The sequence below is a fragment of the Lathyrus oleraceus genome, chromosome 6 (assembly GCF_024323335.1).
Source record: "Lathyrus oleraceus cultivar Zhongwan6 chromosome 6, CAAS_Psat_ZW6_1.0, whole genome shotgun sequence".
In the NCBI taxonomy this organism is placed as follows: Eukaryota; Viridiplantae; Streptophyta; class Magnoliopsida; order Fabales; family Fabaceae; genus Lathyrus; species Lathyrus oleraceus.
In genome coordinates, this window is record NC_066584.1 from 50,642,033 (window position 1) to 50,714,121 (window position 72,089).

At 34.0% G+C, this 72,089-nt stretch overlaps 2 protein-coding genes across 4 annotated transcripts; one reads left to right on the plus strand and one right to left on the minus strand.

Moving 5' to 3' along the window:
* Window positions 1-10,168: 10,168 nt before the first annotated feature.
* LOC127091823 (uncharacterized) lies at window positions 10,169-13,997 on the minus strand. Its single transcript, XM_051030530.1, has 10 exons — window positions 13,767-13,997; window positions 12,809-13,050; window positions 12,657-12,722; window positions 12,194-12,538; window positions 11,869-12,121; window positions 11,667-11,724; window positions 11,473-11,559; window positions 11,225-11,356; window positions 10,871-11,009; window positions 10,169-10,570 (listed from the first exon to the last, which is right to left on the minus strand). The coding sequence occupies exons 2-10, from the start codon at window positions 12,883-12,885 to the stop codon at window positions 10,351-10,353; spliced, it is 1,377 nt and encodes a 458-aa protein (XP_050886487.1). The 5' UTR covers window positions 12,886-13,050; window positions 13,767-13,997; the 3' UTR covers window positions 10,169-10,350.
* Window positions 13,998-22,190: 8,193 nt separating this feature from the next.
* LOC127091824 (probable UDP-3-O-acyl-N-acetylglucosamine deacetylase 1, mitochondrial) lies at window positions 22,191-27,262 on the plus strand. 3 transcript variants are annotated; one of them, XM_051030534.1, is made up of 8 exons: window positions 22,191-22,312; window positions 22,439-22,551; window positions 22,635-22,747; window positions 23,486-23,692; window positions 24,578-24,679; window positions 25,291-25,355; window positions 26,514-26,658; window positions 26,930-27,262. In XM_051030534.1, exons 2-8 carry the CDS (start codon window positions 22,470-22,472, stop codon window positions 26,981-26,983), a joined length of 768 nt encoding a protein of 255 aa, XP_050886491.1. In that variant the 5' UTR covers window positions 22,191-22,312; window positions 22,439-22,469; the 3' UTR covers window positions 26,984-27,262. The 3 variants fall into 3 exon arrangements, with proteins under 3 accessions (XP_050886491.1, XP_050886489.1, XP_050886490.1); XM_051030532.1 differs by having other exon boundaries at window positions 22,439-22,747; XM_051030533.1 differs by having other exon boundaries at window positions 22,202-22,551.
* Window positions 27,263-72,089: the final 44,827 nt, after the last annotated feature.

Sequence of the window (72,089 nt, forward strand, 5' to 3'; positions counted from 1 at the left end):
CATAATTTACCATCCATAGAGAAACCACATGAATTGGAATTGAAACAACTACCTTCCCACTTACTACATGCTTGCTTAGACGGAGGACAGAAGTTGCATGTGATTATTCCATTGATTTGTCTCAAGAACAGAGATGTCAACTTATGGAACTTCTGAATAACCACAAGAAGGCCATTGCTTAGCAAATATCTAACATCAAGGGAATCATCCTGGTTGTTTACGTGCTTAGGATATTTATAGAGGAAGAAACCAAGAATAGTATAAAGAGCTAGAGAAGGCTGAATCATATCATAAAGGATGTGGCGAAGAAGGAGATTATCAAGTGGTTGGATGCAGGGTTTTTTCTACCCTTTATATGATAGTATGTGGGTGAGTTTTATCTAATATATCCCAAAGAAAGGTGACGTTATTGTGATTGAAAATGAGAAGAATGAATTGTTCCTTCAAGAGTTGTCACTGGTTGTAGGATATGTATGTATATAGGAAGTTAAATAAGGACAAAATAAAGGATCACTTCTCTCTTCCATTCATTGATCAAATGTTGGATATGTTGGTTGTAAAAGAATTCTATTGTTTCCTTTATGGATATTCAGGTTATAATCAAGATTGCAATAGCCCCTGAAGACCAAGAGAAGACAACATTTACATGTCCCTATGGAATCTTTGCCTTTAAAAGGATGTCATTTGGACTATGTAATTCTCCAATAACTTTCTAAATATGCATGATGACTATATTCGTCGATATTGGTGAATGTTCCATGGGAGTATTTATGGATAATTTTTTAGTATTTGGAGAATTGTTTAAAATATGCTTGGATAATATGTAGTTGTTTTTAACAAGATGTGAGGATAATAACTTAGTGATGAATTGGGAGAAGTGTCATTCAATGGTTAAAGAAGGAATATGCCTAGGAAATAGAATTTCAAAGTAAGGATTGGAAGTAGATCAAGCTAAGATCGAAGTAATTGAAAATCTACCTCCACCATCTAACATCAAAGGTAAAAGAAGCTTTCTTAGCCATGCTAGTTTCTATAGAAGGTTCATAAAATATTTTTCAAATATCACAAAGCCTTTATTCCAACCACTACAGTCACCATATGTCTTCAGTGCTGAATATGATCAAGATTTCAAAACTTTGAAGAAGGCTTTGATCTCTGCACCAATTATGAAGGCACCTTATTGGACAAAACTCTTCAAGCTCGTGTGTGATGCAATTGATTTTTCTATTGGATTTTTTCTTGGACAAATGCATGATAAAGTGTTAACCATTAATTATGCTAATAAGATACTGATAGAGGCTTAGATCAACTAGACAACCACTGAGAAGGAGTTGTTGGCTATTGTATTCACTTTTGATAAGTTCAAACCCTACTTGATATGCACGAAGGAGTTAGTATACATGAACCATGAAATAATCAAGTACATCACTACTAAGAAGGATGTCAAGGCAAGATTGATAAGATGGGTACTATTATTGCAAGAGTTTGACTTGGAAATCAGAGATAAGAAGGGAGTGGAGAACCTGGTGGCTGACCATTTGTCAATACTCCTTGATTTAGTCTAGAGGTGCGACAAAGAATAAATCAAGGAAGAATTTTCTGATGAACAGTTATTTCTGATGAATTTTAAGTGACACTATGGTATGCATGTATGTGAACTATCTAGTGAGTGGATATGTCCCACGTAAACTCAACTCTCAACAAAGGAAAAAGATTATTTCATGACTCAAAGAATTACTAGTGCGGTGAGCCAGTCTTGTTTAAGAAATGTGTTGATCAACTTCTAAGAAGATATGTGGATTATCCAAATGTACGCCAAATCTTATCAATGTGCCATAATGCACAATATGGAAAACATTTTGTAGGAACCAAAATTGCTGCCAGGGTTTTTCAATCATGTTATTTTTTGCCTTCCATATTCAAAGATGCGAATGAAGGCTAAAACATGTGATAGATGACAAAGGATAAGAAATATTTCCATGAGGCAAGAAATGTCACTCACTAATATTTTGGAAATTGAATTATTTGATTTGTGGGACATTGACTTAATAGGACCATTTCCCAAATGCTTTGCAAATATTTACATAGTTGTAGTTGTAGATTATGTTTCTAAGTAGATAGAGGCAATAACAACTTTCACTAATGATATTAAGGTTGTGACCAAATTCTTAATCAAGAATATTTTTTCTAGACATGGCACACATAGAGTTATTATTAGTGATAAAGGAACCCGTTTTTACAATAAATTTTTTGAGAATTTAATGACTAAATATGAGGCTAAACATAAGGTTACTACAACTTACCATCCTCAAAGTGGTGGTCAAGTCGAGTTGTCTAATAGGGAAGTAAAGAGAATTTTTGAAAAGTAATTAATCCTTCTAGAAAGGATTGGTCAATGCATATTGATGATGCTCAGTGGGCCTATAAAACTGCTTTCAAAACACCTTTGGGAATGTCTTATTATAGAGTAGTCTATTGCAAGGTTTGTCGTCTACCAATTGAATTGCAACACATGCTTTTTGGGCTGTTAAAAAACTAAATTTCAACTTGCATGTTGATGGGCAAGCAAGAATGTCGCAACTCATTGAACTATATGAGCATAAAATGTTTTCTTATGAGAATGTTAAGCTTTACAAGAAAAAAAATGGCATGATAGAATATGCCAAAAAATAGAGTTGGTGGAAGAAAAAAAGTCATTTTGTTCGACTCAAGATTGAAACTATTTCTTGGAAAATTGAAACTAAGATGGCCAGACCCATTTGAGCCATTAAAAATTTATCGTCATGGGACTGTGGATCTCCTTAATAAAAAAATAGGGGATGTGTTCAAAGTTAATGCGAAAAAGTGAAAACCTACAGGGTATCATGCACACAATAGTCACTTTTCTGGGCCTTTTTCTAACGCGTTTTGATCCATTCCGACATATTTAAAAGGAGAAATTATGCACTTTCACAAGGGTTATAAAACTTGGCACTAGGAGCATGATTTTACAGCGTCAAATGGTGTTTTTGAGGTCATTGGAAGTCCTAGAGTACCACTATAAATAACCATTCATACATTGTCCAAGAAAAAGACCTTTATTGCATACATATGGATTATTCTGGGAATTCCCTAAACATAGTCAAACTGGCGCAAACACCCCTCAGGTAAATATGAAGCAACAACATTATCACATTGCAAATAACCTAAAAAAATGGTAGTCTCATCGAACTCTCGTTGCCCTTCATGTTTTGCCTAGTGTGTCTATATGACATTATCTAGAGTAAGATCATTGATCATCCACCTATACCTTAGAAAGACTGTCTAGATGAGAATTACTCAAGCTATATCTAATGGCTTGTGGGGAGCCATATATGATAGACCACGACCGCGCATGTAACAAATGGACGGGAAATGCTCGTATATCCAACATTGTAGTAAAATAAATAAGTATAAAACAAGTTATATATACTAAATGTATTTAATAAATACTCACGAAATAAATAAAATAATATTTATATTCATACCTAAAATAGACTCGTGTAACAAGAAACAATGTCGTCTCTAAGGCAATTGCCTCTTTAAAGGCATTATACAATATCCTCACAGCAACACAACCACATGCCCAATGGAGAGACTCAAAGTCATCAAACAACGATATGTACTCAACATCGGTGTATACATGAGACTTATCTTCCAAGCAAAAGAGTTGAAGTTGCATTATAGTCGACATCATTTTATTTTGATGTTCTGTCTAAATTTGATTTGTGTGTGTAATTTGATTTATAAAGTATTTATAATTCGCTGATAATTTGTTTGTAAGTTGACCATTTCATTTATTTGTTTAGACATGTATCTTTGGATACCCATACACTTAATGTATTATATTTGGACCCATGATAATTTGTTTCTTAGCCTTTGAAATTTTATATAAGTCAAAATATTGAGTGTAGATTGAACCACTAGTTAGAATACTTAAATCAATGTTTTTGTAAAGTTTGGGTTGAATTAAACATGTTATTATCCAAATCAAACACTTGCTTGGAAGTTTAGAATTTACCTCTGCCAACCTTATTCGAATCAGGAAAGTGTGTGATTTGAACCACAATAATTTTTTACTCGAATCACAAGGCATTTGATTTGAATTATGGGAATCAAAATGTTCTTCGAAAATAATTTGTGACTTAAATCATTCTTTAAATGGCTCGAATCTTATACATAAACACATGATTCAAATCAAAATAACAAATTCATCACTTTACTACCTTTGATTCAAATAATTTTTTCTTTGATTCAAATCATAACCACATAATTTGACTCGGATCATCTTGTGTTTTTCATCACCTTTTTATGTCTAATCTCTAGCACCTATTTAAACCCTTATTTGTATCTTTGACAAAAGTTGTTGAAAAACGAGTTAGCTAGTTAGTAAATAATTTTGATCATGAGAGTTGGTCAATCTAGTTAGATTGATGAACCCATTATATTCACTATAAACTAAGTACTCTTTTTCCAGAATCTTGAGAGAATCCAGGAGAGTTTTGTTCATTCACAAACACATTATCTCCTTAATTCAACATTGTGAAAACTTTATAGAGTGTTAATATTATGAGAGCTTGTAGTTGTGTTATCTGAGACCTTTTAGATATTACTCATCATCTTCAATGTTATACTAAAATATCATTGTTGTAGTGCCAAACTCTAAATATTGAGCGTGAGAGGTAGATTCAAGGTACATTATGGAAGCTAATGTTTTTTTGTGAAGTTTGTTGTGTGTATCAGAAGAAAATGATTGCTTCCTGTTCAGAGTATTAATTGGTTTTTAACAAGAAAGACAAGAATTTATCTATACTCTAAGGAAGACTTTGGTGGATCTAAGTAAGGGTTTCCACAAAACAAATTTGGGAGTTATCCAATTATTCTTAGTTAGAATAATTGCTCAGATAAATCTTCGTCAAATCCGAGTAAAGGTTGTTGCAAAATTGAAGCTTGAAGCAGGATTATTGTGTCTAAAAAGTTTGTTGGATTAAGATCATTGAAGATCTTGAGTATTAGTAGTCGAGTAATTTGCATCAGCATAATGGAATATCATTTTAGATATGTGTTGGCTAAAGCGTTGAGATGTTAGTGTCCAGGTTAATGATAATTCATTGTATGAAAATAATTGTATCTTTAACTTTAGAATAATGGAAAAGTTTATCATTTCCAATGGTTAAAAATATTGAATAGTGGAATAGGTATAATGAGGACAAATTGTCCAACCAATATATATCATGTGTACATTTTTCTTTCTCCGTCTCTTTTAATTTTTTTCATAATATCATGTGTATTATATTTCGTTCGTCTTTAGAATGTCATCTATATTTATCTCTTTCTTATAATGTTTTATCATATAAGTTTAGATTTGTGATGCATCTAATTCATTGAACATTCTACTTTGATTATGATTATGTTAACTCTATGTTTTGGATTTGAGTTTTTTATCAAAGCAAATTTGTTTACCTTCGTTGTTTCTAATATTGAATGAATAATCCTCATTAGGAATGCTGCAAAACATATACTTATTGAATCCATCCGCTACATTTTGCTTCCTCTTATTTGTTTTGCTTCCGCGTTTTAAACTTTGATTATGTAAAGTAAATTGTTTTTGAAAATGACAAAAGGGGATTGGTCTATTCTACCCCCCTTTTAGATTCTTTCTCCCTCACATTCTTGCCCAACAATTCGAGTTAAATGTGATCTTTTTATTAAGTTTACGCGACTCCCAAAGTTGAGTTTATGGGTAAAATGATTTCAAGGGTATTTTATTTCAAAGAGTTTTCTTATCTAGCATATTCAATATGTTTCATAGTAACCTAATGTATGATTAACATCATTATCTGAATAACTTAGAGTTATTTGAAGTAATCCATTTATAGTATGTTAATAAGTCTTTAATTGTGAATTAGAATTTTAATATAACTAGATTCGTTCAGGATCGAACTAACAAAGTTTTGAGTTGTGTGTAGGTAACCAGAAGCCTAGCAATATAGCTTAAAGTTTTGTGTCTACAATATGATTATTCATAAAGCTAACAAATTTAGTCACATAGTATATGTATCTTTTAATTTTGTGAAGGATTATGGAAATGAATAAGAAATATCTCCTTGTTGACCTACTCTTCTAGTGCATCCTAAAAGAATATGAAGATAGTTTCGTGAAAGTTGGTGTGTTCACTGATTGTTCAAAAAGTATCTAAGAAGTTCAAAGCATCAAGTTTTGAATACGTTGTATCACTATCAAAGTGTTGAATTATTTATCTAACATTGTCAAGATATAAGTTCAAAGCAATGAAGTAGCTAATCATCATCTTAATAAAACAATTATTCAAGATAATTAGAACACCAGTCGTTTCTATTCATATGACATTTTGTAAAGGACTGTTTGATAATGCATTCCAAACATACAAAAGGAATCATATCAATTTTTTTTTATGTTTGATCGTATTTTTGTTTTTTGTTATTTATGTTGTTGTAGTATACTAACTATGGTTACGAGGAAGATCAATTTCACGTCCCTACAAGAAACTAAGTGGACATGTGAAAAGTATAGGGAATTAGACAATTCGAGATTTAAGTTTTGGTACACCAAAAGAGTTAGATCGAGAAATCAAGGGGGAATTGTTGTGGATAAGGAGTGGAAAAAGGATATTATGGATGTGAAAAGAGTAGGAGATATAATTATAGCCTTCAAATTGGTAGTGGAACAAGACACCTTTAATGTTATTAGTGCTTAAGCACCTCAGGTTGGGTCAGCATAACACCTTAAGGTAAATTTTTGGGAGGATTTATAAGGAGTACTTCAGGATATACCCCAATGAGAGAAGCTCTTTCTAGGAGGGGATCTAAACGGATATGTAGGGAGCGTAGAAAGAGGTTTTGAAGGCGTACGTATGGGGTCTGGCCTCAGGGAGGTAAATGCGGAGGATAAATCCATCTTAGAGTTTTCTTCGGCCTTTGATCTTACTATAGATAATGCCTAGTTTAGAAAAAGATAGGATCATGTTATCATGTATAAGAGTGGGATGACATGTTCTCAGATAGATTTCTTCCTTATTCGAAAGGCAAAAAGGAAGATTTGTTTGGACAGTAAAGTTATTTTGGGAGAGAGCATGACTACCAAACATATAGTATTTGTCACAGATGTAAGAATCCAGAGAGTTAAGAGAAGAAGTCGCATGGGAGTGCCACGAGTTAAGTGGTGGCATTTGAATGGTGAAAAGCGATGAAGATTCCAACATAAGATGTTGGAGAGAGAGTTTGAGCAACCACAAGGAAGTGTAAATGATATGTGGAACAAAATGGCCCAAGAGATTAGAAAATTAGCTAAAGAGACATTAGTAGAATCAAGAGGCTCTGGACCTAGGGATAAAGAATCGTGGTGGTGGAACGAAAGTGTTTAGAGAAAAGTTAGAGTTAAAAGGGTTTATTTTAAAGAATTGTCTAAGTGTAAAAATGTCGAAACTAGGAATAAGTATAAGAAAGCTAAGAATGAGACAAAGAAGGTGGTAAGTGAAGCAAAAACCCAAGCTTTTGACGGATTATACCAATCGTTAGAAACCAAGAGAGAGAGAGAGAAAAATCGATATATAGACTTGTTAAGGGAAGAGAAAGAAAGACAAGAGTTTTGGATCAAGTGGAGTGTGTTAAAAATGAAGAAGGTAAAGCCTTGGTTCAAGAAAATGATATAAATGATAAGTGGAAGACGCATTTCTAGAATTTATTTAATGAAGGATACGACATCTCTCCAGAATCTAGAAAACTCAACATTAGAGAAGAGGATCAAAACTATAATTATTACCATCAGATTCATAAACAATAGGTAAAAGAAGCGTTGAAACGAATGAGTAGCAGTAAGGCGGTTGAGCCAGACAACATACTGATTGAAGTGTGGAAAGTTCCGAGAGATAGAGGTATTGAGTGACTTACCATACTCTTTAACAACATTATGAGGTCAAAGCAAATGTCGAATGAATGGAGAAGAAACACTTAAGTTCTAATCTTTAAGAATAAGGGGGATATACAAAATTGTGAAAGTTATAGGGGGGCTAAGCTTATGAGTCATACCATGAAGTTATGGGTAAAAGTGATTGAACGAAGATTAAGAAAAGAGACTCAAGTCACTGAGAATCAATTTGGTTATATATTTAGGAGGTCGATCATGAAAGCGATATATCTACTATGACAGGTGATGGAGCGGTATCGGATGGACCAGTAAAACTTGCACTTATTTTTTATTGACTTAGAGAAGGCGTATGATAAGTGCCTAGAGAGATTCTATGGAAAGCCTTAGAGTAGAAAGAGGTTAGGATTGCATATATTCGAGCTATCCAAGATACGTATGCATGGGTATCGATTAGTATGCGGACGAAAGGTGGAGAGACAAGCGATTTCCCCATTACAATAGGTTTGCACCAAGGTTCAACCCTGAGCCCTTACCTTTTTACTTTAATTTTGGATGTACTCACAGAGCATATTCAAGAGCTAGCACTAAGATGCATGGTTTTTGTAGATGATATAGTCCTATTGGGAGATTCGAAAGAGGATTTAAACGAGAGGTTGGAGACTTGGATGTGAGCTTTAGAAACGCATGACTTTCGTCTAAGTAGAAGTAAGACGAAATATATGGAATGTAAGGCTAGCAAAAGAAGAAGCATTTTTAACCTAGAGGTGAAATTTGAAGACCATATCATCCCACAAGTCATGTGGTTTAAATATCTTGGATCTGTAATACAAAATGATGGAGAAATAGACGAGGATGTAAACCATTGAATTGAAGCTGGGTGGTTGAAATGGATTCGAGCTTCAGGAATTTTATTTGATAGAGAGGTATCGCTAAAGTTGAAAGAAATTTTTTATCGGACTGCAGTAAGACATGTGATGTTGTATGAGACAAAATATTGGACGCTTATGAATCTACACGATAATAAAGTAAGTGTAGCAGAGATGAGGATGTTGCGTTGGATGTGTGGTAAGGTTATACATGATAAGAATATAAATGACAATATTATATAGAGTGTTCGGTAGTACCTATAGTAGAAAAAATGGTGGAGAATAAACTTCGGTGGTTTGGACATGCAGAAAGAATATCTTTAGATTTTGTGGTAAGGAGAGTAGATCAGATGGAAAGGGGTCAAATAATTAGAGATAGAGGAAGACCTAAGAAAACTATAAGAGAAGTTATTAAGAAAGATCTTAAGCATAACAATTTAGATAAAGTATGGTTCCATATAGAACATTATGGCAGAACTTGATTCATGTAGTCGACCCCACTTAGTGGGATAAGGTTTAGTTGTTCTTGTTTATAGAATTTTGCTTTTGAATTGGCTTGAACTTCCTAAAGTAATTTAATCTGCAATTATGATATACTCGATAAAATGTTCATATGTGTTTCTTCAAATGAAGTTTTCATGTTAAGCAGAGGATACTGGGTTGCAACAACCAATGATATCTTAACTTTAATTTTTAAATTGACATATTACTTGGAAGTCTTCTAAGGAGACATCAAAAACCATTAGAATTGTCTGTTGACCAAAAATTATTGTCGGGGCTTCTTGAGGATTGCGATATCTTCATGAAGAGTGCAAAGTGGGATGCATTGTCCACCATGACATGAAAAGGCTGATGTTTATTCCTTTAGAGTGGTATTTAGTGGAGCTTGTGGTCGAGCGTAAAACTGTCGATATCAATCGATCCAAAGAACATTAGTGTCTTTTTAATAAATAAAAAAAATCCACATGAATTTTATAAAATAAATAAATATTAAAAAAAACACTTAGACAGCCACATAAGCAAAAATGAAGATTTTTTACCGAGTTAAATTATAAGAAAAAATCTCAACAACGAAATTCTTTAAATTATAAGAAAAAATCTCAACAAAAAAAAAATTATTGTAGATAAACCAAAACTCCCTCGTTGAAGAGAATACCACATATTTAACTTTAATTTATAACATAAAATAACACAATATCCTTTTCTTTGAAGAATACATTCTTTGTTTGAACCAAGACTATTGACACGCATCTCAATTTGCTTAAGGGTGTTGAGTTTTAATTCCAATCATTTGTTATACTATCCATATATCACAACCACTCGCGTGTGTGTAATTTGTTGCATTGTCATCCATAGTGATCCTTGAGAAAAAGAGAGGGTAAAAAATCAAACACTTCCATTTCAATCCATGAAACAATGCATTCCCAATCCCCAAGGTAACAATTTAATGTGATCCTCGTTTTAGTTCAGCACATTAGGAAACTACATTATCAACCTGACAAAAAAATTTAGCTCAAGGTCTACAAAGGCTACAAGATAAAGAAGAGAAGGGTATAGATAATCAATTCAAAGGTTTAGCTAATAATAAATGATTTTCAGGAGAAATGCTTGGCTGAACATATCTGACAAGCATCGCTTCTAATCCAAGTTTTCTTAACCACATCAACCTCCCTATGTCAATGATCCACTTGCACTTAAATCCCAGTGCTGCTCTTTTTGCTGCTTCCATTTCTGAAATAATTTTTTCAACTCCATCTGTATATCCATTACCTTGCTCCTTTCTGCAACAAAAACACAGCTTTTAATATATCGGTTTCAATAACTTATTCAACTCTTCTAAAGTAAGTAGTTCTAATAGTTGATGAGAAAATCAATTATTGATATTTTACTACACTAATGATTTACATGTAACATCAACCATTGATTTATTCATCAATAGTTGAAATTACTTACTTTACACTCTAAAGTAAATTGTACATTATAGACGAGTCAGATCCTTTAATAACAAGGCTTGAAATACTAATGGACCGTTAGGATGGATTTTGATGACAAAATTAATGATTAGAGAACAGAAGGATTACATTGATTGTAAATGCGTTATACAATTAGTAGTATCAGGAAGATCTGAATCATGAGTAGCATCTACAGCCCAGCTGGTAAACCATGTAATGGCATGAAATTCTTCCTTTGTCATTCCCAAATCTAAGAAAAACTCTTTATCTGCAAGGTCGCAATAACAGTTAGCTAGTAACCAGAAGTTATCGAAGAGAGGTTATATATATATATATATATATATAATATATATATATATATATTATATATATATATATATATATATATATAATATATTATATATATATATATATATATAATATATATATATATATATATATATACAAACTATAGTATTCACAAGCAAAGAAGAAGGAGATTACTTGTGTAGTGTTTCCACTGGCAAAGATGGTGACAACATGTTGCTATAGCTAAACCTCCAAAACTAATATTAGTAGTGTGTTGTTCACTACTATCTTTTCTATATTCAGGAAAGCAGCATCTCAAAGTCAAATCTGAGGGAAAATTTTGATAACCGGTTTTTAGTTTAAAAAAATTGTACAGTCAGTTATGTATTCATCAGTAAAACAATCACTGAATTTCATCAGAATGCATAAGCGGCCAAAATTACCTGTTGCAGATCCGCATAGATGTTTACCGGTCGCCAGAAATGGAACTCCTTGCAAAGACTCAACAGCATTCAGATTTAAATCTTCAACTGCAAAGTTGGATTTTTGAATTTTATCGGACTCAGAAAATATCTTATAAAATTTATAAAAAAAAGAAGAAAATATCTTATAAAACAAAAATACTGAAGACCCTTACTGTCAATTCTCAAACGCTCTAACGTCAAGCTCTCATTCTGTCGCAAGGATCGATCAGCCTAGAAATAGCATTGGCATGGCGTAAATAAATAACAGATGAAAAATTAAAGATCATTGCAAGTTCAAATATTCAGGAACATTTCCAAATATGAAAATCATGATTTAGAACTTGGTAAAAACAGTTCTAGGTCTAAGTCCCCCACCTTCAACTTGTACGCCTTACGCTCAACGAGGAAAACTCTAGTGATTCCATAGCAATCTGCAAGCATCTGTGTCAAATACCCTCTACCAGCTCCAAACTCAATGACTGTAGAAACACCAGCATCCTTCCCCTTAACTGGTTCCTCACATGTTGACTGTTTCCTACTAAGAGAATTCTTCAATACACCAAAATTTTCCAAATTTCCCACAATAGATGCCTGCTGCATTATATGTTTCTCCTGAAATGGCAATTTCCTGCAAAATACTCAAGTTGGAAATAGAAACCAAACCCGTCAAACAAAGGGTTAAATTCAAGGCAAAAGCTACCTTTCTTCTTCTTTGCTTTTAATCCAATGACTGCAAACATCTGGCATCTGAAACGAGTCCTGAATATCTTTACACAGTGATTCATGAATAGATTCAACCTTCTCAATCAAATTGCAGAATTCGAGCACACTCATCCTACGAAGTGCATTCCTCTTCATTTCAGAAGAAACGGTCATAGTGGGCAATCTTGAATCATTAATCCCTGAAGTTTCCTCCTCTTGTTGTTCTCCATCTGAACCAGCATTGATACCTTTTTGATAAAAAGGTTGGTCAGATAGGGATCGAACCTGTTTTAGCAATGGACACCGCTTAACATGCCATTTGAGGTTTTGCTCAAGCACTGAACTGTCAAATGATGAAAGGACATTAACCAAATAAAAACGATCTAAAAGATTACAATAATGGATATGGGTTGATAATGACAGTTACAGGTGACAGAGGGAGAGAAGGAGAGAATAATTACTGTGAAGGGTCTACAGGGCATTGAATCCACTGGCCTTCAGGCCTTGAATTATGATTACCACAGAATCTGGGTGCATAGAAATGAGAGAATGTTAGTGAAATGAATGGATCAAATAATAGATAGAAAGAAAGAAAGGAAAAACTAAATCTTACAAGGAACCATTGAGAAGGGTGTTTGCACAAAATCTGTTTTTGTTGGGAAGCCAGAAATTGCAGTGCTTAGTCTCCATATTGCTTTCTAGGTAGCTTCTTCACCAGGAAAAATGCTTACAGCCTCAAATTATGGTTTTCAGTAGACTTTCTCATAGTCGTATAAACCAAAGGTCAGCCAAGTCAACAGAGAAAGTCAACGTATTAGCGGTGTAACTGCAAGAGACGTAGTCGAATAAGGAAACCTGCATACAGAAACAAACAGAAAGAAAATTGTATTCAGTTCATACATCCAGTGTCCCCCTTCATTTGTGTAGAAGATATTGAGATTTTAAAACTGCAAGGAATACAAATCTGGTTCAAACTATATCTCCAGCCTGGATTGGAAATCCAACTATTACATACATCCTTAATTATGCTTGATTATATAAGCATGACATGAAATCAATCTTTACTAATCAGATTTGTTCAGAGTTATGTTAGTGATAGACTACTCAAAATGTTCTCGAAGTATAGACTGTAATATATAATTCTCAAATAAATAAAGTACAAACTTGATTAAGGGTCTTGTTAAGGACGCCCTAGAGGAACTCAATAAGTTACAATTACATTGCAATAAGCTGCACACACTTAACCATTTGATGTATTCACAAGAGAAAAACACACCAAACAGTAAACACACTTATTAACCAAATAAACCAAGATAATCTTCACAATGGGGAAAGTCTAGTTCAGCTTCATTTGGTTCAGTCAATTAATCAAACACAACAAAGGCATCACTCATTAATCACTAATTTATTAAAACCACAAAACCATATATTACTACCAACAAATTAAGAACTGATTCAAATTTGCATATCTAATATAACAAAAAAAAAGTAGCATAGAAGATAAACATTTGACGAAAGCTATATCTCTAAGAAAGCGCGAGTAAGAAGTAGAAGGATCGTGAGAGAAGTACCTGAGGCAACGAAGACTTCGACAAAAACGACGCCGGCGATAGAACTTTTCCACAGAGACGTTGATTTGGAGTGTGCAGAAAACGGGGGAAACAAAACACCACGCAAAACCCAACCTAGTACATCGCTTAGGGCGCGTTTGGCTGCATGTCATTTTTTAATTTTGGCTTACATGTATTTTTTTCTTATTTAAGCTCCTCAATTTTTAAGTTAGACAATATATTCACTACAATGTAATGTAGACTAGTCATATCTCTAACTAATTCAATTTTTTTCTATAATTTTAATCTCAATTAATTTAATACATTGTTTTATAGTTCATAAAGGTTTACGAACAATAATTATTTGGTAACCATGCCTACAAATTTATAAAGCATGTTCTTCTTGTTTAAATTTGTTCTGTAAAAATTTATAAAATACAAATATATTTATGGGTGTGGGCTAAAAACTTTGTCTAATCTCACATAAAAATAGGATGGGACGGAGTAAACACATTAAAGGGTGTGAGTCTAATACATTGATTCGTCTCGTGAAAAAATACAAACAAAACGGACAGGTCGATGAACTGAGTCTGTTTTTCCACCCTTAATTGTTGCTCTTTTTAAAGTAAAAATCGATATTAATTCAGTATAAATATATCTAATTATATGAAACATATAATTTTTATGTAATTCATTTGTTAGAAATAAATATGTCTGTGCATACGCACGGGGAGTAGGCTTGCCGCTCTTTTTTAGTAAGACGTCGATATTAATTTAATATGGAATTATTCTGTTACATAAATGCGTCGATATAGAGTGACTTGCCACTCTTTTTTTTAGTAATATATGTTGGGGAAACTTTATGAAATTGCTCTTTATCAGCATATCGATTATGTTGTTATTTTGATGTTTTGTTTTACATTTATTATTTATTTTGAGTTTTCTTGCTTATTAATCATCAAACACATGTTAAAGAATGTTGTTCATGCATTATGTTAAGTTCACTAAAAGTCATAGCTGTTTGAATCGATTCAGAAGTTTTTCTTGTTTGATTCAAAGGTTTTTGTAACTTTTGACTCGAGTCAAGGATTTTATAAATTGATTCACGAATGTGCCTTTAAAGTTGATTTTGGTTCTGTTTGCACGAATCGAGTCATAAGCAAATTTGAAATGAGTAAGGAGTCTAAAATTTCAAATTGAATTGATTCAGTAAGGGTTGTGACTTGATTCGGGATGCTAATTTGAATTGATTCATTTCAGACTCGACTCAAGTCAATTGCCCTAATTGAATTTAGTCATGGAAATACTGAATTGATTCATTTAGTTCTTTTTTACTTATTTCTTGTGCATCATCTCTTGCATTTATAAATATGGGTTTCATTTCTTAATTTCACACGAGGTCAAATTTTTGTCCAGTTAGAAAAAGCTTTGTAAACACAACTTCTTTCACTCTCAAATATTCATCTTAATCGTGCTCATGGAAAACATTCTCTTATGTGTGTGATGATTAATTATGGGGAACCATTAGAGATCTAATTGTTCATAGAAGTGTGTAGATTTTTGCAAAGAGGTATTTTGATCTTGGAAATTTCATAAGATTGAAATTTCTAGAAGGAAAAAGAAGAATGAATTTTTTTCCATAGTAGTGGAGTTTTTTTGTGGATCTGTCAACTTGTTGAAGAGAATGATTTAAGACTTTTAATTTCAAGATTGAGTGAAGATTGAAAAATTTATCAAGATTGGAATCTATCAAAATTTGAAGATCAAGATCTTAGGTAAAAATCAAAGTTTAGTAGTGGTAGCTAGTTACAAACAATTTCTATTAAGAAACAAGGAAGAAGATAAATTAAATTGTTATAGTTTATCTTTTGCTTATCTGAACTGTTGTAACACGAATCAAACTCAAATATCATATTAATGGAAGAAATAAATTTTTGGTGGTTCACCATCGAAGACTAGATGTAGGTGTTTGCGAGGCCGATAGCAGTGAACTAGTATATATCCTGGTGCAATCTCTCTCTCTCTCTCTCTCTCTCTCTCTCTCTCTCTCTCTCTCTCTCCTCTGTGTGTCTATCTCTCAATCTCTCAATCTCTCTCTCATTTAAAATTGCATGTTTGGGTTAGCTGTTTATATTCATTGCATTCGTAGTCTTTATTTTCAAAATTTTAGGTTTAATTAGAATTGTTCTTCGAAAGAATCTTGTTAATTGATTATTGTATGAGAATTGAAATTAGAGTTGCTTTCAAATTGAAGAATAGTTAACGTGTTTAAACATCTCATTGAAACTTTAACCAGTAGTCATTACATTGTATTTTACCTCATTACGAACCTTTGGTGTATGTATAACATAAATTTTCTTCCAATATCTTAAAACCTTTTCAAACACAAGTTTTCCCATATTCGTTTTCGCTTGCGTAATCTGATTTTAAATCCAATCGAAGGGATTTTAATTGTCTATTCAACCCCTCTTCTAGACAAATTACTCCATATTCAAACCAACACTCCAATATTAAAGTTAAATGAATCAATCTTGATAAACAAGAAGCAAGTTCACCGATTGATCACGTCTCTTGTTCTTCATCCTTTACTTAGGTGAAATAACCATTCCTTGGGTATAATATGATTCTACGCTACACATAGAATTTGAAAGAAGAAAACAATGCAATTTGGAAGTGATAGAAAAAATAAATTCATGAGGAAGAAGATGAATGTATATTGTTGTGCAAAATGCACTCAAAGTGTTTGTTATAATTTGTGTTACTCACAATTGTGATTTCAAAAACTACACAGTGTAAAACCCTTGTTACATTACAAATGAAATAAAGTTCATTTATATTTATAGATGAGATTACTTGAACTTCAAGTAATCACAAAATAACTAACTCAACTAAAACTAAGCTAAGTTAACTATTTCGACTATGCTGACTCATTCGACAACTACATGCTTTGAACGCATGTTTCGACAAGCTACATTTGAATTTATGTCAAATATAGAAAATACTTATTATGTTAGGCACAAACTAATTTTGATACCCATCGAATATAAACATACTATTTTGAATTCGACACAAAGAATTATAATATTTAACACACCACTTAATTCATTGTGTCTAAGCTATCTACATTCATCATGGTTCTTAATCTCTAGAACAATTTGACCTGCACAACCTTCATCATTATATTTGCAATCTGATTCTCTGATTTGCAATACTCCAGGCTGAATCTTCCATTTGCTACCTGATATCTTAGGTAATGGAACCTCATTTTGATGTTTTTTCTTCTTCCGTGTGGTATCAGATTTTTTTTCATGTTGATAGCAGACATGTTGTTGATCTTCATGGTCATTGCTCCATGGTTCTTCCCTATAACTTCTTCGACTATATTCATCATCCATGTTGCTTGGCATGCACATAGTGAAGTTTTTATGTATTCGGCCTCACACGATGATAAAGCTACCACTAGTTCTGTTCTCGAACTTCATGCGACCGACGCACCACCTAACATGAACACATTTCATGTTGTCGAATTTTTATCTTCAACATCACCACACCAACTAGAGTTAATGTAGCCCGCAAGCAAGCATTCTTTTCCTTCATTGACTGAAAGAAATAAAATACCATAGTCGAGTGTTCCTTTAAGATACCTTAGTATCCTCTTGGTGGCTCCAAGATGGAATACCTTTGCCTTCTGCATGAATCTAATGACCATGACTACACAATAAGTTAAATTTGGCCTTGTATGAAAGAGGTATAAAAGTTATCAGATAAGTTTTATGTATTGCGATGGATCGACATTATCTTCAGTCGAATCTTTTGTTAGTTGTAATTTGGGTTCAGCTGGAGTCGAAGTTGGGTTAAAATCTTGCATCTTAGATCTCTTGAGTATTTCGTCTGTATATCTTCTTTGATGCATCACTAAACCTCTACTACTCTTGTAGAATTCTATACCAAGGAAGTATGAGAGATTTCCCAAGTCTAACATTTCAAACACCTTACTTAAGTCATGTTTTAAGTCTTCGATCTCCTTCTTGCAACTGCCTGTTATCAACATGTCGTCGACATAAAGACATATTACAAGTAACTCGCTCCTTCTTCTCCTAATATACATACCATGTTATGTCGAACATTTTTCAAACTCGTTCTCTCTTCAAAATCTGTCTATCTTCTTGTTCCAAGCTCCTAGAGTTTCTCTCAATCCCTATATGGCTTTATGCATCTGTATACTTTCCTTTCTTGGTCATGTTTCACAAACCCAACTAGTTGTGTTACATACACCTCTTCGTCTAGAGGGTCATTTAGGAATTCATGTTTCCCATCCATCTGACCTATCGACCAGTTATGCATATTGGCTAGACCAATAACCAACCCAATTATTTTGATTCTAACTATTGGTGCAAAGACTTCAACATAATTGATTCCTTATTTCTGAAGAAACCTTTTGACTTCAAGTCTTGCCTTGTGTCGAGTACTCCAACTTTTGGATTCAGCTTGACTTTGTATACCCACTTCACATCAATTACCTTCTTCCCTTTTGGAAACTCGACTAGTTACTAGGTATCATTATCTTATATAGATTTTATCTCATCCATCATAACTTTCATCCACCTTGAGTCTTTCAATTCTTCAGCTGCATTAATTGGCTTAATATCCGCATAGAAGGCATAATGTGAAAACTCACTTTTATCATCAACCACATAATATGATGTGATTACAGATTCTTGCAGAGGGGGTGCCCACAAGAGCGAAATCTTCCCTTTTCGTATTAGTGCGGTCGACAATATAATAAGCTAAGATTTCCATGTGAAACTTTTTTATAGCTCTCACACAATTTTCTTTTGTGTGAAACATGTCTCTCACTTTTAACGCTTCCTTTGTTTGCATATACAGATAGTAAAATATATTTGATGATGGTTCATCTTCATCAAAGTTCAAGTTTGTCATGTGCTCATGCATATAATACACATGGATTGAAGGTTATGGATCTTGCTCGTGGTCTACGGACTCATCGTTCACCATATAATAAACCAATATCTCATATTTTTATTCTTCCATGTCAACAACATCGACTTCGACTTGTTCGTCGTTGTTAGTTTCGCAAAAAACTTCTGACAAATTAATGATTTGAGACAACTAATGTTATTGTAGTAAAATGTACAACTCAATATCATTGAACCCAAAATGTTCATGAGTTCAAAAAATAATTTGAACATCTTCATCACCTCGAACCTTTAGCTGAAATTTTTTGACTTGGTTGTTGGCAAAAGTATTTGGCTTTTTGTAAATGATTTGTGACACTGGACCAAATTGCAACTTCGCATCTATTCTCTCCTTCAAATGCGAGAAATTTGATATTCTATTTATTATAAATTGGGTAATGTCGGTGTCATAAAAATTAAAACCATATATTTCACAGTCAAATGTCTCACTGTTGATGTGAGCATTGATAATGTATTAAGGTACATGAGCCATTTTGTGAAAATTTTGATTTGCTAGTAGTATATTTTGGTTTGCTAGCAGTTTATTTTGGTTTGATAGTAGTGTAACTTGGTTCAGATAAGTAGACAAATGCGCTTAATAGCTGGAAAAAAAGCATGGGCCAAATGAACTCATGCACCACTATGTCTGGTGCATACCTTATAGCCTATACATAGGCGTCATTACTTATGGCATGTCACGTAAAGTTCTGCCCCCTACATGGTGCATGCATGACATGCTGCCAACCTATCCACCCTAGCTTGTAAAGCTGCCACGTTGACGAATCTAGTCTGACCCTGCATGCATGACCCTGGATTCGCCACCTTGACTGACACATATGAAGAAAAATAGGATCGTACACCCAAGACACTGCACATGAATGTTGCCTTGCATGCAAAACCAGTAACACATGAACCTTGATTGACGCATATGAAAATTGGAGCGTGCACCCAAAATATTGGCGCATGAGTGTTGCCTTGCATGCAAAACCATTAACACGTGAAACTCTCAACTATCCATAAATACCACACTAACTCAATCCATTTTCATCATCAACAAACAAACTATCTGTAATCCTTTTTATCAATAACAAACACACATAAACATTCTAAAATATGACTTTATTGACCATGGATGATACACATAGAGGAACCATCAACAACATTATGGAGTTTGTACATTCTTATTTCACAATAATATATGTTTTTCGTTACATTACTAAAATTTTGTAAAACAATATTCTTTATATGTGTTACTTTTCCTTAATTTTTTTTTATGATCCAAAGATATTTTGTTGTCGTGTACATGAATATGTCTCATACGACGAGTTGGTAGAACCGTATTTACGACTTGCCAGTTTTGGTAATCTACTCAACATAGTCTCATACTCTATTGATTACAAATTTATCCTCGCATTGGTAGAAAGATGGAGACCCGAGACACACACTTTTCATCTTCATATCGGTAAATATACCGTCACACTAGAGGACGTGTACATGTTATTGGGTTTGCTTATTGAAGGTAAGGTTGTTAATGGTCGAGTTAACCAAGACAACGCAATATGTGAGCAACTTTTGGGTGATCTGTTTGAAGAAACGACAAGAGATCAATGTATTAATCTAAAGTACCTTAAAAACATTATATATATATATATATATATATATATATATATATATATATATATATATATATATTAACCGAAGATTCGATCGAGAATGAAACAATAATTAAAACTCAGTGTTATATTATGATATTATTTGATAACTTTTTATTTTCTGGAACTACTGTAAATATTATGTATTTATGTTTGTTAAGAGACATAAATAAAATATGAACATATAATTGTGGTTCATTAGTTTTGTCACATCTATATAGTTCTTTGTGTAAAAATACAAATAAAGGTACTTGTTCATTTTATTCTTGTGTTTTTTTTCTTCTCAAAGAATGAAGTTGGTCGAGAATGTCGTCACTACTCTCTGTCAACGAGAACAGATTCATATTCCCCTACGCGACAAATTAAGTTTATCTCATTATTTTTACTTATTTACTTTATACTACAAATAACTGTAAATAATTTATTCTCACTATTTTCGGTTTATGTGATCCTTTAGAAGGATGAACTACAACAAATATCTTAAACACGTTATAACGGTCTGTCGAAATCTTCGAAATCACCTTGGACCAGGAAATGTATTACAACTAAACAATTCATCATCTCGTTAATTAAGTTTTAATATACCAATTTACTAATCTAATAATGTATTTTTCCTCTACAGTTTATCTCGAGGCCGTATCTGAGTATCGATTATGAGATTAATCCCGAGGATGCTGCAATTTGGACTGCAAAAACAAAAATCACCAGATTCACTAATGTAGAGAAGTACCATAGTGACCGTGTCAAGCTGTAATTCAATATGCATTAACAAATCTCACATCCTCCGACATGTTTGGGACAATGACATCAACTTAGAGTCGATGCTCAGTGAATTTTTTCCGATTGGAGATACTTCACTAAGGAGGCGTGTCGTCAATGGAATCACCGACATCAGCAAACCATAAACGAACCTATCATGCTAGACAATGCTAGATCAACTCAAAATCATATGAATTAATATAAATCAGTCACAACAACACAATTTATGTTTGACTCGAGGTATTTGATCAACCCACGCCTATGAACTTCGTCATGATACACCCAACAACCAACCCCACAACATTACGAAATCCAATAACATTGTCAATCCACCTAATTAAAGAATAAATAAATCAAATACACATAGCGTCAGAGGTTCTGTCGTCTCCTCTTAAGTCCCCAAAACACATATCCATAACATTGGCACGACACTAGTGCATGCACCAGATGCTATGGCGCATGAGTTAAAAATAGAGTGCACGCGCCAATAGCATTGACGCATCCTCTTTGTGACGATTTTTTATTTATTTGAAACATGATTACTTTGTTAAATAATTTAAAATATTAATTATTAGGGTATTTTATTTGAATGACTTGATTATTTTTAGGCATAACTAGTTATCAAGTCATTTGACTTAATTTAATGTTTTGCTTTAGTTTCTTAACTAAAAAGACACTACAAGTTAGTCTTTTAACTTTATTTTTGTTACCTTATTAGGTCCCTTCCATTAATTTCTGACAAAAAAAAGTTAAGTTCTGGTGTCACACCACATCAACAGAATTTAAGATTTCTTTTTTCTAAAAATTGACGGAAGATATTAAATAAGATAATAAAAGTGAAATTAAGAAACTAACTTATAACACTTTTTAATTAAAAAATTAAAACAGAAAATTAAATTAAGTTAAGGGATTAAAACATATATTAAATCTTAATTTTTTTTAAAATTCTTAAAAATTATTTAAGCCCTTAAAAATAAATTGAAATAATTTAATCTTTACTTTATACATTTAAAAAAGTTATTATTTAATAGTTTAATACAGAAGAAAATAAATATATCCGTGAACTTAAACCATCAAAAATTTAAATTCTTGGCACAGTGACTGACTTCCCTGTCTGGCTGCAAATGCAATGACTGTTCTCAGCGCTCTCCGATCATCAAAACTCGTCACCTGGAAGCCCGTTCGAACTCACTATCTCTTATCCTCTGTTTGCTTCATTTCAAATTTCAACTATTCACTAAACAAACCTACTTCAATCATTTCGTCGAAGCCAAACAGAACCCTATCATCGTGATTTTTTGTGCAGACCGGGAAGCTTCAGCAAACCCTAGCAGGATATGTGGAGCGGAAGGGAATCTCTTTGCATTCCGGAAAGGTTTCGACGGTCAGATTGTGTCCTGGATTCGCAGGTCAAGGAAGGTACTTCCATTTTCGTTCCAATTTGGTTCCTGCTTCTGCTGAATTTGCTCAGGTTTCGCCTCTTTGTACTACTTTGTGTAAAGATGGTTTGAGAATTCGGACTGTGGAGCATTTGCTTTCTGCGTTGGAAGCTGCTGGTGTTGATAATTGTAGGATCGAGATTGAGAATTTGGATGATCAAGATAATGAGGCCGAGGTAAAAAGATAATCCAATGTGACTTTATTGATTGATTCTGTTGGTTAGTTCTGACTCTATTCAATCTTATACTGAATTTGAACCTTGGTGAGTTTATTGAGAGATACTTTTCAGTAAACTCTTTTTAAGCCTTTGTTTATTCAATAAGTTAGAAACAACTGATGGACATGTTATAAGTTATTTTTATTCAGTGTTACTAAATATCCGCCATGGCGGATATACGTGATGGTTTTTGGGCTCGCTGCAATGGTAAATATCGGCTGATATTGCAGGTTTTTCTGTTATAATCCGCTATAACGCCGCCACAAAGCAGTCGGTATGGCGGGATTTGGGTTCTCTGCCATGGACCGCAACCACCATCGACGACACTGCTTTTATAAAAATTTAAGTGTTTATGCCACGATATAATTAATAAACACAAATGAGCTCTGAATGAACTCTTCATAATATATGAGATGTTACAGTTTCATGTATTTCATATATGATATAAGAAAAGGCCTTCGTAGTTTACCATAGATCTTTGATAATGGCTGTACTTTGTGTTTAGTTCTATAAGGATAGTACTGTTTGTATTTTTCACATCCATTTTCTTAGGCTATGTTTCATCAAAATAAAGATAGCATTTGCAATTTTTGTGGAAAGAAAGTAATCTATAATTAAAACCTCAACCTTTTTCTTCGTCCCCTACATTTTGTTCTTCGGAAGTAATAGTATTGTTTTCCTTAATTTCTCGTGCAGATTCCTATATTTGATGGGTCGGCAAGGGAATGGGTGGAAGCCTTGGACGAAGTTGGTTTAGAGACAGCAACTGATATTGATGGAAAAAGCTGTGAGAAAATTGCTCCACATGTGAATGAACCAGTGCATGTTTGGAGGAATGATTCTTTTATTGCTGCATTTCCCTCAGAAGTGGTTCGAGTAACTTATGGCATAAACTTTTCACAGGTAAGCATAGCTAGATATATTGGATTGAGAATATTCATCAAGATTTTTCTTAGCATATGGCATTAAAAGATTTTCATATACTTTCTTTTTTCTTCAATACACTATCCTTACTGGACATTTATAAATTAAAAAAAAGATTTCCATCTACTTTCATGTGTTACCTAATTTTCTAAGAGTGAAATAGTAAATTTTACACGTCTTTTAAAGAAGATTGTACGTAATACTAATTCTTCATGAGAAATAGACCACAAGCTGCTATTCTCAGTCCTTTTTAGATAAGAAAATCTTCATCTTTTTCTTTCTCTGTTTCTTACTGGACACACTTCTGCTTTCTTGGATTTTTCATTTTTCCGCCACTAACTAGTATGCGGCACACAGAAAGCACCGAGGAGACGCAACCACAATACTCATTTTGTGTTCCAACGTGTCAACCTTAAAGCTTCCAACAACAAGAACAAAAACTAAAGCCTTTTTAAACCATTGTATTATTGCAAAAACTAATTCTCAGTTAAAGCTACCAAAGGAGAATGAAAAAGAAAGTAGAAACCAAATATGGTATTAAAGTATGTATAGCAGTTTGAAGCTTTGTTTATTGGACTAATAACCATTACAATTTTTTAAAAGTCTTTCCCATTGGAAGTCTTTCCAAGAACATATCAAATTTATTAGTTTTGAGCATTTGTAAAAACTAGCCGTAGTAACAAATTTTCCTTAGGATTAATGCAATAGAATATGATAAGTTGATTCCCCATCAAGATTACACCCTTGCATGAGAATCAGAACTTTTAACTTGTTCCGAAAGAATACTAAAGAACAAATCAGCTAAATTTTTGCATTCAAAAGGTTTTGTATAGCTATTGGCTGACATTGAATAATGGGCTGCAGGCACCTGCTATTGGCTGCCAATGGTTTTCTACACCCCCCTTGGATGATTTGGTTTATTCCATGCAAATAGCATCATCAAGAACCTTCTGCATCTATGAGGAGGTTAGTTATGAAGTCATCCACTTCTAGTGTAGTTTAGTTATTAGCTTGTTTTTGTTGTCGTGTTATTTAGTGGAAAACTATTTATTATTTTAGATGTCACATGTATGTGTTAGGCTGTAAGTTTAATCAGATGTCCCAAACACCTTGCTTTATTTCACTAAGTGGGGTCGGCCAAATAGATAACTGAAACTACCGTGTTCCATCAAAAACCAATTTTCTGTAGAAAGTTGCTGAGGAGCAGTGTTGTCAAATTTCCGACATGGCATTATAGCATGGCAGATTTTTTGCTACACGCAACACCTATTATATTTGCCATGTTTCTGCCATATGCTGCAACACAATTGTTTATATGGTTGATTTTTGGCTGACTTCCCTAATCCACCATTGATAACACTGTTGAGGACCTCTCAGATCAGTCTTCATCAGTGGTGTATTCTAATGGTTCTGGTCACCCTGATTGGAATTTGGAATTGTATCAATAAAATCCATCATTTGATTGACCGTTAATCTTTTTCCTATTTTCTTACCCGTTGAATCTGTTAGTAGTTTAGTTGTACATGTTTGACGCCATGCAACTAACACTGGATACCCCGCTTTAAAATATCTTGCAGGTTGAGCAAATGCGCAGTGCTGGACTTATCAAAGGGGGTTCTCTAGAAAATGCCATTGTGTGCAGGTATTTTCTTTGTTAGAATTTTGTACTATAACCATTCCTAATGCCCGCCTTTCTAATAGCTACCTATCAATTTTAATAGCTTATACTAAATTCTGAAGCATAGTTTATGCAGCAATAATGATTCCTTAGAATTTTCCCAAAATTCCATGCTTGTAGTTATGCACATTTACAAAAACGTATCTCTAAGCTTAGGTCCATGAAAGTAGGACCATAAATCTAAGCGCTAGATCCTTAATGTAGGTCATTAATTCCTCAAGTATGGCACTATTTGTTTATGGTATTTATAACTTGGTTACCATGCTAAAGTTTTCGTAGGCATTTAATTTCTCATGTAAGACATGGTTTTGAGTCTTTTGCATGACTCATATAATAAATTATACCCTTATCTCAAAGAATAAGATCATATTAGAAATGACAAAATTAGAGTGTTGGAGTAACATCCATAGTAGAAAAGATGGTAGAAAATAGACTTAACCTATGTTTGGCGACTCAGTGGTCCACTGCTGCCGCATGTTTGTTGCTTATTTCACCCTAATTTTAAGAAGCAGGTAAGTCTAGCTTTTGTGCTACCGTGGTTTAGATCTGTAGATTCTGTATTAAGGAAGGAGAGTAGATCAGATGGATGATAGTCAAACAACTAGAGGCAGAGGTATGCGAATACCTAGAAAAAATATAAGAGAAATTAAGAAAGATCTTGAGATTAACGAGTTGGATAGAAACATGGTTTTTGATAGAATATTATGGCATAGTTTGATCCATGTAACCGACCCCATTTAGTGGGATAAAGTTTGATAAAGTTTGATTGTTGTAGTTGTATCTCAAAGAATAAAACCAATAAGCAGTTGAGATTTGTCTATTAGTGGTCTTGGTTCCGTATGTGAATGGGGATTGGTAGTGTAAGAGTGACAAAGGAGAAAGATGAGTTGGGCTATAGTTAGGATTTGGAAGAGACAAGTCACTTTTAAATTGCCTGAGCTCATTTCTATTGGCTTTCTGTTTTTTCTCTTCCCGTTGTAGTCACTATAATATAAAGCGGATCTGTTACCATTCAAATAGACCTTCATTTCTCTTTTACCAATCCAATGAATTCTGTTCTATTTTTCTTATTCTATTGTTGGTAATATATCGTTTTATAATTATTACTGTTTTCTTTTGCAGTATTAGTAAAGGTTGGTTGAATCCACCTCTTCGTTTCAGTGATGAACCATGTCGTCACAAGATTTTAGATCTAATTGGCGATCTCTCACTCTTAGCTCAGTTTGGTAATCAAGGACTCCCTGTGGCACACATAGTAGCTTACAAGGTCTGTGCCTTTCAGTCTCCTCCTAATACTATACAATTTTGATTTATCAGTTTGGTTTTTAACGCGTCACAAGCTATGTAGCACAGACAGCTGCACCGGCACTTGTGATTATGTTTAATTTATTCATTTTTTTAAAATTATTATCGGCATCGCCGTGTCGGTGTGAGGGTCGTGTTTGGGTGTGTGTGCTTCATAGGTCACAAGTGCTGGTGCTGTATCTTCTGTGACCTGAGACGAGTATGATTTTTAATGCAATTGATGCTATATGCAGGGTGGCCATGCATTGCATGTTGATTTGACTCGCCAACTGATGGGAATGACCTAAAGAAGCCATTGCAAACTTTGGTGAATTTGTTGTGGAAGTTCAACCTTATTTTGAGTTATTGGCTTCCATGGCGGGATGCTTAAATGTATAGACATCTTTATCATAGTTTTGTTTATTTTCATTCTTTCTCTCTTTAGGAAACAGCCAATACTTGGAGGAGTTCTAGTTCCCTTATTATTGCTGACATCACTTCATCAGCTTCGGATGAAAGTGTCCAAGCAGAAATTTTGTAAAATCTCAAATCATTGAGAGTGTTTGTGTAAAATTAGTTTGCAAAGATGTAAATGTGTGTTTTTATTACTTTATTGAATTGGTGTCGGATATTGACAAGGAGTAATCTGTGCTTGAACTTGGTAAATTGCCACAGTAACAACCAAGCACTAGAATACATACTCTGAGGATAAAAATTACTATATTTCTTAGGGTAACTTCTGCTGTAAGTTTCAATTGAAACAAGTACAAATGGGATATGGCTGAGACTTTCTTGAAATGTAAGCCAACCTTTCCTTAAGATAAAGTTCAGGATCTGCGGATTACCACTTCCATTGTAGACGTAACAATGAAGTTTTAATAAAAACCTGCTCAAGTTGAAATTGATAAAAGACAATTTAAAATTTCGGCAAAACTAATGTGAATTGTGAACGTCTCTTAATTTTGTTTAAAGTTTTAGATTGTCTTTTCTTTTTCGTTGAAGTTTTATTTTCATTTTCTTCTTTTAAGTTGGTCCTATAAGTATTATTTTGGATGAACACTCTGGTATCCTTTAATTTAGATGGATACGGTATCTTTATCCAATCAAATAATGGTATATAATGCCACCTCACCTTTTTCTTTTCTTTTCTTTTTAAAAAAATTAAAAATTTAAACTAATTTATACTAAAATACCGATACCCTACTAAAATTCATAAATATCTAAGAATTTATATATATTTTTTTGGAGGGAGTTGGTCTTATATGAATTAAGATGTTAATACATTGGATTTTTTTCCGTATAAAAACTTAAATGATTAGACTTTTTTACTAATCCTTAAATGATCAATTTTAAATTATAAAAAAAAAATCATAAAAATAAGAGATGCTTTTCATTCGAGAAAACACAGGTTTAGATGTACCCATCTTAAAACTAAAAAAAATAAAAAATCAACGACTCTCTTAAAGAGATTGATCAAGCACTCAACAACCAAAATGAAGAGAAACATGCTAAAAGATCCTCTTATTTAAATTTCTCTAAATATTAATTTTTCTGTGTAGGATATTCATTAACCAAAACGTTCCAACTTTTTAGCAAACACGCTAGCAAGCATCCAGACACACCAAATTTGGCTAACATATAATAAAGAAAAAAATAAACTAACTGAGTCATAAGTCTTCTTAAAATCTACTTTATCATTTCTAGCAAAATCAGGGATCTCATTATTAACCACCACTTCATATATCAAAAGGCGACCTCTAATGAAAGTATACTAATTAGTAGAAATAATCATATCTATCACAGTGTAAGTCTTAAAGCTAACACTTTAATTACCAACTATAGACAACCAATTAGAATAAAGGATTTGAGGTAGGTGAGGACAATAACTCCACTTTAAGGATCAAGGTAACAATAAAAAAGAGAGAAAGAACTACGTAAGGCGGCAGTTACAAAAAATTGATCAAACATCACTCAAACATATTCTATAATGGGTGGTTAGAACCTCTTAAAAAAAATAAAGTTAAATCATATGGACTTGGGCTTTTATTCCCACCAGACCCAATAACCACAATATCAATCTTGAAAAGTAGGAAAGGGGAACTAATTACTTCCCGGTCAATATGAGTAACTGTCCAGAAATCAACTCAACTCAAAGTCGACCTATCTAGGGAGGGTTATGAGAAGTGATTGGTGAAAAACCTACCTACCTTCTCATGAACCTCATCAGCCTTACTCACTTAAGAATTACCGACACGTAAGGTCATAATTATATTTCTCTTCATCCTACTATTCATATAATCGTGAAAATAACTATAATTAATATCACCACATATCCCAAGGTCTTTTAAAAATTTGGGAATGTTTGAAACACATAATGTAAGATTTGTAAGATCCATACTTCTATAATGTTGGTGTATCAAGTGTGAGTATGAGTCCCACATCAGATGAAAAAATAAATGTTGAATACTTTATAAGTGAGGAGACCCATAAACCCAATGCTTTAAGGTTTTGGATTAATATATGATGTCTCTCTCACTTGTGTGGTTGCTCCTAAAACCCGATGTGATGATCCTCAAACCCCCTCATGATCCAACAGTGGTATCAGAGTCTAGTTTAATTAGGGTTCATTGTATCAAAATTCTTCCTGACAAGGGTGTTCAGGCGACGTGTTTCGTTGAGGCCATCCAATGGCGATGCAAGTATACTCACACTTGATGGGGAGATTGTTGGTATATCAAGTGTGAGTATGAGTCTCACATCGGATGGAAAAGTAAATGTTGAACACTTTATAAGTGAGAAGACCCATAGACCCAATGCCTTAAGGTTTTTGGTTAATATGTGGCGCCTCTCTCATTTGTGTGGATGCTCCTAAAATCCAATGTGATAATCCTCAGACCCCTTTATGACCCAACAAAGTGGTACCTAGAGTTCTGATTGACTTGTTTTGTGCATTTTAAATGGAGAAAAATCAAGATCCCAATATGATTAAGCTCAAATCTACTAATTATACACTCTGGAAGGCTCTCGTGGAAGATATGTCATACAACAAAGATTTGTATGATCCTATTTAGGGGGGAAAAGGTAAACCAAGTGATAAGTTTGATGTTGAATGGAAGAAGATGGATCGAAAGGTAGTTGATTTAATCAGACAATGGTTGAACTTGAGTGTATATCCACATGTTAAAGTTGAAACTGATGCGAAGAACATGTGGAATAAATTAAAAGAGTTGTATGAGCCCAAGAACATGAAAAATATAGCATGTTCAATCAAAAAACTGGTTAATATGAAATACAATGATGGTGACTTATAGACAGAGCATATGAGTGTGTTTCAGAATATTGTGAATCAATTGGCATTTACTGATATTAAATTGGATTATGAGTTGCAAGCCTTATTACTACTTAGTTCCTTGCGTGATAACTGGAAAGTTCTTGTTGTAACACTTACTAATTTAGCTTCGAATGGGAAACTGGTAATGTCAACGGTTAAAGATATCATGCTTAATGAAGAAGTTAGAAGAAAGGAGCGTGGTTTGATCGTTACTCCTAATCAATATGAAGCTTTAGTTACTGAGTTAAGGGGAGAAGAAAAATCAGAAATTCTCATAACCATGACAAATCCGAGAGTCACGAAAAGTCAAGAAGCAATTCAAAAACTAGAAAAAAAACTATATGCTACAATTATGGCAATGAGGGACACGTAAAAATGAATTACATGTTTCACAAAAGAGAATATTCAAGGGGAAAATGAAGGTAATGAGAAGAAAAATGATACAGACACAATAATAGCTACACATTACATCGATGATTACATTGTTTATGATCATAATTCAATAAACCTTGCATGCCAAGATTCAACTTGGATTATTGATTTAGGTGCCTCGTAACATGTTACTCCTAGGCATGATTTTTTCTCATCTTAATACTATTGGTGATTTTGGAACGGTAAAAATGGGAAATAAAGGAGTTTGTAAAATTGTTGGTATGAGAGATGTTTGGGTTGAAATTGGCGTTGAATGCAAGCTTAAATTGAAGAATGTGAGACATGTTCCTGATATTCATCTAAAATTGTTTATGTCAAAGCCTTGGATATTTAAGGTTATCACACTTACTTTGGTAGTGGTGGCATGTGTAAGATCACCAAAGGATCACTAGTGGTAGAAAAGGAGAAAAGTATCACATCTATTTACATGGTGCATGTAAAGCTATGCAAAGAGAAAGTGAATGCAGCTAAAGACACATATAGTGATTTATGGCATACACGCTTTGTTCACTTGAGTGAGAAAGGTCTCAATATTCTTGCAAAGGAATTTTTTCCTCAAGTGAAAGGTATTCCTCTAAAAACATGCACATATTGTTTTTTGGTAAGAAACATAGAGTCTCCTTTAATAATAATGGTCCTCATAGGAGGCCAAATACTCAAGATTTAGTTCACACTGATGTTTTGCATGATGGATGGTAAATCTTTAGGCAGAGCATCATATTTTGTTATTTTTATTGACGACCACTCTAGAAAAGTGTGGGCTTTTATATTGAAATATAAAGACCAGGTACTCACTGTTTTAAAGCACTTTCATGCAAGTGGTGAAAGAGAAAAAAGAAGGAAGCTTAAATGTGTCACAGTTGATAATGATGGTGAATATAGAGATCCATTTGAAGAGTGTTGTAAAGAGCATGGTATCAAGATTGAGAAGACTGTTCCAAAGACTCCTCAACATGATGGAGATGTAGAGAGAATGAATTGTACGATTAATGACAAAATCAGGTGTATGCTCTCTCATGCAAAGTTATGAAAAGCCTTTTGGGGTGAAACATTAAGAACTGCAGTGGATTTGATCAATCTTTCTCCTTCTTTTCCACTTGATGGTGATGTTCCGAATAGAGTATGAACATGGAAATATGTCTCTCATGGTTACTTGAGAGTGTATGGCTACATAGTTTTTGTTCACATTCCAAGAGATGAGAGATCCAAGCTTGATAAAAGATCTAAATAATATGTTTTTGTAGGTTATGGTCATGAAAAGTTTGGTTATAGATTGTGGGATTCAATGAACAAGAAAATTATCAGAAGTTGTGATGTGATATTTCTTGAATACTACACTATTGAAGATTTTGATAAAATAGAGAAGCCAAACACATGACGGTAGAAGTTACACCGATGTTGAGCCAAAACCTTCGAGTGAAAATTTTGCTGAGGGAGAGATATACTAGTATATGATGATAATGTAACCAATGACCAAGAACCTTATCATGATAAGCAAGTTGAAGAGGCTCCACCTGAGCTACTGGTTGAATATGAATTGAGTAGATCTACTAGAGAACGTCAATTTTCTCAAAGATATCCTCCATATGAGTATGTGATGATCACTGATAATGGAGAGCAAGAATAATACAAAGAAGCCATTTCAAATGTTGATGAATAAAATTGGTTGAAGGCCACACAAGAAGAGATGAATTCCTTGCAAGAGAATCACACATTTGAGCTAGTTAAATTGCCTAAGGGTGGAAGAGCACTCAAGAATAAATGGGTATACAAAATAAAGTCTGAAGAGAATAAATCTAAACCAAGATACAAAGAAAGATTGGTTGTGAAATATTTTAATCATAAAAAAGGTATTGAGTTTGAATAGATTTTATCACTTATGGTGAAGATGACATCTATTTGAGTTGTGTTGGGATTAACAACTAGCTTGAATCTAGAGGTTGAATAATTTGATGTGAAGACTAATTCCTCCATGGTGATTTAGAGGTAGAGATCTATATGGAGCAACCTGAGGGCTTCGAAGTCAAAGGTAAAGAAAATCTTGTTTGTAGATTGAAGAAAAATTTGTATGGCCTAAAGCAAGCTCCACGATAATGGTACAGAAAGTTTTATTCTTTCATGGAAAGAAATAATTATGTTAAAACTACTGCTGATCATTGTGTATTTGTGAAGAAATTCTCGGATGGTTATTATATTATTATCTTGTTACATGTTGATTGTTGATCATGAAACTAAAAAAATTCAAAGCTTAAAGAAAAAGTTAAGAAAGTCCTTTGCAATGAAAGACTTGGGTCCTGCAGAACAAATCCTTGGCGTGAGAATTTCTCGTGATAGGAAGAAAGGTAAATTGTGGTTTTCTCAAAATAATTATATTGAGAAGGTGTTAGAGAGGTTTAACATGAGCAATTAAAAAATTCAGAGTACTCCACTTGCTAGTAATTTCAAACTGGATTGTGAGCAATGTCCTACAGGTGAAAAAGACAAAGAAGATATGAAGAATGTTCCTTATGCATTTGCAGTTGGTAGTTTGATGTATGTTATGGTATACATAAGACCCGATATTACTCATGTTGATGGTATTGTTAGTTGGTTTCTCTCTAATCTTGGTAAAGATCATTGGCAAATTGTGGAGTGGATTCTCGGATGTCTTAGAGGTACTTCCAGTGTGTGCACTGTGTTTATGCTTTGAGAGTGGTGATCATGTGTTAGATGCCTACACATATGAAAAAATGACCGAAGATATTGTGTCTAGAAAATCTACTTATGGATACATGATTATTTTTGCAAGGGAGCGATGTCTTGGAAATCAAGGTTACAAAAGTGTGTTGCTTTATCTACTACTGAGATTGAGTATATTGCAACAACTGAAGCATCTAAAGAACTTTTGTGGATGAAGAAATTGCTATAAATATTGGGTGTTGGGCAAGGGAAGTTTATGTTATCATGTGACAGTTAAAGCGTAATTAATATTGGTAAGAACCCGACGTTTCATTCCAGGTCAAAGCACATTAAGGTGTGATATCATTGGAGATGAAGTTGTTTTCATTTGAGAAGATCCATACTGACAAGAATGATTCAAATATGATAACAAAGACTTTGCCGACAAAGATAATTAATTGCAGAAAGAATGCGAGCATGGTGGAGCAGTTCCTTCTCACTTAAGTCGTGAGGGGGAGATTTGAGTTCAGTCCTAAAGTGGGTCCTACCATTTATTTATAAAGTGTAAAAAAAGAGAAAAAGAATGAAAGAAAAAGAGTTTTTTTCATGTGAGTTATTTTATTTGGGCCAAACTTAAATTGAGATTATTTAAAATGGATTCTTTAATCCCTAAAGCACCACAATAAATAAGCAACTTAACAAAGATTTCAGAGAACTACAATAGAGAATAAGAAAAGACAAAGACACAAGAGATAAATGGGTGTATCAAACATTATCAGTTTGAATTACAAATTCAGTATGTTATTTCAATCATTTAGTTAATTCTATTTATGTTTTGGTGAGTAGTTTTACCTTCTCTTGGAGTTGTTTCAGTATACCCACATTTTGTGGAGGAGTTATTTAGAGTGTATTTCTCACATTTATTATTTATCGGTGAAGATTATTATTCCCTAGTGTTACTAGAAAAACTTTTGTATACCAATTATTTATATTGTGTAAGAATTTACTAGATTATGTCTCGTGGTTTTTATTCTCTCACTTTGAGAGAAGTTTTTCACGTTAAAAATTTGGTGTCCTTGCTATTTTGTTTTTCAGTTATTATTATTGTACTCTAAAATTGGTTTTGGTGGTTGTGTGTTTAAATTGCAAAAGTTAAAAAAAGTATTCCGTTTGAAAAAAATATTCTGATTATTTGATTATTTTTCAATATATAAATAACATAGTTGTCTGAAAAAGAACCAACCTCAGCTTTGAGGTCTAAAGCCTTATTATTATTCAAGAGCCACTGATCCTTGCTTCCATATCATGAAACATCTATCTCCCCAATGCTTAAGATTAACGTTAAGAGATTTAAACTTCTATTTAAGAACAAAAATCTTTCAACCGACATAAATAGAACTAGTCCAACTATTTAAAACAATGTCAATTAAATCGAGAATTTTTAATGCATCCTATATATTACTTAGGGCTGGACAACGGGCCGGGTTGGACGGTTTCGGGCCCAAAACCCTCACCCAGTCCAACCCACGATTCATCTATGAAGGCCCATTTCCGCCCAATATCAAACATGGTTTGGACGAGTTTAGTTTGTGCGGATTGCGGGTTAGTTTAAGCGGTTTATTCGGGTTATTGAGTTGATTCCTTTTAAGCCCAATAACATATTTTGAGTATTTGTTTAGAAACTAAAATTATTCTTATCATGTTAAAATTAATAATAGGCCAAAAATCATGTTGGACATTTTAAAGATGATACAATATATAGTACAACTATGACATATTCAAAACTTACAAGATACAAATTACTAAAACTATGACAAATTCAAAGTAATATCCACTAGTAGTCTAACTATAATTAATTAATGAGTTTTGCTTTGAATGATTCAATGCTTTGTCTTCAAAGATTCATCATGAACAAATGAAACCAATAGAATATAACAGTAGAAAATCACAAGAGAACGGATTTTCGCGTAAATCTCAAATATCACAAGAGTTAGATTGCAACAATATTATGAAAATATTGTACAACAATTAATATGACAGAAAACAATAATTAATTATGCAGTAAAATGGCTCATAAAAAACAACAATGAAAACCAATATGAGGTTTAGTCAATGTTACCACTATGAAACTCCTAAGTCCATCTAATCACATGCTTCTCTCTTGGATTGAGGTTGTCAAGTACCTTTTCCAGGTCTTTTTTCATCTTGGTCTGTGATTGTATGGGACAATAGAAGCCCCTTTGTGTTCCCTGCAAACCAATAGTAACTTAAGTTAGACAATAGTTTAAAATCTAATAATTCAAAAAATAATAAACATAAGAAACTAATACAACCATCTTTTTATCCTTTTATTAAAGGAATAAAATGTGTAACTGATCCATACACTATTCAAGTAACTAAGGAACATTTCTTTACCAATACAAAGACGACCACCGTTACGAGTTCCACCAACGAAAGTTTTGATCGTATGGATAACATTTGATAACTCAACCTCAAATGTGCTATATCAAATCAAACCACAAAGTTAATTTATTCATCAAGGGGATTGTAATGAAAATTCCATTCCAATTGCAACAAAGGAAAATACTTAAATATAAAGCAAAATAAAGCAAACTAAAATCTGTAGAAACTTCCAGAGGTTCCAATGGCAACCAACCAATAGGCATTGGTAAGTTTTGAAAAGACACAAACTTCACAAGAATTTTCAAACCAGAGTCCTACATATAATCATTGTTACTAAGTCTATTAGTTAAGAGAAAAACATATATATTTTACAAAAAATATCATAAAGCAATTATATATTGATTTTGAAATGCCAAGAGATGTGTAAAAAGTATTAATGTTTCATCACTTACTAGTTTCCATAAGAGAGGGAACAAAACTCTTTGATATAATAAATCGTTACATCACTTCAGTAAGTTAGATCAATGGTACTTACTGGGCAGAAACTCATATATATAGGTCATGCATGACTCCAAAAAATCAAAAAACATAGTTGACCTGAAAAATTGGACAACATAAACATTAGTTAAAAAAAAGTAATAAGTAAATAATGATATACATACATTCATTTCAAGCACAACCCGAAGGTTGTGGTTGAGACTGTGATGATGAGACATCCGATACTCCTCTTGCTGCTGAAGATATTTGTTGAAACTCTAAAATAAGTAAATAAACAATTTTTTCGAAAGACGTAATATACAATATTACAACATATTTATTCAAAATTCAGTAATAAATTTACATGTTACAATATCTTCTGAAAGCTCAAAATCTTCCATGAGATTCATATCTTTGAAATAGGTAAAAGAATGCCTTAACCAATTCTGAGTGCAAATTAAAGCCTCAGCTATTTCAGCAGTTAGAGAACTCCTATAGGGTTCTATGACTCTCCCTCTTGTGCTAAAATCACTTTCAGAAGCAACAGTAGACACTAGCGTGGCTAAAATATCTTTAGCCATTATAGATAAAATAGGATATTCGACTGAATTGCGTTTCCACCACACAAGAATGTCAAAGTTAGGATCCCTTTTGACACACTTACTATAATTATACACCTCAAGCTCATTTTGTTGATCAATCAAGTATTTCCTCTAAATGTTGCTCAAAAGCATCGGCTCTAGCCATTAGTGATGAACGGGCAGTAAATGAAGTTGTTTCATCATTGAAGACATTGTTTCCACCACTACTAAGAGGTTGTGTGGAATTATGTTCTTGGTCATAAGCTTGCTTATACCAATCATATAACTTTTGTAAATTCTTTTTTATAGATTTTACCAAGTCACTACCAAACTTTGATCCAACTCCATACATGTCCTTAAATGTCCACTCAATGTAACTTAACTTGTATCTTGGATTAAGAATAATACCAAAATATATCATCTTGTTCATCTTATCAACACTCCCCCAATATCTATTATACTTTTCCATCATATCTCCATCCACACTTGCAAAAAAATCATTTAAGTTCAAAGTAGCTTGCTTCAACTCACAATAAATGGCAGACACTTAGTGAAAACAAGTATGCAAACTCACATTTTGAGAGGTGGAAAAAATCTTAGTTGCTTCATATAATAACTTTATAAAAGCGCTAAAAGCCTTAGCAATGTCCCAATCATCATTACTAAGGGGTTACCTTTTCCAAAGAACTCCCTATAGCCCGACTCTTCATCGTCAAGCTTTTCAAAAGCGAGTTGAAACTTCTCCGCAATCTCTAGCATTAAATATGTCGCGTTCCAACGAGTTGAAACATCAAGACATACTAATAATAGAAGTAAACTAACTATGACCCAATTGTAACTACCAAAATTTTGCATTACAATGAACTCATCCTTAAAATTATTGTTAATGGACAGTCAAACTGATAAAAGTTATGTCAGAACCTCTTACTTACAAGCTTTCCAGGTATCAAACTTTCGGATGGTGTAAGAGGAGAGTTGAAGATGAATTAACAAAACTTTGTATGGTGGATAAAACACGACTTGGAAATCATGCACAAAACAAAGAACAAAATCATACACATAAAAAAAGAAGATAAAAACAACGAATGAAGAATCAAACTTACAAATAATGAAGAACAAATTCAAGCTTTCCAAGTATCAACGATGCTAGATCCTTCGAACCTTATTCCGATGGTGGATCAATGGTGGGTGGTGAGAGTTGAAGATATGGTTTTATGGTGTGAAAGGAGATTTGAATGAACACCACAACTTCATTTGGTGGTGGTTAATGATAGTGGATGGTGAGAGATGATGTATATGTGGTTGATGGTGAGAGTTTAAGCTATGGTTGGTGAGTGATGATGGTGTGCGGATGAGGAGTGAAAGAGAAAACAACAAACAAAACGAGAGAAAATGACTGGAAGTATGAGATTGAAAGTGGTAGTAAACCCTAATCCAAAACGACATAGTTTTACCTAGGTCTATCAACCAGGCGGATCAGGGTACCCACGGTTCAGTAAAACCTACTCGGACCCGCCCATTAAGAACCGGTTTAACCCATTTGTTAAACCCGTTTACCCGCTAATCCATTTTAACCTGCCCAATTCTTTTTTTTCTTCCGGTTTCCTGCAGTTTGGGTCGGGCTTCGGATCCTTGTTCATCCCTAATATTACTTATGCATCACTCGAAAATACTAAAGTGCTTCTAGATTCCATAAATGCATCTCCGAATGCACTAAATACACACAATCTAGACCATTCTGAGTGACACCCTATTAGTTGAGCTTTTTAAAACCTGATATGTATCTCTAAAATCTTTCCGTAGATACATTTTTATAATGTATGCACAACAGTATTAGAGGCAGAAACCAAAAACTTGTAATTTGACAAAATAAAATTAATATTCATAACATAAATAAGCATTACATATATGATTTCAACATAAAATGCAACATTACACTTCAATATCCAGGTGGATGCTTCAACGTCTTCACAATATCTTTGGTCGATCTTGAAATTGTCGCTTCCAATTCGAGTGAAACATTTGTTTTAAAACAGAAAAATATATTCCACATAGCCCTTACATCTGCATCTGTCGTGAGCTTAAAGTTACTAAACTTAATCTTTCATTCATTGTCAATCGACAGTGAACAATACTCAAACTTCACAATTTTCCGATTGTCTCCATTAGGTAGGAGATTATGGACTTTGTATTTCAGATCTGCAAGAGAGGTGTACCCGTTGAGTTAAAGAAAGTTATGATTCTAATAACTTCATATTGATCTCAATATCACTGTCATTATACAGTTTCCATATTCTAGTATCATGACTTTATTTTCTATGATTCTGTCACAGCATGTGTATAGCTGTCATGACCAATTCCTTCCATATATGTTCATTATTGTAATTAGTCCTAGCATAATTCTAGGATCTCATATGTACTACAACCGTGTATATAAACACAATTTGTCAAATGAATAGACAAGCCATTTTTATACCTTTCTCTCTTGGCATCAGAGCACTTAAGCTTGAAGGCTCTCGATCCAATCATGTCACCCGCTGCTAACACAAATCACAAAAATGACCTACCTACAACTGTCTTTGTCAAGCTGGATAGAGATAACTATCTCCTATGGAAGTCACTAGTTCTTCCATTGATTAGAGGTTGCAAACTTGATGGTTACATTATAGGAACCAAAGAATGTCCTGAACAGTTTATCTCCACAAATGACAAAACTAAGAAAAGCAATCCTGACTATGAAGAGTGGATTGCACATGATCAAGCTCTCCTAGGATGGCTAAGAAATTCAATGGCCATTGACATTGCAACACAGTTGCTGCATTGTGAAACCGCTAAGGAACTTTGGGATGAAGCCCGAGGCCTAGAAGGTGCTCACACAAAATCAAGAACAATCTACCTCAAATCAGAATTTCATAACACTCGCAAAGGAGAAATGAAGATGGATCAGTATCTTCTCAAAATGAAGAACCTCTCTGACAAATTAAAGCTGGCAGGATCACCAATCTCCAGCTCGGACCTGATAATTCAGACACTGAATGGCCTGGATGCTGATTATAATCCTGTGGTGGTCAAATTATCTGATCAAATCAACCTTACTTGGGTTGATCTACAAGCCCAACTATTGGCATTTGAAAATAGAATGGAACAACTGAACAATTTCAGTAATCTCTCAATGAATGCTTCAGCAAACCTTGCAAGCCAAACCCATTTCAGAAACAACAAATCTGGGACACAAGGCAACTGGAGAGGCTCTAACTTCAGAGGAGGTAGAGGAAGAGGTAGATCTAAACCAACATGCCAGGTATGTAACAAGATAGGTCACACTGCAGTGCAATGTTTTTACCGTTTTGACAAATCATACACAGGCTCAAATCACTATGCTGAGAATAACAAGCAAGAAAATCACAGTGCTTTCATAGCCTCACCTTACCACGGTCAAGACTATGAATGGTATTTCGACAGTGGAGCTAGCAATCATGTGACTCATCAAAATGAGAAACTCCCAGATCTCAGTGAAAGCAATGGTAAGAATTCTCTGCTAGTTGGCAATGGTAACAGGTTGAGAATATTGGGCTCAGGCTCGACTGAATTAAATAAACTCAACCTGCATAATGTCCTGTATGTCCCTGAAATAACCAAAAACCTGTTAAGTATATCTAAACTAACTGCAGACAATAATGCTATTGTTGAATTTGATGCAAAGTATTGTTATGTGAAGGACAAAATGACAGGGAATGCATTACTAAAAGGGAAAGTTAAAGATGGATTATATCAACTCTCAAGTGCCAACTCCCAAGTCAATAAAGACCCATGTACCTACATGTCAGTCAAGGAGAATTGGCATAGAAAGCTTGGACATCCCAACAATAAAGTCCTGGAAAAGGTGTTGAAGAACTGCAATGTGAAGACATCATCAAATGATCACTTTTCATTCTGTGAAGCTTGTCAATTTGGAAAACTTCACTTGTTACCATTTACATCATCCTTTTCTCATGCTAAGGAACCTTTAGATTTAATTCATAGTGATGTATGGGGTCCAGCCCCAATTTTATCTCCATCTAATTTCAAGTACTATGTTCACTTTATTGATGATTTCAGCAGATTCACTTGGATTTTTCTCTTAAAACAAAAATCAGAAACAGTACATGCTTTCACTCAATTCAAAAACATGGTTGAAAATCAGTTTAGCAGGAAAATAAAAATCCTCCAATGTGATGGTGGAGGTGAGTATAAACCAGTTCAGAAAATAGCCATAGAGTCAGGAATCCAATTTAGAATGTCATGTCCATATACCTCTCAGCAGAATGGTAGAGCAGAAAGAAAACATCGACATGTGGCTGAACTAGGACTCACACTACTAGCACAGGCCAAAATGCCCTTACACTACTGGTGGGAAGCCTTCTCGACCTCCGTTTTTCTTATCAACAGATTGCCCTCATTAGTTAACCCAAATAAAAGTCCATATTCATTATTGTTTGGAAAGGAACCTGACTATGATGCCTTGAAGCCTTTCGGTTGTGCATGTTACCCTTGCCTCAAACCATACAATCAACACAAACTTCAATTCCACACCACTAGGTGTGTGTTCTTGGGATATAGCAACTCTCACAAGGGATATAAGTGTCTCAATTCTCATGGAAGAATTTTTGTCTCAAGACATGTTGTCTTCAATGAGAATCACTTTCCATTTTATGATGGCTTTCTTGACACAAGGAATCCATTACAAACTCTAACTGAAAGTGTCCCTATTGCTCTTCCTCCTTTACCTACAGGTACCACTACAAGTCACACAATTGAACCAAGTAACAATGATGTGAACCACCAGGAAGAAGACCTAGCTGTTAATGAAGTTCAACCAGTCCTCAGTGAGATCTCTGTCACTGCAGATGAGGCAACTTCTCATACAAATGAAACACCAGCAACAACAGGCTCAATACAGGACACAGACCCAGTAGAGGATACATTAGAGGATAATCAACATGTCCAGCAGATACGTACTAGGAGCAAGGCAGGGATTTACAAGCCCAAACTACCTTATATAGGACTGACAGAGACACACAAAGAGGATAAGGAACCAGAAAATGTAAATGAAGCACAAGTCAGACCAAGGTGGAAAGAAGCCATGGATGCAGAATTTAAAGCTCTAACAGCAAATCACACTTGGACACTGGTACCATTTCAGGGGCAGAATAATATCATAGACTCAAAGTGGGTTTTTAAAACCAAGTACAAGGCATATGGCTCAATTGAAAGAAGAAAAGCAAGACTGGTTGCCAAAGGTTTTCAACAAACTGCAGGTCTGGACTATGATGAGACCTTCAGTCCAGTGATCAAATCCAGCACTGTAAGAATTGTTTTATCCATTGCAGTACATTAAAATTGGGAAGTTAGGCAATTGGACATAAACAATGCATTCTTGAATGGCAATCTCAAAGAAACTATGTTTATGCATCAACCAGAAGGATATATAGACTCAACCAAACCTTATCACATATGCAAATTAACCAAGGCAATTTATGGCCTGAAGCAAGCCCCAAGGGCATGGTTTGACAGGTTGAAGGATACTCTACTAAAATGGGGATTTCAAAACACCAAGAGTGATTTATCACTGTTTATCCTTAGAGGAACTGACCATATCACACTTCTCCTCATATATGTTGATGACATAATAGTAACAGGGAGCAACAAAAGGTTCCTAGAGACCTTCATCACTCAACTAAACATTGTTTTCTCTCTTAAAGACCTAGGTCCTCTACACTACTTCCTGGGAATTGAAGTACACAGAGATACTTGTGGAATGTACCTGAAACAAACAAAGTACATTAGAGACTTGCTCAAAAGGTTTAATATGGAAAAAGCCTCATCCTGCCCCACACCAATGACAACAGGGAAACAACTAACCGCTAAAGGAGAACCTATGGCCAACCCTACACTATACAGACAAGCAATAGGTGCACTACAGTACCTAATCAATACTAGGCCAGACATAGCATTCTCGGTCAATAAACTCAGCCAATTTATGAGTTCCCCAACCATAGATCATTGGCAAGGAATAAAAAGGATATTAAGATATCTCCATGGAACAACAAATTTATGTCTTCATATCAAGCCCTCAACTGATCTTGATATTGTTGGATTCTCTGATGCAGATTGGGCTACTAGCATAGATGAAAGGAAATCCATGGCAGGACAGTGTGTGTTCCTTGGTGAGACATTAATCTCGTGGGCCTCGAGAAAACAAAGAGTGGTGTCAAGGTCAAGTACTGAGTCAGAATATAGAGCGTTGGCTGACCTAGCAGCTGAAGTAGCTTGGATTAGATCGCTATTAGGTGAGCTAAAACTTCCTATGCCCAGGAAACCAGTTTTATGGTGTGATAACTTGAGTGCCAAGGCACTAGCATCCAATCCAGTGATGTATGCTCGATCCAAACATATTGAAATAGATGTCCACTACATACGTGATCAAGTACTTCAAGATCAAGTCACAATACGTACCCACAGCAGATCAAATTGCAGATTGCTTAACCAAACCTCTCTCACACACAAGGTTCAACATGATGAGAGACAAACTTGGGGTGACTATGTCACCATCAGTTTGAGAAGGGGAGTTAAAGAAAGTTATGATTCTAATAACTTCATATTGATCTCAATATCACTGTCATTATACAGTTTCCATATTCTAGTATCATGACTTTATTTTCTATGATTCTGTCACAGCATGTGTATAGCTGTCATGAACAATTCCTTCCATATATGTTCATTATTGTAATTAGTCCTAGCATAATTCTAGGATCTCATATGTACTACAAACGTGTATATAAACACAGTTTGTCAAATGAATAGACAAGCCATTTTTATACCTTTCTCTCTCGTTGAACTTAAACTTTTTCCCGAGTATCACACTGAAGAAGGAGACATTTGCGACATACCAAATATTTATTTGTGATATTTGAGACATTTTCTGTTTGTGTAAAGTAAAAAAACAAGAGAACCTTAATTTATATAAGATGTTGACAAATATGGACCTCAGAAAATCTAGCATGTTGACTCCAGAAATATAAATGTCTTCATTAGTTCATAAGTTCAATGAACTTTTTCATCTATAAATTCCTAATTATAAACATTCAATTATAAATTATCAATTAACTATTAAAAACTTCAAAATTCAAAAAACATTTAAAAGAAACACATACATATTAGTATTTATCAATAAAAAAATTATATTAATAATGAAATTAAACTTCAGATTTTTATAAAATTTGAACCCAATTCTTATCAATTACTCTCTATTTAGAGATGACGATGGTTAGAATATTGGTAGGGTACTATATTTCTTCTCCTCATATTTGTAGTTAAAAAAAATCTATGTACCTAAACTCATATCTGTGTGGGAACCAACATTTATACTCATACCTATATCATATAAGTAGCTAAGTACTCATACCCATATCCGCTTATCTGCATTTATAATAAAAAATATTGATCAATTATAATTTATCATGTCATTTTAATTTTTAACAAGAATTTATTAAAATGCATACAAATTTGTTCTTGAGATAAAAGATAAACAAACATTTATATTAAAATGCGTACAAATCTTTGAAGCATAGTTACTGGTAAATCGCAAAGTATCGATATCAAATACGTACCCGTATCGGATACATGTACCATACTTGTGATATTTCATTTTTTCTCATTAAGAATTTAACAATGTTGTTTTACACAAATACATTTTATCGTATCAATATCCGTAATGGGTACCGTACACATACCTATGCAAGTATGCATCATATGTCCATGTTTAACGGTGATGCATTTAATAAATTTGATAAACATAATGCAATAATAAAAATAAAAATATATAAATATATATAGTGCAAGTATGGGGCGAGTGAATACTAATATACTCGTACCTGCGTCCATATTTGCTTTTTTTTGGGTAATTTTCGTGCTAATGTCCATACCCATTTTGCGGGTTTACCCTATCCGTTTTGGGTAATTTTAGTGGATATCCACTTAGAATTGATCAAATTTTCATCCCTATCTCGTCCAAAAATATAAGTCTTTCTAATTAAATAAATTTGTTCCAAAATAAGAGTGACATTTTCAATGCAACATTAATTAATTTTTATTAATTTTATCCATAATAAATACTACATCCGATTCTATTTATAAGAGAAAAATCACTTTTTAAATTTATTAAATAGTCAATGTGACCGATTATTTAATGAATCTAAAAAAATAATTTTTATAAATAAAAATAGATGGAATATTATCTACACTACTTTCAACATCATATTACTTTATCTTTATGACAACTAATAGTAATTAAGGATTTTTTAAAGTTGTTATATTTAATTATATAATAATTTATTTATTTTTAAATTTATGTGCAACAATCTTATTTTGAGACATATGCATGGAGTAAATTATTCTATGTTATCATGATGAGGCATTGTAGCTTAGTGCCTGCGAAGTGGAAGTTAAAGAAGTATTGATATGGATAGAAAATGTTCTTCACACTTTTTAAGATTAGATGATATGATAACAATATTCCTCATTTTGTTTGATCATACAAAACAAGGTGAGGCGTATGATTGTAAAAGGAACGATAATAATATATTTTAATCAAATGATGAGAGACAAAAATAGAGGTCAAACGGTGGCCAAATGCCATAACTGTCCTTCAAACATTTGAATGACAGATAGGAAGAGACTTAGTGAGGATTGATAAAATAGTTAATATATCCTGTTACTTAAAAATAAAATAAAATATATCCTGTTACAAAAATATTAATATAAAAATAAAAACTCGATTGTATGCATGAGAGTTACTTAAAAGACAAAATAAAATATATCCTGTTTATTTAAAACTAATAACAAATTTGTAGATACATGTTTTTGAACACAATTTTTTTTTACAAATTATAATATATATAACTTATTGAAAAAAGATAAAATTTAAGAGTAATATTTAAAGAACTGTAATTACAAATAAATTAGTATGAAATATTTATAGAAATTAAAACTTAATAAATTTAGAAGAAAAATATTTGAATATATAATATATATTTTATGGTATGTAAACTATATATAATATTTATTGTCTGTACCTATGCACAACTTAAACAACATTTAAAATAGTTGTTGGTTTGTGCAATTTGATACGCGTGTTTTTTCACAAATATAATAAATTATTATTTTGTTAAAGTTGTATTAAAAAAATTATATATGAGAATTAACATCTTTTTGATCAAATATAAATCTTTTTTATATGTAAAAATTATTTTTATTTTTATTTTTATTTCGTTTAAAAAATTATTTGGATCAATAATGTTAGGTAATATAAATTTGGCATTTGTGAAAGTCAATAAGAGAAAACCATGAATGATTAACTAGTTTTAAGAAAAGTTATAAACTATTTAGCAAAAACTAAATATGCATTTTCTCAATTGTTATAAATAGTGATTATTATTTGTAACGAAATACTCATCAGAAAGAAGTTAAAACAATAAAGAAAAAGGCTCAGGCAAATTTTTTTGTTCTTAGAGGAAGTTTGTTCATGATACTATTTTTCAATATTATTCTTATAACAACACAGTCATATTAAGGAAACTAAATTCATTTGTCAATATTTGACATCAGAGCTTGTTACATTAAAATGACTACAAGTTCAAGCATTAATCAAGTTTTGTCGGTGCAAACAACTGTTTTCAAATTCAATAGAAGATCAAATTTTCCTACGTGGAAACTGTTGATTGAGTTGTGTTTAGCAACCAACGGGGTATGGAGAAATTATGAAGAAAGGTTTTGTTGAACCAACTTAAGAAAATAAAGGAAAAGCTGAGGAGAAACAAGTTGAGAAAGACCGTCAACTCAACGAAAAAGCTTTGTTTTTGATATGTCCATTGTGGAGTTATCTGTTTTTGAGAAAATTTTCCATGCCAAAACAACTAAGGAGGTTTGGGAAATTTTACTTAAAACATATGAAGGTGTTGACCCAGTTAAAGGAACAAGGTTGCAAGGATTAAAATGTCAGTTTGAGCTAATGGAGTAAGGAAAATATGAAAGCATTCATGAATATTTTTCATGAATGGACAAACTAGTCAATGAAATGAAATCCAACGGTGATGGCATAAAGAAGAAAGATGTTGTGGAAAAATTATATGCACTATTTCAACTCATTTTGGTTACGTAGTAGCAACAATTGAAGAAGGAAAAGATGTCACCAGAATGACTTTAAATGATTTACAAACATCTTTGAAGTCACGTGAGATGCGGATGAACGAGAGATCAAGTGGCACATTTGAGCAAACTTTAAAAGCTCAAACAAATGTGAGAAATGAGGGACATGTGCAAAGAAGGCCAAATCACTTTCAAAGAGGACATAGTTCCAAAGGTAATTATAAGAATTCTCAAACTGACTTAAACCAAAACACACGAGGTAATGACTCTTTTCAAAATAAATCTAATATTCAATGTCACAAATGTCAAAAGTATGAACATTTTCAATCAAAATGCAAATCTCATATTCAATGCCATAATTGTAAAAGGTATGGTCACTATAGTCGAGAATGTTGTGCTAAATAATTGAATATTAGAGATATCCATGCTCGAGTTGCAGAAAATGAAGATGATATGAAAATGGTGCTTACAACATGTCATATTATAGCCGATAAAAATGATGATCAATGGTTGCTAGATACTGGCTGTAGTAACTATTTAAGTGGGAATAAGGAACTATTTAGTAACTTAGATGAAAGTTTTCGCAACATAGTCAAGCTCAGTGGTAATTCAAAACTTCAAGTTTTGGGAAAAGGAAAGATCACCATCAGATTGAAGGATGGATCTTTGAATTATATTTCTGATGTACTATATGTACCTAGTATATGTCAGAATCTCTTAAGTGTTAGACAACTTGCTGAGAAAGGTTATGATTCAAACTTCAAAAAAAGAGGTTGCACTATCAATGATACTGAGATGAGCCTCATGACAAAGACAAACATGTAAAGGAATCGTCTATTTCTAATGAACATCAAGTATGGTGCTAATATGTGTTGCAAAACTATAGCTATTGAAGATAATTGGCTTTGGCACATGCGTCTTGGACACTTTAACTTTGAAAGTATAAAGTTTCTTGCAAATAAGAAATGGGGTACTTGCTTGCCTGTTATCCAAGTTCCTGATCAATTGTGTGAAGCTTGTGTAGTAGGAAAGAAACATCGAGATCCTTTTCCTAAAGGGAAGGCATGGAGAGCTACAAAACCACTTGAGCTTGTGCACTCTGATTAATGTTACGTGGAAGTACCATCCAATGGAGGTAATAAGTATTTTATTACTTTCATTAGTGACTTTACTAGGAAGACGTGGGTTTATGTTTTGAAAAATAAATCGGATGCTTCTGATGCACTCAAAAGATTTATGGCGTATGTTGAAAGACGAAGTGGTTATACTCTGAAAACCTTAAGAACTGACAGGGGAACAAAGTATATTGTATGTGATGATTTCTTGAGAAAGCATGGAGTTAAGCATCAAATGACTTCAAGATACACTCCTAAAAAAATGGAGCAGCAGAAAGAAAGAATAGAACAATGACGGATAATGTCAGGAGCATGTTGCATTGCAAGAATTTACCCAAGAGTTTTTGGGCCTAAGCAGTGACTTGTGCAATATACCTTTTAAATATGTGTCCAGTGAAAACTATACGTGATAAAACTCCACAAGAAGCTTGGAGTGGGCAAAATCCAAATTTGAGTAACTTGAAAGTTTTTGGTTGTATTGCTTATGCGCATGTTCCAGATCAACTGAGGAAGAATCTTGATGACAAGGCAGAAAAATGCATCTTTGTAGGATATATTGAAGAAACAAAAGCCCACAGATTGTACAATGCAAAAACAAAAGGTAGTCATTAACAAAGATGTCACCTTTAATGAAGATGGATCATGGGATTGGTTAGAAAAGAACAAAAAGTTGTTGCATGTACCAGTTACTATAAATGAAGAAGTAGACGATAAAGTTAATGAACCATCCATTGAACCAACATTTGATGAGCTATCCACTGAACCAACACAAGACTCACCACCTCATAGATATCCACAATGGGAGCGTCATCCACCTCCTCATTTCAAAGATTATGAAGTTGGTCAAGATGATGATCCTGATGATATGGAGGAAGAAATTACTTATTATGCCTTATTTGCTGATTGTGATCCAGCGACATATGAGGAAGCAACCAATAAAGATTGTTTGATGAAAGTAATGGATGAAGAAATTCATGCAATTGAGAAAAATAATACATGGGAGTTAACTACACTTCCAGAAGGAAAGAAGCCAATTGGATTCAAGTGGGTGTACAAAACTAAGTACAATCCAAAAGGAGAAATAGACCGCTTTAAAGCACAGTTAGTAGCAAAAGGGTATAAACAAAAACCTGACATTGATTATTTTGAAGTTTTTGCTTCAGTTGCTAGGATGGACACGATACGCATGATTATTTCCCTTGCTACCCAAACTCAATGGAAGATATTTCAGTTGGATGTCAAGTTCTCCTTCTTGAATGGTGTTCTTAAAGAAGAAGTTTATGTAGAACAACCGTCAGGTTATCTACAACAAGGAAGTAGAGGTAAAGTGTACAAGTTGAATAAAGCACTATATGGATTGAAGCAGACACCTAGAGCTTGGTACACACGTATTAACACATATTTTTATCAATAATGGATTCCATAGAAGTCCATATGAGCATGGTTTATACGTCAAAGCAAACAAGGATGAAAAAAATGTTGTTATTGTTTGCTTGTATGTGGATGATCTTATCTTCACCAATAATAATAATAATAAATTATTAGCAGATTTTAAGGAGAGCATGTCCACTCAATTTGAAATGACAGATATGGGCTAAATGTCTTATTTTCTAGGCATTTAAGTGAAGCAAACAAATGAGGGAATTTTCATTTCACATAAGAAATATGCATCAGATATTCTGAAGAAATTTAAGATGGAATCATGTAAACCAATGCTAACCCCAGTGGAAGAAAGATTGAAATTAGAAAAAGAAAGTGGCGATGATCTTGTCAATTCAACAAATTTCAGAAGGCTGGTAGGAAGCCTCAGGTACTTGACAACAACAAGACCTAATATAGTTTATGGAGGTGGACGTATAAGTAGATTCACGGACTCGCCAAGACAATCAAATTGGCAAGTTGCAAAGAGAATTTTGAGGCATGTCAAAGGAACAATTGATGAAGGAAATTTTGTATTCAAGTTCTACCAAGCCAGAGTTGATTGGATACACAGACAGTGATTGGGCCGGTGAAACTGAAACTCAAAAAAGCACTTCGGGTTATGTTTTTCATATTGGTACAAGCGTGTTTTCTTGGTCCTCTAAGAAACAGAAAGTAGTTACTTTGTCAACAGTAGAGGCAGAGTACATAACAACAATAAATTGTGCTACTCAAGCTGTTTGGTTACGGAGAATATTAAGTGAATTGCAACATCGTCAAGATGGTCCAATGAAGGTATTATGTGACAACAAATCAATGATTACTCTAACAAAGAACCCAGTATTTCATGGGCGTAGCAAACATATTGACATTAAACATCACTACATTCGAGACTTGATAAGAGATAAGGAAATTATGGTGGAGTTTATACTTCAGAAGATCAAATTGCTGATATTTTTACAAAGCCACTAAAAATCAATTTGTTCTTGAAGATGGAGAATTTGTTGGGAATGATGAAGCCAAATTTAAGGGAGGGTGTTAGATAATATAAATTTGGCATTTGGAAAAGTCAATAAGAGAAAGCCATGAATGATTAACTAGTTTCAAGGAAAGCCATAAATTGTTTAGCAAAAGATAAATATGCATTTTCTCAATTGTTATAAATAGTGGTTATTACTTGTAATGAAGTACTCATATAAAAGAAAGTGAAAGTTAAAACAGTAAAGAAAAATGCTCAAACGAATTTTTGTGTGCTTAGAAGAAGTTTGTTCATGATACTATTTTTCAATATTATTCTTATAACAAGACAATTAAGGAAATTAAATTCATTTGCCAACAAATAATAAACTTTTTACTATTTATAAAAATAACAAGTTTTTTTAAATCTTTGGATAAACAATTTTTTTATTGTGGTTTATAAAAATATTTCTTCTAACAATACATATTTTTCCGTTTAAACAAATATTTCAACAACAATACATTTTTTCCCGTTTATAAAAATATTTGTATCAATAGGAGATTTTTCCTTGTTTATAAAAATATTTGTATCAACAATACACTTTTTCAGTTAAAAAAATATTTGTATTAACAATATATTTGTCCCCTTTATAGAAATATTTGAATAAACAATACACCTTTTTCATTTATAAAACAATATGGATCAACATAACACATTTTTTACCTATATAGAAATTTATTTTGTTTTATCCCTCATTTATAAAAATATTTATATCAATAATACACTTTTTTCATATATAAAAATAAAATCATTTTTATTAAATATTTGTATCAACAATACACAATATTGAATTATCTAGTCAGTTTCTTATTATAAGCTCCTTGATTTGTTTCAAATATTTTAGAAAAATGGTTTAAAACCAAATGGTTAAGGTAAAATTGAATTAGTTAGTGAATAATATTTGCATAGTACAAATAATGGTTAGTGTTTAACTGTAATAGACTGCTACACTGTTAGAAAAAACACATTTAACGTCGGACGTAAAATGCATTTAACCTCGACTACAGAAGCGATATAATGAAGGGCGTCATGAAAAGAACACACTTTACCTATCGATTTTAAAATAACTGACGAGTGTGTGAAAAGATCATGGGTCCGATCCTCAGGAAGACCTTTTTGAAATTCTGAAATGGTGAAAACACATGTCCCCTCGATTTTGTAATTTCACCGACGGATATACAACATTTACCTCAGTTATCTAATAAAACTGAGGGATAAAACAATTTTGAGTTCATTAAATCTAATGTGGATTGCTTATTTCACTAAACCTTATACATAACACATAACTTCTTAAAAAATTGGTTAGGAAAATAATTATATGAATAATTGTGTTATATTTGAAGAAAAACTTACATTGATTAGTGATTTTGAAGTATCTTACTACTCATCATTCATCTCACACTATTTTATGGTTAAAATATCTTCAATGTTTCCAGTTATTTATTCAACACTTCCTTTTCTACTAATTCATTCTTGAAAGCATAAAATTCAATATTTTGAAAAATGAACAAATATGGAAGAAAGTTGAACGGAAACTATAAGTATTTGAGAGATTTTAACGATAAAATAACATGAGATGAATGATGAGTTGCAGAATGCTAGAAAATCATTAATCAATGTAAGATAAGTTTCAAATACAACATAATTTTGCATATGATTAATTCCAAAATTAATTACTAGGTTATATGTTCAACTCGACGAAACAAGATGAGAGTTGCACAAAGAATCACAAACATAAACTCAATATCAATATAATCTAAAACTCAAACTCAATAACAACAACTAAACTACAACATATAGATTTTCATAACTTTGGATAGTAGAACAACTAAAAACAACAACAATAACATCAACCACTCAAAAACAACAGCTTACGTTAAACAACAACTCAAAAAAACAATCTCTTAACAAAACTATAACAACATCGTCAATAAACCTATAACATAAATTAGTTTATACAACAACAATAAGATTAAACCTCTAGGATTTAAGGTCTCAATAACGAGTCTCAACAACAACAACAACAACATCAACAACTACAACAACAATTTCAATAAACCTATAACATAAATTTTCTTAAAGAACAACAAGAACAATATTAAACCTCCAAGGTTTATGGTCTCAATAACAACAATAACAACAACAATATCAATAAACCTATGATATATATCTGTTTAAACAACAACAATAACAACAAGAGTTACAAGATAAAATCTATAGGGGTTCAAATCTCAACAACAACAACAACAACAATAAGAATAATATGAGTAGTGATGTTTGACGTACCGGATCTTTGAAGAAGAAGTAAAAGAAAATTATTTAGGTCTCTGAAGAAGTAACGAGAGCACTAATCACATAACATCTTTGTATTGAAGATAATATATGTTTATGGCTCTCGTTGCTTAGGGTTATTCGTTAGAGTTCTGTTTGTGTTGTTTAGACAAATGAAACTAGATGCTACAAGCTAATATATATATATATATATATATATATATATATATATATATATTATATATATATATAATATATATATATTATATATATATATATATCTATATATATATATATATATATATATATATATATATATATATATATATATATATATATATATATATATATATATATATATATATATATATATATATCTAATATATATATATATATATATATATATATATATATATCAGAGAAACATATTCATCTCGATTGGAATAAAATCGAGGTGAAAAGTAGCATACTTTTAGATTAAAAATAAAATATTCAAGAAGAGATCATTTTTAAGGAGATAAAAACATAAATTGAGGTTGATGGGATTTAAAGCATGTACACTTAATAGGTTTATCCCTCAGTTTTTAAAATAATCGACAAAATATTTTGTATATTTAAAAAAAACAGGATGCGTTTAGGAATTACACATCGATTTTTCAATATACAAGGTAAAATCATCGTCATGAAATATATTATTTATAATAGTGAAATTAAAAAAAAAAAAGAACATCTGAATAGTAGTTGTACTTCATGTCCATATAAGTAACCAATATAACTAATAATATATGTATTTTATGCACAAGAATGATTAGGAGGGTAATACATGAAATCTGCAAAAGTGTATCAAAATTGCTCTTAAAAACATAATGATATACAAAAATAATACTAACCATTGTCATATAGCCGCATAAAGAGTCAACAATATAGGTTGTCTTTCTCCTTTTTCATATATTTAATACTATGTTGTTTATATATCAACCAAATAAAATGATGATTTTATGTCATATATTCCACAAGTCAAATCACCCTAATAAATGTTACAAACTCCCTGCAGACTTATCAATTCTATTTATGTCTTAAGAAATGTTTATAAGAATTCCTCGTTACGAGGATTCAGATTCTCTGCGTGCTACCTTATTCATTTTTACCTTATTTATTATTCTTCATAAATCAATACCATCTTTTAGAACCAAATACTTTATCCATTTGGATTCCATGTATACTTTTGGACCAATAACCAATGGCTTCCTTTGAATCAAGAGATGTTTTCTTTGGAACTGTCATACGGTGAACTGACTTTATGTGTTTTTAATCGCAATGTCGCGGTTAGCAAGAGTCGCCACCGACTTTTCTTTTATCCAATAAGGAAAGGTGGAAAAGAACAGGAAAGACCTTAATTTAAATTCTTAGGTTCGGGAGGTACATTATACAAAGGGAAGGTATTAGCACCCTTTGTATCCATGGTTATCCATGGGCTCTTAATTACTTAATCACTTATGTTTTTATTGTCTGAAAAAGTGTTTATGAAATGCTTAGAAAATGTTTTGAAAAGAGACTTTAGCTTTGTAATGATTCTTGTATGAATGTATACAAAGTGGTTATCTCATTTAGTTTTGAAAGTTGTTTAGAAAAATATAACTCGGTAATGATTCTAGTATGAATGTATACCAAGTGGTGATTTTCTAAAAGATGTTTTGAAAGGTGTGAGGTGTGAAAAGTATTTTAAGTTATGAATAAGCAATTAAGAGTTATACCTGCCAAGGTCTTTATGGGCATTTCCTATCCTTGTGAGGGTAAAACTGTCCTTACTATTGAGAAGTAAGTAGTTTTATCCTTTGGATGTAAAAGGGTCATCGTAGGGTCATCGATTGGTCATTGAAGGCAACAGTTGTAAGGATACCTTAGCATTCGAAGGGACGATCATCATTTAACCGTAGGCTACACCGAAGGGTCATCGAGGGACAAAAATCATATATTCGAGGCAACATCCGAGGGACTATGATTTATTTTATGATGATTTAATCGAAGGGTCTTTGCTAAGTGTATCCCCACATTTGCGGGTGATAACACGAAATTATATCATATTTTAGGACTTAATTCCATTAAATTCTATGACTATTTATTTCGGTTTACTGCATTTTATGAGATATTACGTGGTATTTTCTTCCTATTTGTCTCAGGTAGTCCATTTTGAAGAACAAGTGAAAACGGAAGAAAAGAAGGTGCAAAAAGGAGAGAAAAGGAACCAAATGCCAAACCCAGCCCAAAGCGCACAAGTCACCAATGTTGTGCCTGTGACGGACGTCACAGGGTGCGTGACGAGCGTCACGCAAAACAGCCTTGTGACGGACGTCACACATGGTGTGACGAGCGTCACACCATTCCACTACCTTTTTGGCGCAAGTAACGCCCTCAGAAGACTTGAAGAAGAGACGTTGAGGAGTTGGTCTCCTATATCCACGCCGTGTATTTAGCCACGTTGAAGAACTGGAGAAACGAAAAGCAGTTACCAGCACCAATATAAATAGCCATCTCAAAAACCTAAAGGCCGCTCGGGTTTTTCCACGCTCATATTGCCGAAGCTCTGCCAATTTTCTTTTCACGCTTTTGCTTATTTTCTTTTCCAGCAACTTAACATAGTTTATTTTATTTATTTCTTTTGCAAGTTCTACATTCTTTTTCCCTTGCAATTTACCTTTCCCTTTTTAGCATTTAGATATTTTTCGCATAATAGTTTCTACACTGGAAACTATTGTGCAACTTTTTATCGGATCTAACCTTACGTTAGATTCTAGTTTTATTTCCTTGGTTTAATTTATTGTTTAATTGAAGAATCGAAGAACAAATCCTACCGGCTTGTGGTGGAGTGTTCAAGACTATTGTATTACGCATTCAGGTTCTTTAATCATTATTTAATATTTTGTTTTATTATTTATCTATATTATCTGCCTGGAATGAGTCTGTTTATGCATGATATGTATTCTTGTTTATTTAGCATGTCTGGCTAATTCGCCTAGGTATCGGTATGTAAAGTAAGCAGAATAAGGGATCAAGACTGAGTCGGTCTATCTAAACTTAAAATTAAAATCAATCTTTTTACGGTCTCAACTTACAGGTTTAATAACAAGATTTTTTACAAAAGTAAAGGACATAAAGAAGTTAAAATCAATAGAGCGAGAGTTTGAGGTTTTAACTGGACAGTGTAAGTTAGGCATTAATTCTAGATCAGGGCGAGAGCAAGTTTTAGAGTTAATTAAATTCTGACCTTTTCCAAAAAGTATTTTTAAAGATTGAATGTGAGGACGAGAGTTAAGCATTTGGATTTGATTATATAACCTAAGTCAACAGAGCGAGAGTTTGAGATAAGGGTGTTTAAAACGGTCAGTGTTTTCTTAAAAAGAGTTTCTGCAACTTTATTGTTTTCAAAATATGGTTTTTGACTTAATTATAAGTGACATCTACATTAATATAAAATCATGGTTTATTCAACAGAGCGAGAGTTTGAGATAAAACCTTTAACCAATAAAGTTAACTGAAACGATTTATTTTAAAAAAAACCAAGAAACCGACAAAGACTTGATTCCCTAGTTTTGACGAACTACATACCGATATCCGTTTTATTAATATTTAATCTAGATCTTAGTTTAGCCTTTAGTTTTTCCCCAAACAATCAAACATTTTTAACCTTAGATTTACGTAGTAACCTTAGATAACGGTATATCGATTCATAAGTCCCTGTGGGATCGATATCTTTTAAAACTACGCGATAGAACTGTGCACTTGCAGTTTGTATCCCATTCTCGACTCACACAGTCGAGATTTACGTAGTAACCTTAGATAACGGTATATCGATTCATAAGTCCCTGTGGGATCGATATCTTTTAAAACTACGCGATAGAACTGTGCACTTGCAGTTTGTATCACATTCTCGACTCACACAGTCGAGCGACCAAGTTTTTGGCCCCGTTTTAGTTTTATAGTAACCCCGAGTAGTTTATACGAGAAGTCAGCACCATCTTAATAGCAAACTACGTGGAGAGCCGATGAATACAAGTGAATGACTCCCAAAGTAACATAAATATATATATATATATATATATATATATATATATATATATATATATATATATATATATATATATATATATATCAGGAAATGCACTAATTAAGTTAGGTGATCCTTACCAGATCATTTAATCTAAAGGTTGCGGATCATACAAAAGCATAATATGAAAGATCCATTATGAGTTGGTTCAGCAGGTATCTGGTGCTGAACTTGGTAGGGCGGACTACGGTCCGATCCCCCGCAATTTGCAATGGACTGAATAACGAAGTTATCCGACTTATGTACCAGAACTTCTAGCTAAAAGGGGATCAGAATCACTAACCGGTTACTCCACTATGTGCGTGAAAAGATAAAGGGCTTAATGTGATTTCGCTAGAATAAAAACAGGTGAAATAAGAGTAAAGGAACTAGGATAGCTATAATGGCATTACTCGAACTGATTTGCATAAGGTGGGGTTATCTGAGGTTGTGACGGTGGTTGTTGATGTCAAGATTAAACTCAAGTTGCTTCAAAACAAAATCCACTTGCAACCTATTACGAATTGATGTGTGTTTTGAAATTTCATCTGGCTAAATTTTTAAAACGATTTCTATACTGTATTTTGCTTGAGGACAAGCAAAGATCTAAGTATGGGGGAGTTTGATAACATGAAATTATATCATATTTTTGGACTCAATTTAATTAAATTATACTATTATTTATTTCAATTTATTTCATTTTATTAGATATTACGCGGTATTTTCTTTCTATTTATCTCAGGTGATTTATTTGAAGTATAAGTGAAAAAGGAAGAAAAGGGGTGCAAAAAGATAACGAAAAGCAAAGTCCACAAAAGCTCAGCCCAAATCACAAGCCAAGGGCGCTGAAGTGTGACGAGCGCCACACAAGGTGTGACGACCGTCACGCCTTGCTACTTTGTGTTACGAGCGTAACACATGGTGTGACGGACGTCACACCATTCTCCTATATTTTTGGCTTTGACGCATCCACGAAGTAAGCTTTGAAGCAGTTAGCCAAACGTGCCAAATTTTGCTCCAACAAACTTTTCTCCACAGATCCCTCATTCAAAACCAAGTCTTCCTTGATTTTCTCAACCACCAAGACCAAATGGACACTATATAAAGGACCCAAATGGGAGAAATTGGGACGGCCTACTTTTACATTTTTTTTTACGCTCTGCAATTTAGTTTTCAGCTTTCTAACTTTTAGCATTTTTTTTCTTTTTCAGCAACCTTGTTTCTGTTGCCATTATTTTTACAGCATTATATTTTTTTCAGCATTCCATATTTTTCTTCAGCAATTTATTTCCTTTGTTAGTTTAATTTTTTAGGCATTCAATTAAACATGGTTTATATTGTTATATTATTGTTAGTATAATCAAATCCAAATGCTTAACTCTCGTCCTCACATTCAATTTATTTCCTTTGGCAGAGCTTCGGCAATATGAGCGTGGAAAAACCGAGAGGCCTTTAGGTTTTTGAGATGGCTATTTATATTGGTGCTGGTAACTGCTTTTCGTTTCTCCAGTTCTTCAACGTGGCTAAATACACGGCGTGGATATAGGAGACCAACTCCTCAACGTCTCTTCTTCAAGTCTTCTGAGGGCGTTACTTGCGCCAAAAAGGTAGTGGAATGGTGTGACGCTCGTCACACCATGTGTGACGTCCGTCACAAGGCTGTTTTGCGTGACGCTCGTCACGCACCCTGTGACGTCCGTCACAGGCACAGCATTGGTGACTTGTGCGCTTTGGGCTGGGCTTTGGCATTTGGTTCCTTTTCTCTCCTTTTTGCACCTTCTTTTCTTCCGTTTTCACTTGTTCTTCAAAATGGACTACCTGAGACAAATAGGAAGAAAATACCACGTAATATCTCATAAAATGCAGTAAACCGAAATAAATAGTCATAGAATTTAATGGAATTAAGTCCTAAAATATGATATAATTTCATGTTATCAAACTCCCCCATACTTAGATCTTTGCTTGTCCTCAAGCAAAATTCAGTATAGAAATCGTTTTCAAAAATTTAGCCAGGCGAAGTTTCAAAACACACATCAATTCGTAATAGGTTGCAAATGGATTTTGTTTAGAAGCAATTTGAGTTTAATCTTGACATCAACAACTACCGTTACAACTTAGATAACCCTACTTTATGCAAATCAGTTCAAGTAATGCCATTATAGCTATCCGAGTTCCTTTACTTTTATTTCACCCGCTTTCATTCTAGCGAAATCACATTAAGCCCTTTATCTTTTCGCGCACATAGTGGAGTGACCGGTTAGTGATTCTGATCCGCTTTTAGCTAGAAGTTCTGGTACATAAGTCGGATAACTTCGTTATTCAGTCCATTGCAAATCGTGGGGGATCGAACCGTAGTCCGCCCTACCGAGTTCAGTACCAGATACCTACTGAACCAACTCATAATGGATTTTTCATATTGTGTTTTTGCATGATCTGCAACCTTTAGATTAAATGATCTGGTAAGGATCACCTAATTTAATCAGTGCATTTCCTGATATATTCATATATTTTATGTTACTTTGGGGATCATTCACTTATATTCATCGGCTCTCCACGTAGTTTGCTATTAAGATGGTGCTGACTTCTCGTATAAACTACTCGGGTTACTCTAAAGCTAAAAGTTCGAGGAATCGGTATAATAGGTACTTATCCTGATCTAACATGTTGAGGTTCTCAAAGCGTTGTTATGGTAATGATTTTTTTTTTTTTGTCTTGATTTCACTCAAGTTTTATAAAGTAAGCAACCTTTATACTTATTGGGTGTGTTAAAATTTGTTTTGTTATGGCTCAAGAAAATTGAGGGGAATAGATAATAGAAATATTTCACACTAGGGACTTAACTTAAAATTATAATAATTTTTTTTTTTTTTTTTTTTTTTTTGCATAAGAAAGGGAAATAACAATGAAAGGGAAAGTTTCCCCCCATACTTAAATTAAACATTGTCCCCAATGTTTTAAGGAAATGAAATACAATAAGGAAAGGAGAAGGAAACTACAACTAAGGTTGTCTTCCGCCTCTGGTTCTTGGACCTGGTGATCTCTGACGTAAGTCTAAGTTGTCGAACCTGCTGAACAACTCAGTAAACCGCTGGTCGGTTATGGCATTCCTAGCGTCCTGTTGTGTTTTGCAAGATGCGGATAAAGTACCGGATAGTGGGGTTATGTATATGGGAGAGAAGGAGTTCTTCCCAGTTGTAGGTATCTATACCAGAAATTTCTTAAAAAGGCCAAAAACGCCAACTGTGTTCCAGTTTGAGGTTGGAGGGATTCTGGCATGCAGCAGACCTTGTGTGGGAAATTGTAGCATGGTACTCAATTGGTTTTGGGTTAGAGAGTACTCGGTGTTAAACATATGGAAGGTTGCCGTACCGGTTAGAAATTCGTCTTCACCGGCGGGGGTGGTGTAGTCGTATGAACTTAAGAATTCTAAGGTTAGGGATGGGTAGGTGGGTTGATTATGAGTGCAAAGGAAGGTTAAGTTGGCTTGACGGAGCATCCATTCGATACCTTGGAGTAAGCCTAATTGTTGTAAACAAGGTAAATCGGGGTACCTGGTGGAAACGACGCCTCGCTGTTGGAAACGCTCGAATTGCTCCCTCTGATAATTGTCATCTACGGATCGGAAGATGATATTTCCGAAATTCTGATTTCCCGCCATTGTGATGAATTTTTGAAGGGATGATTTGGAAAGAAAAAGAAGTGTATTTGATAGGAGAGAATTGTTTTGTGGTGAATGAAGGAAGGTTTGGTGGGTATTTATAGGAGAAGAATTTGGAAGATGGAAAGAAAAAGTGGTTGAAAAGTAATTAAGTGTGGTTAAATGAAAAATGAATGGGGAAGGTAAAAAGTTAAAGGTGTAACGTTCGTCTCCAACGGCTCCTTAACGTTCACTAGTCTGAGGAGTGTTACGCTCGTCACAGGGATGTGACGCTCGTAACAGGCACTAAGCGTGCCGTCCGTTATGGGTAGTGTGGCGCTCGTCACGCATTCCCTTTTGGAAAGGCTTAGTGGCGCTTCACAGGATTATTTTGGTAGTGTATTTTAATGTTTTGTTTTGCTTATGATCAGTTTAGTCTGCAATTTAATTTATTGTGCACGCTTAATCTGCTTTGTATAGTGATCGCTCGACTGTGTGAGTCGAGAATGGGATACAAACTGCAAGTGCACAGTTCTATCGCGTAGTTTTAAAAGATATCGATCCCACAGGGACTTATGAATCGATATACCGTTATCTAAGGTTACTACGTAAATCTAAGGTTAAAAAAATGTTTGATTGTTTGGGGAAAAACTAAAGGCTAAACTAAGATCTAGATTAAATATTAATAAAACGGATATCGGTATGTAGTTCGTCAAAACTAGGGAATCAAGTCTTTGTCGGTTTCTTGGTTTTTTTTTTTAAAATAAATCGTTTCAGTTAACTTTATTGGTTAAAGGTTTTATCTCAAACTCTCGCTCTGTTGAATAAACCATGATTTTATATTAATGTAGCTGTCACTTATAATTAAGTCAAAAACCATATTTTGAAAACAATAAAGTTGCAGAAACTCTTTTAAGAAAACACTTACCGTTTTAAACACCCTTATCTCAAACTCTCGCTCTGTTGACTTAGGTTATATAATCAAATCCAAATGCTTAACTCTCGTCCTCACATTCAATCTTTAAAAATACTTTTTGGAAAAGGTCAGAATTTAATTAACTCTAAAACTTGCTCTCGCCCTGATCTAGAATTAATGCCTAACTTACACTGTCCAGTTAAAACCTCAAACTCTCGCTCTATTGATTTTAACTTCTTTATGTCCTTTACTTTTGTAAAAAATCTTGTTATTAAACCTGTAAGTTGAGACCGTAAAAAGATTGATTTTAATTTTAAGTTTAGATAGACCGACTCAGTCTTGATCCCTTATTCTGCTTACTTTACATACCGATACCTAGGCGAATTAGCCAGACATGCTAAATAAACAAGAATACATATCATGCATAAACAGACTCATTCCAGGCAGATAATATAGATAAATAATAAAACAAAATATTAAATAATGATTAAAGAACCTGAATGCGTAATACAATAGTCTTGAACACTCCACCACAAGCCGGTAGGATTTGTTCTTCGATTCTTCAATTAAACAATAAATTAAACCAAGGAAATAAAACTAGAATCTAACGTAAGGTTAGATCCGATAAAAAGTTGCACAATAGTTTCCGGTGTAGAAACTATTATGCGAAAAATATCTAAATGCTAAAAAGGGAAAGGTAAATTGCAAGGGAAAAAGAATGTAGAACTTGCAAAAGAAATAAATAAAATAAACTATGTTAAGTTGCTGGAAAAGAAAATAAGCAAAAGCGTGAAAAGAAAATTGGCAGAGCTTCGGCAATATGAGCGTGGAAAAACCGAGCGGCCTTTAGGTTTTTGAGATGGCTATTTATATTGGTGCTGGTAACTGCTTTTCGTTTCTCCAGTTCTTCAACGTGGCTAAATACACGGCGTGGATATAGGAGACCAACTCCTCAACGTCTCTTCTTCAAGTCTTCTGAGGGCGTTACTTGCGCCAAAAAGGTAGTGGAATGGTGTGACGCTCGTCACACCATGTGTGACGTCCGTCACAAGGCTGTTTTGCGTGACGCTCGTCACGCACCCTGTGACGTCCGTCACAGGCACAGCATTGGTGACTTGTGCGCTTTGGGCTGGGCTTTGGCATTTGGTTCCTTTTCTCTCCTTTTTGCACCTTCTTTTCTTCCGTTTTCACTTGTTCTTCAAAATGGACTACCTGAGACAAATAGGAAGAAAATACCACGTAATATCTCATAAAATGCAGTAAACCGAAATAAATAGTCATAGAATTTAATGGAATTAAGTCCTAAAATATGATATAATTTCGTGTTATCAAACTCCCCCATACTTAGATCTTTGCTTGTCCTCAAGCAAAATTCAGTATAGAAATCGTTTTCAAAAATTTAGCCAGGCGAAGTTTCAAAACACACATCAATTCGTAATAGGTTGCAAATGGATTTTGTTTAGAAGCAATTTGAGTTTAATCTTGACATCAACAACTACCGTTACAACTTAGATAACCCTACTTTATGCAAATCAGTTCAAGTAATGCCATTATAGCTATCCGAGTTCCTTTACTTTTATTTCACCCGCTTTCATTCTAGCGAAATCACATTAAGCCCTTTATCTTTTCGCGCACATAGTGGAGTGACCGGTTAGTGATTCTGATCCGCTTTTAGCTAGAAGTTCTGGTACATAAGTCGGATAACTTCGTTATTCAGTCCATTGCAAATCGTGGGGGATCGAACCGTAGTCCGCCCTACCGAGTTCAGTACCAGATACCTACTGAACCAACTCATAATGGATTTTTCATATTGTGTTTTTGCATGATCTGCAACCTTTAGATTAAATGATCTGGTAAGGATCACCTAATTTAATCAGTGCATTTCCTGATATATTCATATATTTTATGTTACTTTGGGGATCATTCACTTATATTCATCGGCTCTCCACGTAGTTTGCTATTAAGATGGTGCTGACTTCTCGTATAAACTACTCGGGGTTACTCTAAAGCTAAAAGTTCGAGGAATCGGTATAATAGGTACTTATCCTGATCTAACATGTTGAGGTTCTCAAAGCGTTGTTATGGTAATGATTTTTTTTTTTGTCTTGATTTCACTCAAGTTTTATAAAGTAAGCAACCTTTATACTTATTGGGTGTGTTAAAATTTGTTTTGTTATGGCTCAAGAAAATTGAGGGGAATAGATAATAGAAATATTTCACACTAGGGACTTAACTTAAAATTATAATAATTTTTTTTTTTTTTTTTTGCATAAGAAAGGGAAATAACAATGAAAGGGAAAGTTTCCCCCCATACTTAAATTAAACATTGTCCCCAATGTTTTAAGGAAATGAAATACAATAAGGAAAGGAGAAGGAAACTACAACTAAGGTTGTCTTCCGCCTCTGGTTCTTGGACCTGGTGATCTCTGACGTAAGTCTAAGTTGTCGAACCTGCTGAACAACTCAGTAAACCGCTGGTCGGTTATGGCATTCCTAGCGTCCTGTTGTGTTTTGCAAGATGCGGATAAAGTACCGGATAGTGGGGTTATGTATATGGGAGAGAAGGAGTTCTTCCCAGTTGTAGGTATCTATACCAGAAATTTTCTTAAAAAGGCCAAAAACGCCAACTGTGTTCCAGTTTGAGGTTGGAGGGATTCTGGCATGCAGCAGACCTTGTGTGGGAAATTGTAGCATGGTACTCAATTGGTTTTGGGTTAGAGAGTACTCGGTGTTAAACATATGGAAGGTTGCCGTACCGGTTAGAAATTCGTCTTCACCGGCGGGGGTGGTGTAGTCGTATGAACTTAAGAATTCTAAGGTTAGGGATGGGTAGGTGGGTTGATTATGAGTGCAAAGGAAGGTTAAGTTGGCTTGACGGAGCATCCATTCGATACCTTGGAGTAAGCCTAATTGTTGTAAACAAGGTAAATCGGGGTACCTGGTGGAAACGACGCCTCGCTGTTGGAAACGCTCGAATTGCTCCCTCTGATAATTGTCATCTACGGATCAGAAGATGATATTTCCGAAATTCTGATTTCCCGCCATTGTGATGAATTTTTGAAGGGATGATTTGGAAAGAAAAAGAAGTGTATTTGATAGGAGAGAATTGTTTTGTGGTGAATGAAGGAAGGTTTGGTGGGTATTTATAGGAGAAGAATTTGGAAGATGGAAAGAAAAAGTGGTTGAAAAGTAATTAAGTGTGGTTAAATGAAAAATGAATGGGGAAGGTAAAAAGTTAAAGGTGTAACGTTCGTCTCCAACGGCTCCTTAACGTTCACTAGTCTGAGGAGTGTTACGCTCGTCACAGGGATGTGACGCTCGTAACAGGCACTAAGCGTGCCGTCCGTTATGGGTAGTGTGGCGCTCGTCACGCATTCCCTTTTGGAAAGGCTTAGTGGCGCTTCACAGGATTATTTTGGTAGTGTATTTTAATGTTTTGTTTTGCTTATGATCAGTTTAGTCTGCAATTTAATTTATTGTGCACGCTTAATCTGCTTTGTATAGTGATCGCTCGACTGTGTGAGTCGAGAATGGGATACAAACTGCAAGTGCACAGTTCTATCGCGTAGTTTTAAAAGATATCGATCCCACAGGGACTTATGAATCGATATACCGTTATCTAAGGTTACTACGTAAATCTAAGGTTAAAAAAATGTTTGATTGTTTGGGGAAAAACTAAAGGCTAAACTAAGATCTAGATTAAATATTAATAAAACGGATATCGGTATGTAGTTCGTCAAAACTAGGGAATCAAGTCTTTGTCGGTTTCTTGGTTTTTTTTTTAAAATAAATCGTTTCAGTTAACTTTATTGGTTAAAGGTTTTATCTCAAACTCTCGCTCTGTTGAATAAACCATGATTTTATATTAATGTAGCTGTCACTTATAATTAAGTCAAAAACCATATTTTGAAAACAATAAAGTTGCAGAAACTCTTTTTAAGAAAACACTTACCGTTTTAAACACCCTTATCTCAAACTCTCGCTCTGTTGACTTAGGTTATATAATCAAATCCAAATGCTTAACTCTCGTCCTCACATTCAATCTTTAAAAATACTTTTTGGAAAAGGTCAGAATTTAATTAACTCTAAAACTTGCTCTCGCCCTGATCTAGAATTAATGCCTAACTTACACTGTCCAGTTAAAACCTCAAACTCTCGCTCTATTGATTTTAACTTCTTTATGTCCTTTACTTTTGTAAAAAATCTTGTTATTAAACCTGTAAGTTGAGACCGTAAAAAGATTGATTTTAATTTTAAGTTTAGATAGACCGACTCAGTCTTGATCCCTTATTCTGCTTACTTTACATACCGATACCTAGGCGAATTAGCCAGACATGCTAAATAAACAAGAATACATATCATGCATAAACAGACTCATTCCAGGCAGATAATATAGATAAATAATAAAACAAAATATTAAATAATGATTAAAGAACCTGAATGCGTAATACAATAGTCTTGAACACTCCACCACAAGCCGGTAGGATTTGTTCTTCGATTCTTCAATTAAACAATAAATTAAACCAAGGAAATAAAACTAGAATCTAACGTAAGGTTAGATCCGATAAAAAGTTGCACAATAGTTTCCGGTGTAGAAACTATTATGCGAAAAATATCTAAATGCTAAAAAGGGAAAGGTAAATTGCAAGGGAAAAAGAATGTAGAACTTGCAAAAGAAATAAATAAAATAAACTATGTTAAGTTGCTGGAAAAGAAAATAAGCAAAAGCGTGAAAAGAAAATTGGCAGAGCTTCGGCAATATGAGCGTGGAAAAACGAGCGGCCTTTAGGTTTTTGAGATGGCTATTTATATTGGTGCTGGTAACTGCTTTTCGTTTCTCCAGTTCTTCAACGTGGCTAAATACACGGCGTGGATATAGGAGACCAACTCCTCAACGTCTCTTCTTCAAGTCTTCTGAGGGCGTTACTTGCGCCAAAAAGGTAGTGGAATGGTGTGACGCTCGTCACACCATGTGTGACGTCCGTCACAAGGCTGTTTTGCGTGACGCTCGTCACGCACCCTGTGACGTCCGTCACAGGCACAGCATTGGTGACTTGTGCGCTTTGGGCTGGGCTTTGGCATTTGGTTCCTTTTCTCTCCTTTTTGCACCTTCTTTTCTTCCGTTTTCACTTGTTCTTCAAAATGGACTACCTGAGACAAATAGGAAGAAAATACCACGTAATATCTCATAAAATGCAGTAAACCGAAATAAATAGTCATAGAATTTAATGGAATTAAGTCCTAAAATATGATATAATTTCGTGTTATCAAACTCCCCCATACTTAGATCTTTGCTTGTCCTCAAGCAAAATTCAGTATAGAAATCGTTTTCAAAAATTTAGCCAGGCGAAGTTTCAAAACACACATCAATTCGTAATAGGTTGCAAATGGATTTTGTTTAGAAGCAATTTGAGTTTAATCTTGACATCAACAACTACCGTTACAACTTAGATAACCCTACTTTATGCAAATCAGTTCAAGTAATGCCATTATAGCTATCCGAGTTCCTTTACTTTTATTTCACCCGCTTTCATTCTAGCGAAATCACATTAAGCCCTTTATCTTTTCGCGCACATAGTGGAGTGACCGGTTAGTGATTCTGATCCGCTTTTAGCTAGAAGTTCTGGTACATAAGTCGGATAACTTCGTTATTCAGTCCATTGCAAATCGTGGGGGATCGAACCGTAGTCCGCCCTACCGAGTTCAGTACCAGATACCTACTGAACCAACTCATAATGGATTTTTCATATTGTGTTTTTGCATGATCTGCAACCTTTAGATTAAATGATCTGGTAAGGATCACCTAATTTAATCAGTGCATTTCCTGATATATTCATATATTTTATGTTACTTTGGGGATCATTCACTTATATTCATCGGCTCTCCACGTAGTTTGCTATTAAGATGGTGCTGACTTCTCGTATAAACTACTCGGGGTTACTCTAAAGCTAAAAGTTCGAGGAATCGGTATAATAGGTACTTATCCTGATCTAACATGTTGAGGTTCTCAAAGCGTTGTTATGGTAATGATTTTTTTTTTTGTCTTGATTTCACTCAAGTTTTATAAAGTAAGCAACCTTTATACTTATTGGGTGTGTTAAAATTTGTTTTGTTATGGCTCAAGAAAATTGAGGGGAATAGATAATAGAAATATTTCACACTAGGGACTTAACTTAAAATTATAATAATTTTTTTTTTTTTTTTTTTTTGCATAAGAAAGGGAAATAACAATGAAAGGGAAAGTTTCCCCCCCATACTTAAATTAAACATTGTCCCCAATGTTTTAAGGAAATGAAATACAATAAGGAAAGGAGAAGGAAACTACAACTAAGGTTGTCTTCCGCCTCTGGTTCTTGGACCTGGTGATCTCTGACGTAAGTCTAAGTTGTCGAACCTGCTGAACAACTCAGTAAACCGCTGGTCGGTTATGGCATTCCTAGCGTCCTGTTGTGTTTTGCAAGATGCGGATAAAGTACCGGATAGTGGGGTTATGTATATGGGAGAGAAGGAGTTCTTCCCAGTTGTAGGTATCTATACCAGAAATTTTCTTAAAAAGGCCAAAAACGCCAACTGTGTTCCAGTTTGAGGTTGGAGGGATTCTGGCATGCAGCAGACCTTGTGTGGGAAATTGTAGCATGGTACTCAATTGGTTTTGGGTTAGAGAGTACTCGGTGTTAAACATATGGAAGGTTGCCGTACCGGTTAGAAATTCGTCTTCACCGGCGGGGGTGGTGTAGTCGTATGAACTTAAGAATTCTAAGGTTAGGGATGGGTAGGTGGGTTGATTATGAGTGCAAAGGAAGGTTAAGTTGGCTTGACGGAGCATCCATTCGATACCTTGGAGTAAGCCTAATTGTTGTAAACAAGGTAAATCGGGGTACCTGGTGGAAACGACGCCTCGCTGTTGGAAACGCTCGAATTGCTCCCTCTGATAATTGTCATCTACGGATCGGAAGATGATATTTCCGAAATTCTGATTTCCCGCCATTGTGATGAATTTTTGAAGGGATGATTTGGAAAGAAAAAGAAGTGTATTTGATAGGAGAGAATTGTTTTGTGGTGAATGAAGGAAGGTTTGGTGGGTATTTATAGGAGAAGAATTTGGAAGATGGAAAGAAAAAGTGGTTGAAAAGTAATTAAGTGTGGTTAAATGAAAAATGAATGGGGAAGGTAAAAAGTTAAAGGTGTAACGTTCGTCTCCAACGGCTCCTTAACGTTCACTAGTCTGAGGAGTGTTACGCTCGTCACAGGGATGTGACGCTCGTAACAGGCACTAAGCGTGCCGTCCGTTATGGGTAGTGTGGCGCTCGTCACGCATTCCCTTTTGGAAAGGCTTAGTGGCGCTTCACAGGATTATTTTGGTAGTGTATTTTAATGTTTTGTTTTGCTTATGATCAGTTTAGTCTGCAATTTAATTTATTGTGCACGCTTAATCTGCTTTGTATAGTGATCGCTCGACTGTGTGAGTCGAGAATGGGATACAAACTGCAAGTGCACAGTTCTATCGCGTAGTTTTAAAAGATATCGATCCCACAGGGACTTATGAATCGATATACCGTTATCTAAGGTTACTACGTAAATCTAAGGTTAAAAAAATGTTTGATTGTTTGGGGAAAAACTAAAGGCTAAACTAAGATCTAGATTAAATATTAATAAAACGGATATCGGTATGTAGTTCGTCAAAACTAGGGAATCAAGTCTTTGTCGGTTTCTTGGTTTTTTTTTTAAAATAAATCGTTTCAGTTAACTTTATTGGTTAAAGGTTTTATCTCAAACTCTCGCTCTGTTGAATAAACCATGATTTTATATTAATGTAGCTGTCACTTATAATTAAGTCAAAAACCATATTTGAAAACAATAAAGTTGCAGAAACTCTTTTTAAGAAAACACTTACCGTTTTAAACACCCTTATCTCAAACTCTCGCTCTGTTGACTTAGGTTATATAATCAAATCCAAATGCTTAACTCTCGTCCTCACATTCAATCTTTAAAAATACTTTTTGGAAAAGGTCAGAATTTAATTAACTCTAAAACTTGCTCTCGCCCTGATCTAGAATTAATGCCTAACTTACACTGTCCAGTTAAAACCTCAAACTCTCGCTCTATTGATTTTAACTTCTTTATGTCCTTTACTTTTGTAAAAAATCTTGTTATTAAACCTGTAAGTTGAGACCGTAAAAAGATTGATTTTAATTTTAAGTTTAGATAGACCGACTCAGTCTTGATCCCTTATTCTGCTTACTTTACATACCGATACCTAGGCGAATTAGCCAGACATGCTAAATAAACAAGAATACATATCATGCATAAACAGACTCATTCCAGGCAGATAATATAGATAAATAATAAAACAAAATATTAAATAATGATTAAAGAACCTGAATGCGTAATACAATAGTCTTGAACACTCCACCACAAGCCGGTAGGATTTGTTCTTCGATTCTTCAATTAAACAATAAATTAAACCAAGGAAATAAAACTAGAATCTAACGTAAGGTTAGATCCGATAAAAAGTTGCACAATAGTTTCCGGTGTAGAAACTATTATGCGAAAAATATCTAAATGCTAAAAAGGGAAAGGTAAATTGCAAGGGAAAAAGAATGTAGAACTTGCAAAGAAGAAATAAATAAAATAAACTATGTTAAGTTGCTGGAAAAGAAAATAAGCAAAAGCGTGAAAAGAAAATTGGCAGAGCTTCGGCAATATGAGCGTGGAAAAACCGAGCGGCCTTTAGGTTTTTGAGATGGCTATTTATATTGGTGCTGGTAACTGCTTTTCGTTTCTCCGGTTCTTCAACGTGGCTAAATACACGGCGTGGATATAGGAGACCAACTCCTCAACGTCTCTTCTTCAAGTCTTCTGAGGGCGTTACTTGCGCCAAAAAGGTAGTGGAATGGTGTGACGCTCGTCACACCATGTGTGACGTCCGTCACAAGGCTGTTTTGCGTGACGCTCGTCACGCACCCTGTGACGTCCGTCACAGGCACAGCATTGGTGACTTGTGCGCTTTGGGCTGGGCTTTGGCATTTGGTTCCTTTTCTCTCCCTTTTGCACCTTCTTTTCTTCCGTTTTCACTTGTTCTTCAAAATGGACTACCTGAGACAAATAGGAAGAAAATACCACGTAATATCTCATAAAATGCAGTAAACCGAAATAAATAGTCATAGAATTTAATGGAATTAAGTCCTAAAATATGATATAATTTCGTGTTATCAAACTCCCCCATACTTAGATCTTTGCTTGTCCTCAAGCAAAATTCAGTATAGAAATCGTTTTCAAAAATTTAGCCAGGCGAAGTTTCAAAACACACATCAATTCGTAATAGGTTGCAAATGGATTTTGTTTAGAAGCAATTTGAGTTTAATCTTGACATCAACAACTACCGTTACAACTTAGATAACCCTACTTTATGCAAATCAGTTCAAGTAATGCCATTATAGCTATCCGAGTTCCTTTACTTTTATTTCACCCGCTTTCATTCTAGCGAAATCACATTAAGCCCTTTATCTTTTCGCGCACATAGTGGAGTGACCGGTTAGTGATTCTGATCCGCTTTTAGCTAGAAGTTCTGGTACATAAGTCGGATAACTTCGTTATTCAGTCCATTGCAAATCGTGGGGGATCGAACCGTAGTCCGCCCTACCGAGTTCAGTACCAGATACCTACTGAACCAACTCATAATGGATTTTTCATATTGTGTTTTTGCATGATCTGCAACCTTTAGATTAAATGATCTGGTAAGGATCACCTAATTTAATCAGTGCATTTCCTGATATATTCATATATTTTATGTTACTTGGGGATCATTCACTTATATTCATCGGCTCTCCACGTAGTTTGCTATTAAGATGGTGCTGACTTCTCGTATAAACTACTCGGGGTTACTCTAAAGCTAAAAGTTCGAGGAATCGGTATAATAGGTACTTATCCTGATCTAACATGTTGAGGTTCTCAAAGCGTTGTTATGGTAATGATTTTTTTTTTTTTGTCTTGATTTCACTCAAGTTTTATAAAGTAAGCAACCTTTATACTTATTGGGTGTGTTAAAATTTGTTTTGTTATGGCTCAAGAAAATTGAGGGAGATAGATAATAGAAATATTTCACACTAGGGACTTAACTTAAAATTATAATAATAATTTTTTTTTTTTTTTTTTTTTTTGCATAAGAAAGGGAAATAACAATGAAAGGGAAGGTAACATACTTGAAAAATGGAAATAACAATGAAAGGGCAAGTTTTCCCCCCCATACTTAAATTAAACATTGTCCCCAATGTTTTAAGGAAATGAAATACAATAAGGAAAGGAGAAGGAAACTACAACTAAGGTTGTCTTCCGCCTCTGGTTCTTGGACCTGGTGATCTCTGACGTAAGTCTAAGTTGTCGAACCTGCTGAACAACTCAGTAAACCGTTGGTCGGTTATGGCATTCCTAGCGTCCTGTTGCTGTTGCATTTGACGCATCATCTGCAGCATCTCGACATTCTGTGCCTGCATTCCATCGATAGCATCCATAATGTCGTCGTTGGTTGCAGGCCTTCTTCGTCGACGACGTTGGGAGGATGGGCTGGTTGTATTGCCGGAAGGGTTGAGCGGGACTGACTGTTGTGTAGGCGGATGATCACCTTGTTCCATTTCTTCAAACTCATCTGTTTGTGGGTTTGTTTGTAAAGGCTCGGTGGTTTCAGGAGCGTTTAGATCATAGAGGTGGCGGTCGGGGTTTGTGACATCAGTGAGGGCAGTATTTGGTAGAACAACGCTTGGGACTGCCTGGTTGTTCACCATAAGATAATATCCTCCGCCTACTCTGTTCTTAATCAAGCGGCTGGATCGACAGTAGCTGGTATCCATAGATAGGGGAGGTAGGGATTCTAAAGTTTGGAGTTTATCT

Coding starts and splice junctions, on each gene's coding strand:
- LOC127091824 (XM_051030532.1), top strand. CDS start 22,262: ATGACTGTTCTCAGCGCTCTCCGATCATCAAAACTCGTCACCTGGAAG. Junction 22,313..22,438: donor AACTCGTCACCTGGAAGCCC/GTTCGAACTCAC, acceptor TTTTTTGTGCAG/ACCGGGAAGCTTCAGCAAAC. Junction 26,659..26,929: donor CACACATAGTAGCTTACAAG/GTCTGTGCCTTT, acceptor TGCTATATGCAG/GGTGGCCATGCATTGCATGT.
- LOC127091823 (XM_051030530.1), bottom strand. CDS start 12,885: ATGGAGACTAAGCACTGCAATTTCTGGCTTCCCAACAAAAACAGATTT. Junction 12,723..12,808: donor ACCCTTCTCAATGGTTCCTT/GTAAGATTTAGT, acceptor CTATGCACCCAG/ATTCTGTGGTAATCATAATT. Junction 11,560..11,666: donor AGAGCGTTTGAGAATTGACA/GTAAGGGTCTTC, acceptor CCAACTTTGCAG/TTGAAGATTTAAATCTGAAT.